Source organism: Triticum urartu, chromosome 2, assembly GCF_003073215.2.
Source record: "Triticum urartu cultivar G1812 chromosome 2, Tu2.1, whole genome shotgun sequence".
Lineage (NCBI taxonomy): Eukaryota > Viridiplantae > Streptophyta > Magnoliopsida > Poales > Poaceae > Triticum > Triticum urartu.
In genome coordinates this window covers 77,785,022-77,857,110 of record NC_053023.1, presented here as the reverse complement: position 1 = coordinate 77,857,110, position 72,089 = coordinate 77,785,022, and the positions used below count along the sequence as shown (strand labels likewise).

The following is a 72,089-nucleotide window of genomic DNA, read 5'->3' as shown; positions in this document are numbered from 1 at the left end:
GCCGATTTGCATATTTTTCCGACGCTCGATGCATTTCCTAGGATTTTCCCGATGAAAATGCCCTAAAACACTGCCCGGACGTGACGCGACGTTCGTTTGGTGTCCGTTTTCGTTTGACCTTGCGTGGGCCCCTACGTAGGCGTGCCCACATGTACGCACACTTTGATGCAATTGCATGCATGCGATCACATGGACCTTGTGCAACGAGCCCGGTTTCGGTCTACAGAGGGGCGGTTCCCAACTACGATTTTTATTTTACTCCGCCGAATGGCACGAGACTTTTTCCACATGTTGGCATCATCGTCGACAGCACCCACGCTGATTTGCATATTTTTCCGATACTCGATGCATTTCCTAGGATTTTCCCGGTGAAAATGCCCTAAAACACTGCCCGGACGTGACGCGACGTTCGTTTTGTGTCCGTTTTTGTTACATCGGGAGCACGCACGACAATTTTCGCTACTTTTTGGCAGCCAATGCTTTTTTATGGTTTTCCTGGCGAAATAACCCTAAAACACTGCGCGTTACTCCGTATTTTCTCAAACAAGCGCCTGGTGCCCTCCATTCTGGGTTCACCGATTTCTTTTATATTGCTATTTCATTTTTTCCTCTTTTGTAATTTTTGATGCACCATTTTTTTAAAAAAAAATCAACTTGTTTCTACTGTTGTTTTTTAAGATTACGTCAACTTTTGTAAAATTCAAAAAATGTTTCAAAAATTCAGTTAACTTTCATAATATTCTATGATTTAATTTACAGCGAAACACCTTTTGAATGTTTTATGAAAAACTTCTTAGCTTTTTTCCTAACTTTTTTTACAAAACTGTTTACATTATCAACTTTTTCCAGATTATTGCTTGTGTATTCTTTTGCAAATTTGATTATTACTTTTTTCATTAAAATTTTATGATTTTTTACTGGGCGAAAGCGTTCTTAAACCTGGAATTTCTTTATTTTTTCACCCAAATATTTCAACAACTCATAATAGTCAAACAAACAAACTTCATTCAAACTTAATTATATCATACACAGTTTCTTAACATAATAAAAAAAACACAAAATAAACCCTAAACTACGTCGTCGTCATCCGATACGACATCGATGACCGCGCCCATGCCGCCGCCACCTTTGCCGCCACCGTTGCTGCTGTCGCTGCTCATGTCGTCCAGAAACGTGAGGTCGTCGTCCTCCTCCTCAGCCGCCGCAGCAGACTTGCGGAGAGTCTCCATCAAGCCCAGAGTGTCCTCCGGGTCCTCCGGGTCTCTCAGCTCCGGCGGCGGCACGAGGCCGGGCTCCGTTGACGCGACGATGGCGAGGAGCAAACCCGGAGAGTCGTCGGGGTCCCCTTCCTGACGTAGCGCCTGCACCTCCGGCGGAATCTCCACGGCCGGAGCAGGCGGGGGAGGGGCCACCGGCGCGGGAGTGGGAGGTGGGGCAGGGGCAGGGGCTCCCGTCTCCGGTGGGGGAGGGAGGACCAGCCGCCCGGCGCGACAGTCGCGGAGGACGTCGTGCCAGTACCGGCCACTCCAGAATCGCCAGCGACCGAGCCGGTTCCACCTCCCACTGGCCTGGTTGACGACATCATCGTGGGGTGCGGCGGGGCCAGGCACGGCGTAGCCGGCGGCGCTGATGTGCCACGAGCCCGGAAGGCGGCTGGACGGCGGCACGAGGATGTTGTACCGCACCAACTCCATCGCCTCCGAGATCCCGATGTTCGATGGCCACCATCCGCAAGAGCTGCCGGCGCCGGACATGGCGAGCGCGGTGGGGGCAAGGGTTGGGGGAGCGGGTTCGGGGGTCGGTGGCGAGAGGGAAATGTCGAGGGGGTGGGGGAGCGGGTTCGGGGTTGTGCGGCGAGGTATGCAGCTGGCGTGCGGTTTTTATAGCACAAGGGGATGTGGGGGGGGGGGCGTCATAATGGGGCGACGGGACGCGACGGCGGGGGCGGCAGGCCTACGCAGCCGCGCCGGTGGTAAATGGCGGCCAGGCGACGCGACGGTGGGGGCGGCAGCCGCTTTGACCGCACATGCGGATCCGCGCCGGTGCTTACGGCGGCCAGGAGACACGATGGGCCGGCAGGCGCGCAGGGCGCGGTTTGACCGCGCGTGCGCATCCGCGCCGGAGATTATGGCGGTCAGGCGACACGACGGGGCCGGCAGGCGAGCAATTAGGGCCGCTGTTAATTGCGGTCAGGCGACGGGACGCGACTGCGGGGGCGGCAGGCGCGCAGTTACGCCGTAATTGACGGGGGGGCGTGGGGTGGGGTGGGCGCGCGCGCGACGGGACGACGGGTGGACTCTGCGTGCGCGCGTGACGACTGGTCGGGGAAAAAATCTGTATTCGTATACGTACACGTTTCGGGCGGGACAGCGGGCGGACGGCCTCTTTTCAAATTATGCCCGTCATGCCCTTCGTTATGAAGGGGTACGAGACAATCTTGACCGTCCTTGTGTTGGAGGGGGTCTACCGAAGCGGAAGTGTTTATTGTTCTGTTAGTGCTACAGCTATTCAACTCCCCTGTAGTTTTTGATGCTGATGAATATACTGGAAAACCTAAAGCATCTCGCTGCAGATTCTGTCATGACCTCAAGAGACATCAATGTACTATGTAGCCGCTTTCCTAACTGCATCTTCCATCTCGCTGGTACAGGAAGTAACATAGTGCACTGATTTAGCTGTGCTAACTCGGTCATCAGGGCTTTGTAATGTTTTGCTGAGGCTTGACCCTTTGTTTAGTTCTAATCTTGCTTGTAAAGATTGTATACTGAGCTCATGTTTTGCAAACTGAAAATCTGAAGCATCTCGTTGTAGATTGTGTCATGAGCTCAAGAGACATCAAGATGATGTGTAGCCATTTGCCTAACTGAATGTTCCAGCTCTCTGTAACAGTGTACGAGTTAGCTATGCTAGCTGAAGACTTAAGGCATTTTCTCTCTGTACATGCCATGCCGCACTGAACTTTTGGTTGAGGTCTGTAGTTTTTGTTAATTTGGCAGATTAACGATGGCGAGGATACCAAGATGACTTCGGGACTTGAACCTTACAATGCATGATGCAGAACATCTGCAGCTTGCTGAAGAAAATCTACAAGGTCCTCAGAGATTGATAATATAGCACCAGCAAGATGTCATGAATCCACTAGCCAAATCAAGATAATTTGTAACCATGACTAATCTTCTTCGGAATGAGGTTTTTATTATACTGGTTTCTGACGTGTTGGGATATTCATGCTTGCAGGGCCAAATGGAGAGACGCGGCAGATTGTAGGGGAATTTCGGCTGAAGAATTTATCCTAGGTAGATGGAGGAAAGATAATTGTGGAGACTAACAAAAAAGGTGTTCCGAATGAAAGGTCTGGTTCCATTCTTAGTAGCTATCTTAGCGACGTTGTAGAGAACTCCACATTTGCACCACTGAGCATTCCAACATGGGACAATGAATTATTTGCCCAGAGAAAGAACAACATGATCAACGATGTAGAGGTACATCATCACATACATCTTTTTTTGATGTATCATCACATACATCTTTATTTTCATTTCACATGTAAACAATTAAATTTACTTTGTTGAAGGAGAAATTTGTCTATCCATCTGAGACAAAGCTGATTACACGAGACTGGGTCCTAATGACTGTTTGCAAAAGATGGAGAGCCTGCAAATCTCGCTTGAAGAAAAAATATTTCAAACGAAAAGAGAGGTCTCTCCAGGAAATTATTAGTGATGTTCCAATAGGTGTTAATGAGCATCAATGGGAGACTCTAGTTGGAATGTGGTGCCAGGATTCACACATGGTTATTATCTCATCCTCTCATGCTCAAACTGAACTCCAACATTAGTTTGTTAACATTACGTGTCTGCATCTAATTTGTTTGCAGAAGTTATGCAAGAAAAACACAGAGTGTGCGAAGCAACAGAAGAATCCACACACAACCGGGAGAAAAAGCCATGTCAGGCTACAAAAAGAGATGGTGACAATGATACTTTTCATAGTCTTTATTACATGACAAACCAATTATCTTCAAAAATAACTATTAGTGGACCTAACATACTTTGCTGGATAGGAAATCAAAAGGAAAGGACCGATCCACAAGATTGACCTATGGGATGAAGCTCATAAGAAAAAAGATGGCAATTACACAAGCGACAATGTGAAGACAATAATGGTACATTCTACTTATTTTGTCTACAGTCCAACATACAATCTATTCCATAGTATAGTAATGAATTAATAATTATTCCTATTCAATAGGATGCAGCTAATGAGGAGTTAAAAAAAGGAAAATCGATCATAATGGTAGCCTTTCCATTGACGATTATACTGAAGCCTTTAAAGGTGCACTTGATAAAAGGGCAAAACTTCGAGGTTACTATGATGAAAAGTATTGGAGCGGAGTAAATGTTTCTCAGGGAATAACTTTTGTTGGGAAATCTGATCAAGAAAATCTTCAGTATGAAGTACGCATGGTGAAAGATAATGTAGAAGATGTCAAAGATGATGTAGAGGACGTCAAAGGTGATGTAAAGGAAGTCAAAGGTGATGTAGGGGATGTCAGAGGTCAGATGGCTATGATTGTTGCATTCCTTGCCAAAAAGTTTCCTAGAGAGATTTGTAGAAATGAAGTGGATTCTCGTACAGAAAATTATCAAGTTAGCATATCAAAAGCAGTTATATTTGCGCAAAGATGAAATTAATGAACACTGTTATGCTATTACAATAATTTTATTGCAGGTCACTCCACATGACAGAGATAACAATCTCCAATCTGAATCTTATAATGTTCTTGAACAATCAAATAATGATGTGCAGGAGCCACAAACTACCATGCAGGTAATGTAATGGACTTTTATGTACTATTTAATGCAGATCCATTCTAATGTCTTAGAACTATTGCTTTAATAGGAGTTGCAGTAAACCAAATCCAAAGAGGGTTGTGGCAATGCACATTTACCACATGAACATGTGATCACTAAGGTGTGTTACCGAAAAAGGCTTCCGCCCCGCTTTATAGATAAAGCCAAGCACCACGGCAAGGTTCAACAACACACACACGCACACAAAGGTCAAGCACCACAAGAAGTCGAAAGGTTAATGCTGAGGGCACAGCTCAACAAGCCCTGAGAAACAAAAAAAAAAAGAAAGGCGCGCACGCGGAGGGTGCGGCACAACATCTAGTCTGGCTCCGGGGGTGGTGGGGGGAGCGGTGGCGCCAAGCTGAAGGCCATCGAGCGGAGGTCGGCGATGAGGTTGTTGATGACGACCCGATCCTGGGGGCGGCTAAGCGGCCGCCAGAGCCGCAAATATCCACACATTTTAAAGATGGCGTCAGTAGCACGTCGAAGAGGGACCTTCTGAATGACAAGCTTATTGCGGACGGTCCAAAGCGTCCAGGCAAGGATCCCAACGCAGAGCCATCTGATATGGCGGTAGCGAGGGGGGGGAGGCCTGGATTTCCGCAAGCAGGTCGGGGAAGTTGGTGTTACACCACTGGCCCCCAACCGTTTCGCGGAAGCAGGACCAAAGGAACTGAGCCGTAGAACACGAGAAGAAGATGTGGTTAGCATCCTCCATCGTGTCGCACAAGGGGCACTTCCCGTTCCCAGGTCCATTTCGCTTACGAACCTCCACACCAGTCGGGAGGCGACCACGAATCCATTGCCACATGAAGATCCGGATCTTCAGGGGCAGGCGAATATCCCAGATCAAACTAAATGGTTCGGGGGCCGTCGAGGGTGCAATGGCCGCGTAGAGGGATTTGATGGAGAAGCAGCCGGAGGGCTCAAGTCGCCAGGAGGTGACATCCGGGGAGTCAAGGCTGTCCATAGGGAGGAGGGCAATGTCCAGCATAAGAGCGTCCCAGGCAGCAACCTCTTGAGGTCCGAAGGGGCGGCGGAAGGCGAGGCGCCCTAGATCAATAAGGGCCGCCTCGACAGATATATGCGGGTCCACTGCAATAGAGAAGAGCACAGGGAAGCGCGCGGCCAAGGGGGAGTCACCAAGCCATCGATCAAACCAGAACAGGGTCGATGATCCGGTACCGATCGCTATGGAAGTGCCAATACGGAGAACCGAGAGCAGCTGGACTACCGCCTGCCAGAACTGGGAGCCGCCCGAGCGCTGACAGAATGCAAGGGGCTGTCCACGGAGATACTTGTTCTGGATGATGGTGAGCCATAGGCCTCCATCCCCATTGGCAATGCGCCAGAGCCAACGAGTCAGGAGGGCTATGTTCATGCGGCGGGAGGACAGGATCCCGAGACCACCCTGGTCCTTGGGTTTGCAGATATCGAGCCAACTAACCATATGGTACTTCTGCTTATCCCCCTCCCCAGCACAGAATAATCTAGACTGGTACTTGGCGATCTCCTGATGGAGGGTCTCATGTAGGCTAAACTCATGAGGAACCACAGGAGGCTAGCAAGCGAGGAGTTAATAAGGATCACCCGGGCAGCCTTCGACAACCAACGGCCTTTCCAGGGTTCGACCCGATGTTGCATACGGGTCACCGTGGGGCGGAGGTCCGCCACGGTGAGGCGCGAGTCACTAATGGGGATCCCCAAGTAAGTCGTGGGGAAAGAACCCAACCGACAGTTAAGTCGGTCCGCTATGGACTGTGCTTCCTCGGGAGGTGCCCCGAGCACCATCACTTCGCTCTTATCGAAGTTAATGGTAAGACCCGACATCTGTTGGAAGCATAGGAGGAGGAACTTTAGGTTAGCAATGTCATGGGCAGTGCACTCCACCATTATTATGGTATCATCTGCGTATTGGAGGAGGGAGACCCCCCCCCCCTCCGACTAGGTGAGGGACGACACCGTGAATGTGGCCAACATCCTTGGCCTTATCAAGGATGGCTGCCAGGGCATCAACCACCATGTTTAACAGAAACGGTGAGAAAGGGTCGCCTTGGCGAACCCCACAGAGGGTGGGGAAGTAGGGCCCAATGTCCCCGTTGATGTTCACCGCGGTCCGTCCATAGGAGACAAGTTGCATAACCCTAGTCACCCACCGGTCGTCAAAGCCCTTGCGAAGCAAGACTTCCCGCAAGAAGGGCCAGTGGACCGTGTCATAGGCCTTGTGGAAGTCGAGCTTCAGAAACACCGCTCGATGATGACGCAGCCGAACCTCATGGAGGACTTCGTGGAACACCAGAACCCCATCCAGAATAAATCGGCCTTGAATGAAGGCGGATTGGTTCGGGTGGGTAATTGTGTCCGCGAGCAGGGTCACCCTATTGGCGTACCCTTTGGCCAGAATCCGGAATATCACATTGATCACGGTGATTGGCCGAAATTGGCGGATGTCGGAGGCGCCCGGGACCTTGGGAATAAGAGTCACGATGCCATAGTTGAGGCGCCCAAGATCCATGGTGCCAGAGAAGAATTCCTCGAACAGAGCCATGACCTCCGGCTTGATGGTCGGCTAGAACGTCTTAAAAAACGTAACTGGCAGGCCATCCGGCCCCGGGGCCGAGGAGGGATTCATCCCTTTGATAGCTGCGAGAACCTCCTCCTCAGCAAAAGGAGCCACTAAAGCAGCATTGACTGCATCGGAAACCAGGTGGGCCCCCGACCAGATGTCGGGGGCGAGACTAGCCCCACCCTGAGGGGTGGGGGTAAATAGGGCCTTGTAAAAGCCATCCACATGGGTGCGGATGGCCGAGGGGTGAACGAGCAGGGTATCTCCATCCCAAAGGCAATGAATGGAGTTTCGGCGCCGGCGGCCGTTCGCCACCGCCTGGAAATAGGCGGTATTGGCATCACCCCGAAGTACCCATCGTTGGGTACCCCGCATACGCCAGTAGGCCTCTTCATCAACGTAGATGGATGAGAGCTGGTCTTCAAGGTCATAACGGACCATCCACTCATCTGGGGATATTCCAGACGTGTCAGCACAGGCATCCAGAGCTTGAATAGCCAGGAGGAGGGCCTTTTTTCGTTCTCTGAGATCCCGGCCCAGGTTAGCACCCCACCCTTTCATGAATTGACGAGCAAGCTTGGCACAGAAGTGCCACGAGTCAACAGCAGACATGGCGCGATGGGGGGAAGAGCGGGCCAATATCCAGCGGGCGGCGACCGCCTCCCGGAAGCCGGCCTGGTTGAGCCAGAAGAGCTCAAACCGGAAACGCGGCGGGGCGGGGGGGCGCTCGTCGGCCGTGGAGAGGAGGAGGGGGACATGGTCAGACCCGATCCGGGTAATCGCCCGGAGCGAGGCTAGGGGGCAGCATAATTCCCATTCCGGGGAAACTAGGACGCGATCCAACACAGATCGCGTCGGGTCAGCCTGACGGTTAGTCCAAGTGAACCGGGCACCCGTCCGGTCCAGCTCACGGAGACCTAGCTCCGCGATCCAGTCATTGAATAGCTGCATCCGGGGGAGGTTAATCCGGTCATTATTCTTCTCTTCCGGGGATCGGATGAGGTTAAAGTCTCCGCCCACAACTACTAGGAGGAGAGAGTTGGAGATCTTCAGATGAAGCTCCTCTAAAAAGGACGGGGAGCTATGGCCAGCCGGACCATAGACAATCACGACCTGCCATTTGAAGTTGAGGGCTCGCTCAAAGATCTCCATACTCACGAAGAATTCCCCCCGATCCATGCCCCCAACCTCAAAGGTGGCATCCTTCACCCTTAGCAGGATGCCGCCAGAGTGGCCAGTGGTCCCACTAGAAGGGAGCCAATGCCAGGCGAAGAGGTGAGAGCTAAGACCCTCGAGCTCCTGGAGGGAGAACTCAGTGCGCATGGTTTCCTGGATGGCAATGATGTCAATGTGTTTGTCTCGCATGTATTCGATGAGCTGGCGGCGGCGGCCATCATGGCCGAAGCCGCGGATGTTCCAGAAAAGGGCTCGCATCTAAACCCCCATGGGGGGCTGCTTGACCCCAAGACACGGGAGGCGCTTTGCGCCCGAAGAGCGGCAGTGCGAGAGCGGGTGCGGCCACGAATCAAACCGTCGGCCACCGGAGGCCCCAGATCCGCGGAGGGTGCGGTCGAATCCACAGAGGGTCGGAGCAAGCGCGCCCGAGTCTCAGCCAACTTGCCGTCTAAGATCTCGCGAGCCCTAATGGCCGCGATCTGTTCTAAGGGGGGACCGACCTCCCCCCTAAAAACTATGGCAGAGTCATTAGCCACCTTGGCGAGGTGGCCAAGAGGGACGGCCTCAAGCGCGGAAAAGGAACAACTGGAAGAACTGGGAGGGACGGGATCCACACCTGACTCGAGGTTCCGGACCGCGGCCCGGAGCTCCGCACGCTCAGCGACGGACGGCGCCGGGGAGTCCGCCGGACGGGACGCATCGAGGCGGGCGCTGCGGCGGGACGCCGTCACCGGCGTCGAGGTGGAGCGGGGCCTCCTGACGTACGCCACTGACGGAGGGGGGTGAGCGTCAGTCGGAGAGGCCATGATCACGGCCACCGTCGCAGCCGGGGAGGAGGGCGGAGCGAGGTGGGCGTCGGAGGCCACCGGCGAGGGGAGCGGGGCGATGGTCTCCAGGGTGTCGCCAACCGCACCGCCCACGGGTGGGGGGGCCGAAGCAGGGGCACCGGCGGGGAGGTCCCCACCACCACTCATGGGGACTGGGGAGGTCGAGCCAGGAGTGGCCGGGGGGTCCGGAGCAGACAGCGAGGAGAGCGGAGCGGAGGTGGCGGAAGGGGAGCGCGGCGACGAAGGCGGCATGACGAGAAGGCCCACACTGGAGATGTCACTGGCTGACTCGGATGGAGGCGAAGGAGGCGCGGCCGGCGTAGAGACCAGGTGCAGAGCCACTGCGAGGTCAGTGGCCGACACCCTGGTACGTCCCGCCCCAGAGCCGCCACGGCCCGGAGGTGGGTTGGCGGGCTCAGGGGATGGGGAGCGGGAGTGCCCCGACAGGTCCTCGTCATCCTCAGGATCCTCGAGGCGTGGGTGACGGGACCGGCGGCGGCGAGAGCCGTCGTCGTCAGCTGGGCCGCCCCCCAGGTGGCTATCATCGGAGAAGCGGGGGCGACCGATGTGGTTCGGAGGCTCGGGGCAGATCTTGAGGTCGTAGCCGTCGTCGTTGAAGAAGACCCGAATCGTGGCGTGGAGCTTGGAGGAGTCCAGACATTTCACCTTGACCCGGACCTCCTCCTCCTTGCGGAGAGAGAGCTCGTCGACCACCACCACCTTGCCCAAAAGCTTGGACATGCCGCGAATGACGCGCTCAGACCGGGCCACATCCGGCAGGCCGGCGATGAGGATCCAGGCCGTGTCGAGGACCACCACGGCCTTGGGATCCCACTTCGGCTCAGAGATGTTCACCACAATCCCGTTGAGGGCCAAGGTGATGTTGTCGCTGTGGGTACAGAAGCCCATGCTCATAGCGTCGGGGAAGATCACCGTGAAGGAGTTAGCCGCCGAGGGGGTCACCTGCCAATCCCACTTGCATCTGCACAAGTGGTTGAGCTCGGCCTCAATGAGCTCGGGGGTGGCGACGGCCTCGCCAACGATAGTCACGAGAGCCAGGAGCGAGGGGGAGGGAGGGGGCAGCTCCGGAACCTCGATGTGGAAGAAGCCCATGTCCTCGATGCTGTGGCCGTACATCATAAGCTCCTCCGTCACCGGGCGGTCCGGGCAGAGAATCGCGGGGTGGCCGGCGACCTTGCAGAGATAGCACATCGGCGGGTTGGGGCACGCCACCTGGAAGTGCCCGGACAGCCCGCAGTTGAAACACGGCAGACCGTCCGAGGCGGAGGCAGAGCCCGGATGGGGGGCGGCCACGCCGGCAGTGGGCGTAGCAACCGGGGGGCGAGGAGGACCCTTCTTCTTCTTCTTCTTTGCGCCCTGGCGCCCAAGGTTCCCGTTCCCCCCATTGGTCGGCGGGAACGCAGCTTAGGCGCGGGGGGAGGGGGGGCTGGTAGCGGTTGGAGGTCGGGTTGGCGGTGACGGAGGACAGGGGCTGCGGCCGGGGCGAAGGGGACCGGTCCCGACGGCGAGACGGGGAGGGAGACCGCCGCCGGGAGGATTGACGGGACCCCCCGGCCGGGGAACGGCCACGTTCTCGCGAATCAGCCCGGTGTGGCGAGCGGCGCGCCGGGGACCGGGAGCGGCGATCGTCGCGAGCAGGGGAATGACGGGTGGCACGAGACGGAGAGCGGGGGCGGGGCGGGAGTCAAGCTCCTGCCAGAGGTCCTCCTCCCGTCGAAGTGCGTCCGGCGACGGGCGCGGAGGGGCCCGGCGATCATCAGCCCGGCGCTTGGGGCGGCCAGCCCCGTCATCCCACTCGCGGGTCATGGCCGGCGAGGTAAGAGGAGGGGGCGAGCGCGAACCAGCAAGGGCGACGTGGCTGGTGGTGGCGGCGGGCGGCACAGCGACGGGGGGAGAGGAGGGCGATGCGGGCTGGATTGGCTGGCGGGGGAACCCTAGAGGCGGCCAAATGGACCGCCTCGTCGGGCCAAGGCCCACCCGGGGGCGGGGCTGGGCCGCGAGGGGGGGGAGGCCCAGAGGGCCCGGCCTGCAATCTGCGGAGCCGGCGGCGGCCCAGGAGCGCTGGGCAAGCGGCCCACGGGGTGGCCCACCACAAGCGCGGCCCGGTAGGACCAGCCAGGGGAAACCAGTCGAGGGACGAGGGTTTCCCCCAGCGCCGCCGCGGAGGAGGGCGCCGGCCGGGCATGGTGGGGGCAGCGGGGCCAGGCCGGAGAGGGCAGGATGCTGGGATGAGGGAGAACGGGAGCGCCGAAGGCCGCGATGAATGGGCGGAATGGAGACCGCCTGTAGACCACCGACGAGAGCGCCATCGAGGACGTCGCCGGGGCTTCGGCCGGAGCAGGGGAGAGAGCAGCGGAGGGCGGTGAGGGACCAGATGATCTCCAGGACGTGCGCGCGACGCCGCGGTCAGCCCGACCGGCGACGCCCCACCCGCCATGTCGACGACCCCGAGGGCGCGCACCTGAGCTCAAGGTCGCGCCTTTCGCCAAGGCCGCCCGAGCCGAGCCCTCCGGCAGGCGTCGGCGCCGGCCGTCCCCGCGGGCAGCCGGACTCCCACCCCTGGGAGTCGAGCCACCGGCAGGAACAGCCCGAGCAGCCCGAGCCGGAGCCTTGGGGGGAACACGGTCGCGGCAGACAACCGGACGCCCCGCGGCGATGTCGTCGGCCTCAGCGAGATCGGCCCAGACCAGGCGCGGCGAGGCGGCGGGGGGGGGGGGGGGGGGGGGGGGGGGGGGGGGGGGAGGGAGGCGGTGGGGAGGCCGGGGAGGGCGTCGGCGGGCGGACAGGACCCGAGGGCGGGGAAGGGGGGCGAGCCAGCGGCGGCGCCGGCGGGTCGCCCAGCGAGTCGCACGCGCTTGGGAAGGCCATCACTCCAGTAAGACTTATATTTAGGAACGGCCTCTCGGTCACTAAGGTGTGTTAACTAACTTGTACTCAATTATCCCTTTTAGTAGTTAAATATTGGAAAGCCATCTTATCATCAAGTTAAAACTTTGTGAAATATTAACCTTTTGGTTTGCAACTGTAACGTGTTTGGGTTAGTACATACCTTCCTAGTAATCTTAACCTACGTGCAAGGACTTATCTAGATTTTTATCAATGATGACGATGACATCTTTTCGTATTAAATTGCAGAATGTCCATGCTGAAAATAATCTTGCAGTGCAGCAAGGTGGCCCTGAACCAAGTTTACGACTTCACCAAGTCACTAACCAGGTAAACATATGCTACATATCTAAATGACAATGATTGTACAAGAGGTTGTCTAATTTTGTATGTAAGTGCAAGGTAAATGACATTATTATGAAACACCAATCCCATTTTGACAAGGTCGTTTCAAAAAATGTCGTAACACCGCTAGCAGATCATAAGTCAGATTCAACCAAGTATTAAAAAATTGTATTGCATACAATAGCAACATGATTTGGCCCGATGGGACCAAAAGTTAGTCACACACATATCATTGCTGCTCCAAGAGTGTATTCAAAGAAACTAATTAATCAATTTTGAATTGATACATGAGTACTAATAAAACACCAAACTTGCATACATGGTCTTTTTGGTGGAAACATTGCATAGATGTTGAGGAACACCCTGGCCCTTGAATATTAGGTTAATTCTGTTTTTAGTGTACAAATTTACATGACTTGAACTTCATTTGTTTGCTTGCTGCATTCTTGCAAAGTTTTCACAATAAATAATTTTGTAATAAGACTTTAATCTAATTTGAAAGCAAAGTGTGCAACCGAAAGTGCGTGTGGAATAAGGCTCCTTACTAACTTCATATAATGGAACTCTTCAAAACTATCATTCTTGATTATAGTTGACCACGTGTCTCCCTTCACGCGTATTCCTATTTAATTGCAGAATGATCATGCTCAAAATAGCAATGCAACCAAGCCACATGGTCATCACCAAGTCACAAAGCAGGTACATATAGGCTAGATATCCAGATGACAATGATTATATAATGGATAGTTGGTCTAATTATTTGTGAAATTGTTCTTATTTGTGTAAAATGAAATCTTCCCAGGTTCATCAATAACAAATGTTTCATTTCTTGAAAAATAGGATAAAGTTGAAGTCGTGTTGTATTCGATGAACTTGAGAAACAAAGACAAACTTGTGGCCAAAGGAACTTTAGAGAGTAAAGAGAAAACATATGTGGTTGGAGGAAACATGCTTGGAGTGCAATACGTTGCAGTTCGTGTTCGCGGTTGTACATATCTAGGATATGAGAAACTAGTTAGACCATATGAAAAATTCCAAACAGTAAGGGATGCTATGGGTTCTGTTATTGCTTGGCCTCGCTCACATGTAAGTATGTTCCCATTCAAGCAATGTGTATGCTCCAATCTGCACATGTGTGATATGTTATTTATCAGGAATCTTCCTTTTTTGAGGTAAAAATAGTTAAGCCAACCCCTCCAGCACAACCACAGAGCATTGGTATGATACATTTCTTACAATTTCATCAAAGAATCTCTTATCTTGCACTTCTCTATAAACATGTGTTCATGTAAATGTTGTTATTTCTCCCTTTCAGGGCGGTGAGGATCTGAAAAGTGAGTGCATTAAAGGAGCTAGGATTGGCTGGGGAGCACTTGAAAAGGGAGTGCACTGGAGGAGTCGGGAGTAGTTGATGAATCTATCTTTAAATGAACAAATATTATAGATTATGTATAGAATTTAGCTTCATAGACAAAAATAGTTCCAGTCTATAGGATCTTTTCTTATTTATTTGCATCATCGCATGTTTCATATGAATGTTACATATTATTCAGCTGTGAACTCCAAGTACTTTCAGTGGAGACATTGTTCTTGCTAATTAATGCATTGGATGTTGTTACTGATATTGTCTTCGTATCACAATATTATTTGACCAATCTGCATGTGCAACCATGACATTAAGAATAATTGTATTTGAAACGATGAAACAAATTCGAAATTAATCAAATAATATTTTTTGCGAGTAATCAAGTAATATTTGAAGTAAAATATTCCATTTGTATAAATATTCTTATGTATACTTAGAGACGACTATAAGAGGCAAATGAAACGTGTCTATGAGTAGAGACGTAATATGAGCATGCCTAACATAACGTCTCTACATGTACACACGATTTTTAAGCATGCCTAACACAACGTCTCTAAATGTAGACACGATTTTGAACGTCCCTAGAAAGCGTCTCATGCCATGTAAGACACGCTTGGCTAGCGTGTCTATCTATTTGAGACGGTCCGTGGGGAGGCGCTCCAAGGATGCTTTACTTAAACGGCTCTATAGTTGGCTGGAGATGAAATAAGATGTCACTAGGTATGAAATTGGATGTGTCTACTGACTGTTTTTGTTGTAGTGTAGCTAGGCATGATGATTTCAATGATGCTCACATAAAAGATAAGAATTGTAACATAAATAGAGCATCATGAAGAATATGACTAGCACATTTAAGTCTAACCCACTTCCTATGCATAGATATTTTGTGAGCAAACAACTTATGGGAACAATAATCAACTAGCATAGGAAGGCAAAACAAGCATAACTTTAAAACTTTAAGCACATAGAGAGGGAACTTGATATTATTGCAACTTCTACAAGCATATATTCCTCCCTCATAATAATTTTCAGTAGCATCATGAATAAATTCAACAATATAACCATCACATAAAGGATTCTTTTCATGATCTACAAGCATAGAAAATGTACTACTCTCCACATAAGCAAAATTCTTCTCATTCGGAATAGTGGGAGTATCATAAGAAACTCGAATGCTATAAATTAGAAAAATGGTAATCATAACCATGACAAGCTTTATAAATATAATCATCACTACTTTTTATAGCATAAGTATCATCACAATAATCATCATAAGTAGCAACTTTGTTCTCATCATAATCAATTGAAACCTCTTCCAAGATAGTGGAATCATTACTAAATAAAGCCATGACCTCTCCAAATCCACTTTCATAATTATCACGATAAGATTCAACATCCTCCAAAATAGTGGGATCATTACTTCCTAAAGTTGACACTCTTCCAAACCCACTTTCATCAATATAATCATCATAAGTAGGAGGCATGCTATCATCATAATAAGTTTGCATATCAAAACTTGAGAGACTACAAATATCATCTTCATTAATCATAGCATCCCCAAGCTTGGGACAAACATTAATTGCAGCAAATATATTTTCAAACTTGTCATTCTCATCAAACATAGCATCCCCAAGCTTGGGCCTTTTCATATCATAAGCATAATCACTCTCATCATTGGTAGTATGGATAGCACCAATAGTATAACAATTATCATCATCACAATGAGTAATAGGAGCAACATCATTTGCGAGGGATACCTTTTCACCTTTACTTCTCCGTCTTTTCTTTTTCTTCTTCACATCATGTGTGGGTTTAACCCTCTTTTTTGAGCTCCTTATTAATGTGATTGGTTGAATAGAAGGCTCCTCCTCATTACCTGATTCATCATAAGAAATAATAGGAGGATATCGGGAAGCCTCGTCCCTTTCATTAGTATTCTCTTCATCCTCTATTTGTTTTCTTTTCTTTATATACTTGGCAATATAAGGATTTTCAATGCAATTCACCGCACAATACATATAAATTTCCTCTAGATCAAAATTAAGAACTCTATCAAGGGCAAATTCTGGAATAACCTTAGATACACGTTTCATTTCTTCATAACCCAAGAGCAAACTAAGTTCATTATGATGTGCAAGGGAAATCAAGTCATCACAACTTTTGGACACGATACGATCATGAAAGAATTTGCATTGGGTACTGAAATGATCACGTTCATTGCAAAGTTCACAAGTACGGCTAAGAAAGTTTAAATTTTCATCACAAACATCTAGCCTTTCTTGCAACCATTTAGTTTCCAAATACTTATGCCTCTTGCAGAATCTATCTTTCCTGTTTGGTATGTACTTGGAAACTCTATGCACTCCACAAAAATCGATATGCTTATAAGAGATATTTTCATCATGACTAGTGCAATCATCATTAGTACTATGGATATTCAAAGAGTTCATACTAATAACATTGAAATCATGCTCATCATTCAAATATTTAGTGCCAAACATTTTATAGACTTCTTCTTCTAGCATTTGAGCACAATTTTCCTTTCCATCGTTCTCACGAAAGATATTAAAAAGATGAAGCGTTTGAGGCAAACTCAATTCCATTTTTTGGTAGTTTTCTTTTATAAACTAAACTAGTGATAAAACAAGAAACTAAAAGATTCGATTGCAAGATCTAAAGATATACCTTCAAGCGCTAACCTCCCCGGCAACGGCGCTAGAAAAGAGCTTGATGTCTACTACACAACCTTCTTCTTGTAGACGTTGTTGGGCCTCCAAGTGCAGAGGTTTGTAGGACAGTAGCAAATTCCTCTCAAGTGGATGATCTAAGGTTTATCAATCCGTAGGAGACGTAGGATGAAGATGGTCTCTCTCAAACAACCCTGCAACCAAATAAAAAAGAGTCTCTTGTGTCCCCAACACACCCAATACAATGGTAAATTGTATAGGTGCACTAGTTCGGCGAAGAGATGGTGATACAAGTGCAATATGGATGGTAGATATAGGTTTTTGTAATCTGAAAATATAAAAACAGCAAGGTAACTAATGATAAAAGTGAGCACAGACGGTATTGCAATGCGTTGAAACAAGGCCTAGGGTTCATACTTTTACTAGTGCAAGTTCTCTCAACAATAATAACATAATTGGATCATATAACTATCCCTCAACATGCAACAAAGAGTCACTCCAAAGTCACTAATAGCGAAGAACAAATGAAGAGTTTATGGTAGGGTACGAAACCACCTCAAAGTTATCCTTTCGGATCGATCTATTCAAGAGTCCGTAGTAAAATAACATGAAGCTATTCTTTCCGTTCAATCTATCCTAGAGTTCGTACTAGAATAACACCTTAAGACACAAATAAACCAAAACCCTAATGTCACCTAAATACTCCAATGTCACCTCAAGTATCCGTGGGTATGATTATACGATATGCATCACACAATCTCACATTCATCTATTCAAACCAACACAAAGTACTTCAAAGAGTGCCCCAAAGTTTTTACCGAAGAGTCAAGACGAAAAAGTGTGCCAACCCCTATGCATAAGTTCACGAGGTCACAGAACTCGCAAGTTGATCACCAAAACATACATCAAGTGGATCACGTGATACCCCATTGTCACCACAGATAAGCACATGCAAGACATACATCAAGTGTTCTCAAATCCTTAAAGACTCAATCCGATAAGATAACTTCAAAGGGAAAACTCAATGCATTACAAGAGAGTAGAGGGGGAGAAACATCATAAGATCCAACTATAATAGCAAAGCTCGCGATACATCAAGATCATGCCAACTCAAGAACACGAGAGAGAGAGAGAGAGATCAAACACATAGCTACTGGTACATACCCTCAGCCCCCAAGGGAGAACTACTCCCTCCTCGTCATGGAGAGCACCGGGATGATGAAGATGGCCACCGGAAAGGGATTCCCCCTCCGGCAGGGTTCCGGAACGGGTCTAGATTGGTTTTCGATGGCTACGGAGGCTTCCGGCGGCGGAACTCCCGATCTATTTTCCTTCTCGAAGTTTTTAGGGTATATGGATATATATAGGCGAAAGAAGTCGGTCAGAGGAACCACGAGGGGCCCACGAGGGTGGGGGCGCGCCCAGGGGGGCAGGCGCGCCTCCCTGCCTCGTGGCCACCTCGAAGCTTCCTTGACTTCAACTCCAAGTCTCGTGGATCACGTTCGTTCCAAAAATCACGCTCGCGAAGGTTTCATTCCGTTTGGACTCCGTTTGATATTCCTTTTCTGTGGAACACTGAAACAAGGGAAATAATAGAAACTGGCACTGGGCTCTGGGTTAATTGGTTAGTCCCAAAAATAATTTAAAAGTGTTTAATAAAGCCCATAAACATCCAAAACAGATAATATAATAGCATGGAACAATAAAAAATTATAGATACGTTGGAGACGTATCAATCAACAGCCGCGGGAGACGCGCCTCTCCCTGCGTGGGGGAGGCGGACGATCACCCCGCTGCTCGACTGCTCGATGGCGGCCGTCTTGGTCACGCTCGATGGTGATGCGTGTGCAGCTGCGGCTAGCAGCCGACTCTTGGTCTCTTCGGTCGCGGGCGCCGCCTGTCGGCGTCCAGGAGGTCACGTTGTGTTCTCGGCGGGGGAGGGGGGCTCGACATGCAGGCCGGGTTCCACCACGCGCCGGCCGGCTTCTTGTTGCGTGGCAGCCGTGTCGAGGAGCTGCTGGACGCGCTCCGTCATGCAGCGTCGCTCGTCACCCTCCAGGTGATCCAGTTCGTCTACCGCCGCCTGGGTAGCACGCAGATTCCCCAAAGGAGTGGCGTAGATAGGGCAGTCAATCCCCAACATGCTGGCGACGGTCGTACCCCGCTGCTGAATGGTGCCCATCCTGCTGGGCTCGCCAGCAGCCGGCGTGCCGCAGACTGCGCAGTCGTTCTCACGCTGATAGGCCTCAGTGAGGCGTCTCATGGCGGCCAACTTTTTGGCACTCTCGACGAGTGCGACGCGGCATGCCTCCAGCGTCTCGCCGTTAGCGTCTGCCGCGATGGGCGCAGACATGTCCCGCATTGCCGCCTGCAGCGGGTCCTGGCCGGCCCCGCCAGAAGCTCCATCGTGACTGATGACCAGCACCTCTGTGATGGTGATGGTGCTGGCGTCGCTGATCACAGGAGGGATCGGGTCGTCGATGATCACCACGTTGGCGGGGAAGGAATCGGGGGAAGCTACGTAGAAGTCGACAAGCATCGGGTCGGTAGAGCCAACAGACTCTATGTCGAAGGCGGGCTCGTTGGCGATGTCGATCTTGCCAAGGAGGTCGATGAGGCAGCTTTCGGAGCGGGCTGCTCCCTCGTCGTGTGCCGGCTCATCGGAGAGACGGATCTCGCCGACGAGGTCAGCAAGAGTGCTCGCGATGCAAGCGGCTTCTGCGCCGCGTAGCGTGTCGACGCTGACGCCATCCGGCATGCCGGGCTGGCTGCGTTTGCCGAGAAGAAAAAGGGTTCCTGTCCAGAACGTGTTTGCAGACGACGGTGCACCTTGCCCCACGGTGGGAACGAAATGTCGGGGTTGTGGTATGACATATGCCAAAGGATGGCTAATCATGGAGAGGGTCAAGAGTACGTCGTCGGGCTCTAGAGGCAGGAATGAGCGAGAACGCCTAAGCCGGCGAATCTTACCAAGGTTCGGGGCTCTCCTAGGAGATAACACCCCTAGTCCTGCTCTGTGGGGTCTCCGCATGATCACTATCTCAACAATGGTAGCTACAAGATTGCTCCATGAGCTGTTTGACTAGAGGAGGAAGACGAACAAGGCTCGCCCTTCTTCCCCTCTCTACGTGTGGGTGTGTGTCTACTAAGGTTCTGAACCCTTTGCATGGGTGACCTGGGGGGTTTATATAGGCCTACCCCCCAGGGGTACAATGGAAATCCGATCGGGTGTGGGACCCGGCCGTCAGTCTCTCTAAACGTCGGCTTCTCCGCCGGCTGTTGGGGACCGCCGCCTGGTGGGTCCCGCCGGCTGTCGTGTACTCGGCCGACCGGCCATGCCCGCCGCTTGCGGGTCTGGTTGATCACTCTGCACTGTAGCCTCGCTACTGATGATGGATGCTTTGTCGGGGGAAGCATGGCTACAGTACCGCCACCTAGTGGGCGTTCATTGTAGCCATTCCCCGTTTCCTCTGGTCAATGGTGCACATACTTTGAGGGGGAGGGAGCCGCCTGGTGGGAGGCGGCCCGCCCCCGTGGCCGCCTTCTGGGGATCTGACGCCTTCTGGGCTCGCGGATAGGTAGGGCCCGCCGCCTGCCGGCCGTACTGACAGGTCGTCGTGGGAGTATAGCTTCCTAGGTAGTAGGTGATGTCACGGGCAGCGTGGCTACAGTACCCCACCGGATGGCGGGCGTCCGCTAGGTACGCTCATACTGTAGCCACACTCAGCCCGGGATTCGAGGGTGGCAGGTTGCACTGTAGCCACGCCCCGTCCCGTCGCAGTTATGTGGGTGCAAACTTTGAGGGCACGAGGGGCCGCCTGCTGGAAGCCGGCCGCCTCGTAGCCGCCTTCTAGCAGCCGGCCGCTGGGACCAGCCGGCTTAAGGGAGCAGTCTTTCGTCCGGAAGGTATGAGAGGCGCAGCCGGCCCTGATGTCTTGAAATACCGTGGGGGGCTGATGAGGCTACCCGTGGTCATTTACTCCGATAATGGAATGTGAAATGTTGAAATTTAAATGTGTTTGAAATATACCCATGGTCGGTTTTGTTCTAAATGTCTTTGCGGCAGGAGTTCAAATATATAAATTATTTTAAATATAAACTTATAGTTTAAAAATATATGAATGTTTCAAATTTAATAAGATGAAATAAAGTTTATGGATTCGTTTGGAGATGAGAGAGAAGAGGCAGATACATGCATGGGGAACGTATCTGATGCACCAAGGCAATTGGTGCTATTGGTGCATCGGACCCCGTTGCACATTCAAAAATGTTCAGAAAAATTTTAGTGTGTCAATACAACATAAATGTATGCTGTCACAAAAATTCAAAACAATGATCAAGATACAAAAATGACAAATGTGATGTCAGTGTGCTAATGGGCCAAAACTGAAGCCCAACTTGTGTTATGTACTATCCAGTGTCAAATTTATTATTTTTGTATCTCAAGCAATGTTTTGAATATTGATCTAAATTTTTGTGACAACATACATTCATGTTGTGTTAATGCACTATTTTTTCTGGATTTTTTCGAACATTTTTGAATGTGCAACGGGCGACTGGTGCACCGGTAGCACAAATTGCCCCGGTGCACCAGATACATCCCCTACATGCATGTCCTTGCCTGACAAAAAGTAGTACGTGGGGACTGCTAGTCTGACAAAGTAGTACTTTGCTAGCGGACCAGCTGCTGAAATACCAACATTTCATAAACATTGCAAACCTTTGATACAACACATATGTCACTATACGGTACGGGGTGTCACTGGCTGATTGGCTACACAACTACCGGTAGGGATTTTTCTTGGGACTTCCTATCTGCCGCATTCTGCGGCAGAATGTCGACCAATCGCATAGGTTAGTCGCTCAATTGGGCCGGCCCCATAGTGCTTTAGCTAGGATTCAAACCCGTGACCGCAAGCCTGTAGATAGGCGCTGCTAGCCACTGCGCCTGATTCAGTTTGATGATGAAAAAGCAATGCAGATCGGATTATTTTTCTTTTTTCCGATCTTTTCTTGCAAATTCTGATTGTATTTTTGACAAGTACGAACATTTTTGACAGAAACCACACGAGTTCTAACAAATGTTAGCAATTTTTCCAATTTGCAACCAAATTTGAAAAATAGGAACATTTTTGAAGTTGTGGACGAATATTGAAAAACAGGAACATTTTTTTAATTACGAACATTTTTTGATAAAAATTAAAATGTTTTCCGAAAATGTGAACAAGTTTCTGCTTACTGGTTTCTAATCAAAAACATGAACATTTTTTATTTGTGAACAAATCCCGAAAAATAATAATATTTTTTAAATCCGAACAATTTTTGACAACAACAAACAAGTTTTGAAAAAATGCGAACATTTTATGAGTTTTTGAAAACATTTAGAAAATGAACATTTTTGAATTTGTGAACAAATTTTGAGAACAGGAACATTTTAGAATTGTTGACTTTTTTTAAAACGGGAACATATTTTTAGAATCAGGAACAAGTTTTAACGATGTGAACAATTTTTCAATCTTTGAACAAAATTTTAAAAATGGAAACTTCTTTGAATTGGTGAATAAATTTTGAAAAAGCGGATAAATTTTTGAAACCATGGACATTTTATGAAAAAGGACAGTTTTTTGCATATGTGAACAAACTTTGAAACTATGAACAAAATAAGGAAATAGTGTTATTTGAAATTTGCGAACATTTTTGAATTTGTTACAAAATTTAAAAAGAAGAACATTTTTTGAAAGGAGAACAAATTTTGAACTATGCGAACATTTTTTAAAATCAAAATTATTTTCGAAAATATGAACAAGTTTCTGAATAGTGATTTTTTCCAAAAACATGACATTTTTGAATTTCTGAACAAATCTCGAAAAAACATGAATATTTTTTAAGTCCGAACAATTTTTGACAATAACGAACATTTTAAAAAAAATGTGAATGGTTTTTGAATTTTTGAACACTTTTGAAAAAATGAAATTTTTTGAATTTGTGAACAAATTTTGAGAACAGGAATATTTTAGAATTGTAGACTTTTTTTGAGAACGGGAACATATTTTTAGACTCATGAACAAGTTTTAAAGATGTGAACTATTTTTCAAGCTGTGAGCAAAATTTAAAAAATGGAAACTTTTTTGAATTGGTGAATAAATTTTGAAAAGCGGACCAATTTTTGAAAACATGGACATTTTATGAAAAAAGGACAGTTTTTCTTGCATATGTTAACAATTTTTTAAACTATGGACAAAATAAGGAAATAGTGTTATTTGAAATTTGTGAACATTTTTTAATTTGGGTACAAAATTTTAACAGAAGAGCATTTTTTGAAAAGAGAACAAATTTTTAACTACGCGAACATTTTTTAAAATCAAAATTATTTTTGAATTTGTGAAAACAATAATAACAGGGATTTTTTTAATTTTCAAACAATTTTTTAAATCGGAAAGAAAAATAGAAACATAAAAATGCAGAAGAAAAAGGAATTAGAAAAGAAATAGAATAAATGAAATAAGTAAACAAATAAGTAAATGAAAAGGAAAAAAGAAACAGAGGAAGAAAAAAGGAAAACGTAAAAAACCAAAATAAAAAAGCAGTGAAAATTGGTTCAGGACCTTCTAGAAGGTTCCCAAAACCGGTCAGGAACGTTCTAGAAGGTTCCCAAAAGCGGCTACTGTAGCGCGTGCGTAAGTTACGAAATTGGGCCGGCGATCTCAGTCCCCAGGTCGCCCGCCTCTGTGCGAAGCATCTACTACTTGACGCAAAGTGCGTCCGTTAGGAAATTCCTTTTTTCTTTGTTTCTTTTTTGAGAATCAGCTTTTTTTTAGCTGACTACTAACCGAGGGAAAGGTTTCCCTTTGGTGATCCAGGACGACATGGAACTTGGAAGACGACGACCGTACACGTCCTTCTCCAAACCGTCGACTGCAGTCGGCTGTCCGTATTTACGCGCTCCGTGGAAATTTAGCGGAGCTCTCTTGTCACTGTTGCAGTTCCATGCTGGTCGATTCAACATTGAACTCTCGACAGTGAGCTACTTAATTCGGGCCATAGATAGAAGTAGGACCAGTCGCCGGAGAGCTGTGCTTGCGAGTCCCGCCGATGGAAACTCTTGTCTTGTGGCCTTCGTTTGACGACAGACGTACATGCCGTTGTGTGTTTTTCTTGTCTTTAATTTCATCGAAGAGAAACATGCATGGGTATCTGCAAGACCGGTCCGCAGCGGATCTATTTTACTTGTAGGAGTGCAAGACCGGTCGAAAATCACGTGAAGCAGCTATTGGGTGTGTCGTTTGCTGCTGCCTGCTGCTGCTGCTCTAATAGCTAGCGCAGAATGGCGAACGTCGCCGAGCACCGCGTAAACATGCCGGCGTATCCTGCCGCTGGCAAAGCCGTCTCGCCGCCTGAGATGGGCCTGAATCGCTTCGTTGGCGTCGTCGCGCTGATGGAGAGGGTGGGGAACGCGCTGGGCACGCTGGCCTTCACGTGGGCCACCGTCGTCCTGCTCGGCGGCTCCCCCACGGTGCTCCGTCCCGGGGACGATTTTTGGTGTGCGGCAACTATAGTTTTCCTAGAAGCCTTGAGGTACGTATGCAATTTTAACATGGTCCTTCTTACCTTCTAATTTCACATGAAAGGTAAGTAGGTACTCCTTTCTAGAATAACAGTGCACATGTTTGTTTTAGGGAAATTCCAAATTGCAGTGTATGTTTGCTAATTGCCCCGCTTTTCTTTTGCGGATGGACTGGAGAGTGATCTACCACTTCACTTGGTTGGGTAGTGCGTTGTAAAACTGTTATGTTGGTGCTGTCAGGTTTTCGCCCCATAGCACTCGTTTCAACGGCGGCCGAGTGCGGTGGGTTTCCTGGCAGTGCCCGAACTCGCTTGTCCTCTTTCCCTTCCCCTGAAAATGCTTTTGGAACTATTGTATTTCCGTTTATTTGCAAAGGAAAGGGGTATAGTCCGGTTCAAAATTTTTGCCCCGCTTTTGATGAAAATGTCCATCATCCTCCTCCCATAGCGCATCTCCTTCCCCGCATATCCCCTGCTCCCGTACGCATCCCCGTGTCTATGGTTGGCGTCCCGCCCTCCGCATCCATGACTAGCATCTCCGCATCAACGACCGTCGATGGCCTCACCACTACGTCCACAGCAGGCATCGCCATGTCCACGACCAACATCCCCGGCTGGTGTCAACGCCTCAGTGGCAAGAGTAGACATGCATGTCAATAGGGGTGTGCATTTCCGCAAAGGATATGTCTCGCTTATAGCGAGACGGTAGAAAGTCTCATGTGAAACTTGTACAGTAACAAACCGGCCCATTAGCTTCTAGCTTAAAAGAAATACAATAGAAAAAGAGAGCGCGAAGAGTAGACATGCATGTCAATAGGGGTGTGCATTTCCGCAAAGGATATGTCTCGCTTATAGCGAGACGGTAGAAAGTCTCATGTGAAACTTGTACAGTAACAAACCGGCCCATTAGCTTCTAGCTTAAAAGAAATACAATAGAAAAAGAGAGCGCGAAGAGTAGACATGCATGTCAATAGGGGTGTGCATTTCCGCAAAGGATATGTCTCGCTTATAGCGAGACGGTAGAAAGTCTCATGTGAAACTTGTACAGTAACAAACCGGCCCATTAGCTTCTAGCTTAAAAGAAATACAATAGAAAAAGAGAGCGCGAAGAGTAGACATGCATGTCAATAGGGGTGTGCATTTCCGCAAAGGATATGTCTCGCTTATAGCGAGACGGTAGAAAGTCTCATGTGAAACTTGTACAGTAACAAACCGGCCCATTAGCTTCTAGCTTAAAAGAAATACAATAGAAAAAGAGAGCGCGAAGAGTAGACATGCATGTCAATAGGGGTGTGCATTTCCGCAAAGGATATGTCTCGCTTATAGCGAGACGGTAGAAAGTCTCATGTGAAACTTGTACAGTAACAAACCGGCCCATTAGCTTCTAGCTTAAAAGAAATACAATAGAAAAAGCGAGCGTGATAGGATTAGATCCCAAGACCTCCTAGTAGTTTTGTAGCGCTACTCGCCACTAGGTTACAGTCGAGTTTTTATTAAATTAGAACACGCAACCAACCTGTAAGGAAAATAGCCGGGTTACCACTGGTTTTCCTTTTTTTTGTATTTTTTTTGTTTTCAAACGTTTTTCTTTGTTTCTTTCTCTGTTTTTTCTTCTTTTTATTTGTTTTTTTGATTTTCTTTGTTTCCCTCTCGGTTTTCACAGGTTTTCTTTTTCTTTTCTTTCTTTTTCTTCATTTATCTTTGTTTTTTTTCCTTTTTTTCGTTTTCATCAGTTTTCATTTATTTTCTCTTGGGGTTTTACTGTTTTCTATACACATTTTTGGTGTATATCTAATATATCTTTACAATACATGTCTAACATTTTTCAAATACAATATTACATTTTTTTAAGGGAGATTAACATTTCTTAAATACATGGTCAACATGTTTTTTGTACTAATTTAATATTTTCAAATGCTTGAGTAACATTTTCTAAATACCAGATCTACATTTTTTAATACATGGTCACATTTTTTAAATACACACTTAACATTTTTCAAATGCTTCAATAACGTTTTTTAAATAAAAAATCTACATTTTTTAAATGCATCATCAACATTTTTCTATACACATTTAATATTTCTTCAAATTCTTAAGTAACATTTTTCAAATAACAGATCTACATTTTTTAGTAGATGGTCAATATTCTTCTATAAACATTTGACAATTTTTTTCAAATGCTTGATTAACATTTTTTAATACAAGTTAACATTTATTGAATACATGATCAAGATTAAAATTTTAAATAATTTTTAAACATTTGTTCAAATGCTTGGATAAGCATCTTTTAAATACACGATCAAGTTTTTCACATATATTGTATATTTTTGTATACATGAGAAACAGTTTCTCTATACACATTCAATATTTTTAACATACATGGTCAACTTTTTAACACGCATTGTATATTTGTTGTATACTCCCTCCGTTCCTAAATACTTGTCTTTCTAGGCATTTCAACAAGTGACTACATACGGAGCAAAATGAGTGAATCTACACTCTAAAATATGTCTACATACATCCGTATGTAGTAGTCATTTAAAATGTCTAGAAAGACAAGTATTTAGGAACGGAGGGAGTACATTTTTCGTATATATGAGTAACATTTTTTCTATACACATTCAACATTTTCTAAATGCTTGGTTAACATTTTTTTAAATGTTACATAAATTGTTTTTGTAATATATTTATTTAAATTATTTAAAAGTATAAAAAGTTAAACAAGTAAAAACATGAAAAAAAACAAAACAAAACGAGGCTGTGGCGACCCCGCTCATGGGCTGGCCCATCTAGCGTTGTGCCTCAGGCGAGTTTTCGCGCAGACTCGCTAGAAGCGAGGTATAGCCGCACTCGTGCATTTTGCTCCTCATGGTTAACTATTCATGTACGTGATTAGGGCAATTCCAGTTTCACTCATCAAAACGGACACCCCAAACATCTACGGACAGACTCGGATATGTCCACAGACAGGGGATAGGGGCGGCGGCTTGCCAACCCTATGCATCAAATGTCTGGCACTTTTTTCCCTATATCTGAAGCAGTTAAATAATTAAAGATAAATATCATCCTTCATTCATAATCATGTTGGGCAAATATTCCAACGTAACAATAATTCCAATATAAATATTACAATCTAGACATGACATTTTTGAATAAAATAGTTTAAATTTGAATCAACTTTTAGATATTTTTTTAGTTGTTCCCTTGAAGCGTCCACAAATGGTCAACCTGATCATTCTGAAGTTGCTCATGAGTTGCTCCATGACAAATTTGTTGATGCATCTGAAGGATGATGCTATGCCATTTGGCCAAATACTTGCCGGGCGTGGATGTGTTTGCTTCAAAGTAAAGAATAAAAACATCAATAAATTTGGCTATGACATTTGGACGAATACTTGCCAGGCATGGTGTTCACCATGGACTACAATGTGCAGGGGCGCATGGTACCTGGGCGGCGTCCAGACCAGGGGTGGAAGGGAGGCGTATGTTAGGGTTGGCGCTTGGGTGCGGCGACGGAGGTCCGACAAGGCCTGGGCAGTGGAATGGGTGGTACAACGACTGTGTCAGTCTTAGACTAAGCGAATATAGGGTAAAGGCGGAGGGACAGGGTGAGAAAAGTGAGGCTTCGGGTGGGGTTTCGTGTGGGCTGGGGTTGTCCGATGCCTACGTGGCGGTTATCCGGACGCCCACAAACCTCTCACGGCTTTGCTTCGATTTGTAGGAACTCAGACGTGCAGAGCGATCTGTAAACATTTGACGCACAATGTTGGATGACACAAAGTGTTTGAACCACGTTGTCCGAATGTTTAGCAGCGTTTTGTTTAACAACACTAGAGCATCTCTAACACCGACCCTCAAAACCCCGCAACCGTGGACTACGTGGTCCGCACGTGTTTTGCCATTCAATGTCGTCATATATCGGTCCATTGACCGGTTCAAGTGTACTTTTTCCTGTAAACCAAAACCAAACTAGTGGGAGGTTTTGTGGGCGTCCGGACCGCTACCACGACCATGTCTAACTGCCCAGGCCCACCCAAAACCCCTCCCTCGCCCATGCACATTCCCGCCAGAAGGGGCCAAGGCCGCTCCAGAGCACCAGTGCCGCATTCATCCTGACTCAGACCGACGCGACCTCTCACAACGCTTCGGCATTGCAGCGGTGCGCCGACCAAGAGTGCCACCCTCGTCGCTTCCCAGTGCATGCACCTGCGTCGCGATCAAACAACAACCTGTCCGTCTGCCTACCTACATTAAACATGTGTGTGGTTGCCGAGAAACGGCGAGCCGGCGCCACCCGTCTGTCTGTTTGCCGTGCACCATTAATCACCTCACCGGTTGCCCTGCCGTCCGCCTGCTATATAAACCACAGGCCCGGCCATAGCCACATCCAACATCCTCCGCTCCCTTCCTCCTCTCTGCACCACACCCTCCATGCCCTCCTCAAGCTCCAAAGCCATCTGGGACAATCTCTCTTCCGAGCAGAAACAGGAGATCACCGCCATTGCAGCCGCCTGGCAAGCCAGTAGGCAGACGGAGGATGGCGCCGGGGACGTCCAAATGGAGGACGTGACCGACGACGAGCCGGCGCCACCCTCCTCGCCGGTCCATGCTGGCATCACCAAGGGCGAGGCCCGTGCTCACTACACCGAAATGGTCTTGGCCGAGCGAGAGGCCACGTTTCGGCAGGTGCAGGCCGACCAAGAGTACAACGTCTGCCTCCTCGACGAGCACCGATGCGCTGAGGAGCTACTCGCCGGCGGCACGGCCACCGCACCTGATGTGGATGTGCTCGAGCAGGAGGCGCTGCTCAAGCCCTATCGCTCCGCCCGCGACATCCACCGTGACCGCTAGCGGTACCGCCAATGGTGGGCGAAGTTAGAAGCCACCTACAAGGAGTTCAACGAGGCGACGAATGAGGTGTTCGTCAAGCGCAAGGAAGAAGACGAGGTCGCCAGCTCGGCCGCGCGCCCGCTGTCATGATCAATAAGCCGACACGTCTGCGGGTGCCGGCGGCAACAAGGAAGAGTAGCGCATGGGAGGTCGCGCGACGCTTTTATCCCATGAAGGCCACCACTCCGCCCCTCCCGTTAAAGTCAAGCTTGGCGGACTCATCATCATCGACCTATTAGCCTCTTCCGGATGACGTGGAGGTGGATAACTTGAGTTCCCGACGCTCATGGCTGCGGAGGTGGAGCTTCATTTTTGGGGGCTCATGATCGGCCGGAGATGGAAAACGGGCGGTCATTTCAAGCTAGGTTTAGAGTCCGGACTGGTTGATGTCTAAATGTAATGAACTTGCTCCGATTTAGATGACAAGCATTCGAATTTATGTAAAAATTATCTGAATATGAATGAATATCATCTGACACGTTTAAATATGCATCAAATTTGTTTATTTTCGTTATAGGTCTTCTTAAATGCAACCGGACATATGCGGACAACTTTGGATGGTTGGCTCACATATCCATGTCACATAAATACGGTGTCCTGTTTAAGGGTTGGCATTGGAGATTCCAGTAGTTGACAAATGACTGCATGTCGCATATCGTGATGCCAGACTGGACAGCATCAATCGGTGCAGCCCCATTCCGTTGTCCTATTGAACTTTTCTATTGGATACAATCATTCAACTTCTCAAAATATAGACCACTGGAAACCGGGATCCCAAAGCAATTGCCGGACATGGACAAATAATCTCTTTCACTGAACTAGATTTATTGTTTCAAAGCGGGTATCATTTCTCATTTTGCAATGGGCCCGGAATGTGGCTTGCAAGCCCTAGAGATTTGAATATTACCATTGCCAAGGCGATGAACCCATCTGAAATACTTATGCCTGAAAAAAAAATCTGAAATACTTTAAACAACTATTTTTCCAATTTCCACCTTGGACCTCCATTCCAAAATAACTAAAACCACGACACTTTGGAACGGAGGGAGTAGAAGTCCAGAGCTTTACCAAAATCTTGCCAAAATAAGTTACCAGTACTTCCTCATTTCACCATGGAGTCCCGCAGGTCCCTACCCCCGCGTCGCCGGCCCCTGGCGACACGGGGGGCGATCTACTACGCCGGCCCTAGGCCTCCGCTCCTCTTTCCCTCCTCCTACCACCGCCCGAGGCCACGCGGGCGTTGCCTGGCCAGTGGCGGCGGCGGGGATCTCCCCCTCCCGCGGTGGTGGCTCATGGATCGGCGGTGCACCGGCGGCAAGGAGCAGCGGGTGCCCGGCGGCGAGTGTGACGGCAACGACAGCGCGAGACTCAAAATCTCGTGCTGAAGAGCGTGGAGAGGCGTGTTCTCCCCGCGGCCGAGGAGCACCTGTGGCGGCGGCCCAGATCGCGGGCCTCGTCCGCGGGCCGACAGATCTGGAGGGCGTCTACAGGCGGGCATGGTGGGCCTGACGGCGCCGGCTTAGGCACCGCGGTGGTGCCGTGGCCGGTCAGGCGGCGGTGGCCTGGATCCATCGTCCAGTCCGCGGCAGAGATGGCGGCGATCCGTGCACGAGAAGCTTGATGGAGGTCCTTCGAACAAATCCGGGTGAAAACTTGCTTTCGGCTTACTGCCAAAGCCGGCGGTGGCGGCGCTATTTTGCGACATTCCCTTCTTGAAGGCATCGCCGAGGAGTTTCAAGGTCACTGTCTGCTACCTCCGGGGGAAACCCTAGATCAGTTGATCGGAAGACGGCGGCATCCTTATGTCGTTCCCCCCTTGGGGGCGTCGTTCTTGAAGGTGTGCACGGCTCGAGGGACCAGTGGACCGCATCTTAGGTGGAGCGGTGCTTCATCCTACACATTGATGGCGATGGATCTCGACGGCGTGGCGCTGTGCAAATTCGGCGTCCGATGTGCGAGGTTGGACTCGCGCAGGAGGACGACGCTGTCTGGCGTCGTGGTGGCGTCAATGGCAGAGAGACCTGGCACGGTAGATGCAACAGTATAACTCTGAAGATGGATTGGTGGCAGGTGGCTGCGGCGGCCTCATACCCGACAGGCGTCCGGGTTGAAGAGTGCGCCGGACTGGTGGGTGTCCCATACCCGGCAGGCGTCCTGGTTGGGACCTCAGGTCATAGATGTTAGGTTTGGCTGGGAGGTCTGTTTGATATTAGGCCCAGATTATCAGCATCCCTACATCAACTGGATAGGAGTAGCGGCAGATGTTGCCTAGACGGTGGCTTTAGTCTTACTGCTATATGACTTTGTAAGGTCTTATGTGAATAATTAATAAAGTGGCTGCATGCATCGTCCAGATGCAGAGGCCGGGGGTCCTCCTCCATTTCTTTAAAAAAAAATCACAACTGTCACTCTGATTTAGACACAACATGTCTTCACTTTTGTTGATTGAATGTCGACATTTTATCTAACAATACCATATACGTAAGTACTTCAGAATGTTCAGCCGCAGCAACAGGATGGATTACCAATTGTTCTTCCGCACGAGAGGTGCTTTCAGGTCTCTTGGCTGGAATGGGCATATCTCGCTCATATGCTTCGTCAATGTTTTGTTGGTCATTCTTGCTATATGGAACACTTATATAGTAATACTGATAGTGATTTTGTCAGTAGTGGACTACTTGTGATTGGTTCAATTCTATGCCCAGAAGCTGCAATTCCACCCATGTTACGCCGCATGATCTCATTATGGAGCCCAATGGTTGCAATCCTACTGCTTTGTCCCTCTGTATGGCCCTTCTATAAGTATCCAATCTTTCAAAGACATAGCTCGGTTGCCAACTGCACAGTGTACTTGGTACTATTTGTGGTAGTGCTCCTACTCACAGTCAGCAGGCTGAGGTTCCCAAGCATCAACAAACTAGCAGACTGGATTCTTGGCAGCAACATAGCATTTTGGCAACAAGTTATTCTGAACTTGTGCATGTTTGCTGCAACAGTGATGTCTGTGTTCAGTTTAAATAGAAGACGCATACCTCAGCTGATTACATTGGACATACTTGTTCTAGTGATAACTTCATTTGGCAATCTCCAAATTCCGGCAGCAGTATTCCGAATTGGGTTGGCACTGGGGCGCCTTATAGTTATACAAAAAGATTATAATGACCAGAAGAACCATGAGAACACGATAAACCTTCTGTCATCTCTCTACATCTTTTATGCGATGGTCCTTGGCCAAGGGATACTCTATATTGTTGCCGGCATCTTTGAGATCTTTTCATTCATCCTACGAAGATCACTCATCCGGCATGCTGGATTTGGAGGACTCTCAGGAGCGAAATATGTCAATTTGTACTACGCATATGTCTTCGACAGATGCATGGAAGGTGCTATGCTTGGCCCAAAGAAGACCAGCCTCATCATATTTGCAATGGATTCTTTAAAGTCGAACTCTCCCAAGATGCAACTCTATGGTCTTAAGATGCTTCACAGCTTTCTAAGACAGGAGCCCCTAAGGACTATGGTCATATTAGAACTCACCACTTATACACAGACAGTGACCTTCTTGATCAACATGTTGGGCCGAACAAGTGAGGGGGCTACAGATATTCGATCATTCGCTGCGAAGATCATGGCCGAGCTCGCTGAAAATCTCCGAGTTGTCCCTATTCCTGGGGCGATGCAGCTCATAGCCTCACTTTTGGACATTGTTCAAGGACATAATATAAAGAACCCTCTTTTGGACACTCGTAGCGCTGAGACAAAACAAGATATAATGATTCAGCAAGTTGGCAGGAACGAACTGGCCTCCCCGGTGCTTAAGTGGTTCAAACAGATGGCACTATACTGTTTGATTCCGAGAGAAGAGCCAACTAACATGGATGAACAAAACAGCCACATACTCAGATGCTGGAGAAAGATTGCAAAACATTGGTATGTTCCAGAGGAGGAGCCATCAACCGACCAGGATCCTCTCCCTGTACAGGGCATGTTGATTCTTGAAAGGCTTGCTACCTTTGATCTTGAGAATTGTATAGAAATCAGCAGAGCAACTGGCCTCATCTCAAAGATTGTAGAGTTCACAAGCAACAGGACTGACATGAAAAATATTGGCGAGACACACGAGACACTGCTGAAACGTTCATCACTGAAGCTGCTGGCAAGACTTGCAAGTACTAAAGGCAAATTTGGTGTAACTTTGCGTCAGAAGATTACAGAACATCCCTTCCTTTGGAGCAACCTTGCAGAGATCTTGGATAACAGAGGGAGCAGCCAAGAACTTAGGGAGCTTACTGCAGAACTCGTTAAAAACTTTGCCATGGATGGAAATGTAAATAATGAGATCGGGCACATCCCGATGATCATTAGCAGGTTGATGCAGGCATTTCTTAGCCAAGGCGCATCCTCAAGTGCAGATTCAGATCAGTTACTACGAATGAACGCTGGGCAAGCACTAGCACTACTGGCAATGGAGAGTGTCAATAACTGTCTGGTTATGTTAGCAGAACCAGGGTATGTCTTCATCAAGGAACTCACAATTATGATCGATAGTGGCAGGTACAGGTACATAGCTTCAAGCCTGTTGCAGAATATGTGTGTGCATGCTCAATCTGAGTTGGCGACTCGGACCTGAAGGAAATCTCCTACATTACGAGAGAGGTGAGCGCTGCAAATTTAGGTTATATATGCATTATTAGATGCGGATATTGTACCTTAATATTTACACATGTTATGGCAACATTTTCTTTAGCATTCATTTAAGCAATCACTCTAGTAAATAGATGGCAGCATCAACAATTACCACTGATATACTTATACCCAAGCCTCTATTCCAGGCAAAGTTTTTGCCTTCAGGTTTAGCCATTTGGATGAAAGTGACTCTTGGTGAGGTTTGAATCTGGCACGTGGTATTATTTTGGTACCTGGCTGTGTACAAATGTGTTGTGTATTCAGGTTTTCATTTGAAATTTTTTGAACGTGTGTGCAGCTTGGTTTGGTTGGTTTAGCATTTTTTGCTGTGCGGGCGGCAGGTTGAATTGAACGGTGGAGGTCTTTCCGTGTATTGTCGGCTGCTACATGAATGTTGATTGACAGGTGATGTGACTACGTGTTTACACATGCAATTCTGCATGTGGTGTTGGCTCTCCACGTCGCTTAAATCGTTCTTGCCCGAGCTTACTCGAAGCTGCTTGATTCGATTTTTCTAGAGCAATTGTGTTTCTATAAATAGCATGGTACCTCTAATCCCTCCCTGCACCTGTATCCGGCGCTGCACGCCTGCACCATGTCCTCGGCATCTCTTCATCCCGTTGTGCCGTCCATCTCCATGCCACAAAGACGACGGCTGGGGCACGCCACAGCCTGGCACCACGCGTGTCCCCTGCAGCCCATGCTGCCGCAGCTCCTCCAGTTGGGTGCTCCGTTTCCCATAGCCGCCCGTTCGCCGCGTCCCTCGGTGGCCTCATCCCGTTGTATTTCAGGTCTTCGTCTTCTCGCTGCTCCTCGGCTCCAACCTCCTTTAGCACCCTCTCCAATTCCGTCTGGCCTCAAGCAGCGACCAAACCAAGTCTACATACTGGCCCAGCTTGGGCGGAGTTTGGCCGCCAAGACCTCTGAGGGGGGCGCGTCAAGGTTGGCATTTGGCAACCATCCGCAACAGGGGATTGGAGGAGAAATAGGGACGCCTGGCTATGCCTCTGGTGGTGCTTGGACATGGGTGGGAGCGGTGGCGGCGGTTTCGTCAAGTGCACTGCCGTGTCGTGGGTGACGGCACCGTGGCAGGAGTGCAGGACCTACATACTCATTACCGTCGGCAGAAGCGCCGCAGGGTCGAGAGCCCGGCGGAGCCCAAAGACCATGACCGTCAACCTCGAGTACACCATCATATCGCCACAACAGAGATAACCATCGAGGCATCGACCGGGCGACGCTTCCAGATATAGAGCGTGTTTGCATGGTTGTCCGCGGCGACGAAGGCGGCGTCGGCCCCAAGATCAGGTGTCAAGCCGGCGACCATGGGACGGTGAGGCGTCTGACGGACGCCCCCTGGGCACGCTGGCACACGCCTTCTTGCCGACCGACAGACGGCGGTTCCACGCCGGGACGCCTCAGAGACGTGGATGTCCGGCGGCGACTCATGTCGCACACCTCACTATACGTGGCCGTCCACATACCACGTGAATCATAAGACGCCCAAGATGTTATCATCTACTCCCTCCGTTCCTAAATATTTATCTTTCTAAACATTTCAAATGACTACTACATATGGATGTATGTAGACATATTGTAAAATGTAAATTCACTCATTTTGCTCCGTATGTAGTCATTTGTTGAAATGCCTAGAAAGATAAGTATTTAAGAACGGAGGGAGTATACTGCAGGCTTAAGGCTGGATGCAAACTCGACCAAACAAGTCCACAACTGCCCTTGATGCACTGCACGTCGCGCAAGTTCACCACCAGTTACGCAGCAATCGGCGGTACACATGCATGCGTATATGTAGTCATCCCCGTATGTGCACTAATGTTAGCACTGCATGTATATATAATGGACTGTGATATTTGGCACACGTGTGTCATATAAGCAAAATTGCCACACCTCTACTTTTTTTATTTTAAAGTATCACACGATCCCCCGTCCTTTGACCTCGCCTCCTCCCAAATGACCCCGGAGGCTCGCCCGAGAAACATGTTTCTCCCGCACATCTCGCGCGCTCACCCCCGAAAAAACTGTCACTTCTTCACGTCTACCACATTATTTCTCCTCAGGACAAAGTTACCATGATATTCGTATGCAAGTTATCAGGCCTGTGTTGCGTAACTTACCATACTATTTACATAGAACGTACCAGGTATTATGCTTCAACAACTACACCCCTTTAAAGTCACCAATGTATTTTATACACAAGTTAGAAGGTTTTTGATGTGTAAAATACCGTGGTACTTACACATAAGTTATCAGGGTATATGTACATCAACCTCCCCCTGGTCAAAGTTACCATGGGGGATTGTACATGAGTTACCGGGTCTATAGTTCGTATATTATCATGATACTTGCATCTAAAAACCTGGGTGTGTTTCGGTAGCATTTTCCATAGGTCAAAAATTACCACGATGTTTTTGCGTAACTTATCACGCCTATAGCACGTGTGCCCCTCATGACACTAAACATTATGTCACTTTCTCGTGGCACGCCATGTGTTGTGTTCATCCAAGAGGCCCACGCGCGAGGCGAGTGTATGTCTTTAACAACTTATTTTCCTTTGGTAAAAAAAGTTACCATCATGTTTATGTTGCAAGTTATCGGTTATGCGGTGCTTATATTATCATGTTATTTACACGAAAATTATTGGGGATGTTTTGAACAACTTTTTCCTGGGAGAAAAAGTTATCATGATGATTTTAGGTAACTTATCAAGCTCATAGTGCTTAAAATACCATGTTATTTACATAAAATTTATCAGGGGTATGTTTCAGCAAATTCTCCCCCACGGGTCAGAAACTTATCATGGTGTTTAGTTATCGCAGTGCATATATTTTCATGCTATTTACACATAAAAATGCCAGGGGAGGGAGGTATACTACCGTGCTATTTACACAGAAGATATCGGAGTATCTTTTCAAAAAAAATTCCTACGATCAAAGTTACCATGGTGTTTCTACCCCAGTTATCAGATATGCGCTGTGTGTATTACCATCTATTTACACATAAATTATCGGGTATCTTTTCACATTTATCTTCCCCAATAGTTAAAGTTACCACGATGTTTGTATCTAAATTATCAGGTCTATAGCGTGAATGTTATCGTGCCATTTACAGAAATTACCGGGGGGCGGGTTCAACAAATTTATTCCCAATGATCAAAGTTACCACGATGCTTGAAACAAAAAAAATTCAGTGCTAACATATTAAAGGCAAAAACATGTCAAAAACAGCATTCCCCTTAGCTTGTTCAACAATCAGTGTCATAGGTGAGGTGGTTAGTTCCCTTTGTTGATTACCTGCAGACCAGAGATCAAATCCTAGTCCAAGCATTATTTTTGCCCGAAAATTAGGAAGTCGCGTGAGGCCATAATTGACGATTACGAAAATTAGGAAGTCACGAGGGTGTGCCCGTGGGAACGGAAGGAGATCAGGAGGCATGCAGGAAAGGAAAGAAATCGGAAGGGAGGACGTGCGGAAAAGGAAGGAGATCGGGAGACGTGTGGCAATTTTGCAATCTGGCACACGGTTGCCATATACATATTTCGATATACAATACTACTCCGTAGCTTTTGATTTTTTTTCTGCAGGCCACGTTCTTTGGAGCTGCCGTCTTCCTCGCCGTCATCAAGCCCGCCCCGGCACCATCGTAAGTAAACGCGCGGTATCAATTTCAGTTTCTCACTGTGCGCCAAAAAATTACTAACTCAAAATAGGTTGTTTTGCACATTGTCTAAAATGTTTTCAAGGTCTTATAAGAATGACAAAGGGAGTACCTACCAAGGCTACGCTCATTGCGACTACAACAGTGCGAGCGACACGGTAAGAACAATCTCTATTCGGTATTTTAAACTGACTACCACGTATTTGCATGCAGCAAGAAGAATTAATAGTGTACATGCGAGACGTATTTGCAGTCAGCTTAGCAACCAAATTTGATGTAAAAGGCTATGCCCATTGGAACCACCCTGGAGGCATGATAGAAGCATGGGTTCTCATTGGCGCACCACATCTACCGTGCACTTAGAGTGGAAATCTGATGATATCTACAGAACTTGCTGAAACACAAGATGAAGCTGAAGAAAAGGCTGCTCAAGCAGCCTTGGAGTACATTTGTGCCAACCATAATATCACCATCAATGATTACAGCTATTATGTACTTGAAGTAGTAAAAGAAAAACGGTTTAATATGGCCCGTCAGTAGGTAATAATAACCACTCAGTAGAACGAGTTTGCAAGGCAAACAAAAATTCTAGCAAAAATATGCAATGACTTCTCTGAAGTAGTTCTGCTCTGCAATTCCCCGCAGCGCCCACGTAGTGAAGATCCTATCATTGCGTCTCTATCACTTTACCACATACACTAATCCTGCAGGAGGCTACAGCAGAATGATCTAATTTGGCAGCAACCATTTATGTTTTCTCATCTTATCGCAGTAGCATCATCGCATAGTGTTTGTTCTCTGTACAACACGCCGTACACGGCCAAAATAAATAGATGTGTCAGAGATGTACCAACTATGTCTTCCCTGTTTAGCACATGCAACATGCATGATGCCAATAAAAACATGCTTCTTTCTATCTTATCTTGATGCACTAATATTTTCTCCATACAAAACTCTGCGATCTCAAATTTTATAAAACTTATTGTTAATAAAAAAGTACAATCCATTTAATATGACCGTATCGAGGGCGCGGCGTGCCGCCGCGCAGGCTTTGCTAGTATACACTACACGACACAAATAAATAGCATGGCAAAGTCATGGATTCTACTTAACCATGTAACTGAAGTTTAATCATGGCTTACATACCTTAGCTATTTCCATTACAGGTGCTGGAAAGAATAATGGATGCAGAAGGGGCAGAATTGGAGGTTCTTGTTGGCCTTAGTTCACAAATATGTAATGTCATTCCAGGTGATTTTGCACGAGAACTAGAGCATGGTCAGATCAAGGAAAGATTTATAAAGAGGCTTGTTGATGCACTTAACTCAAATATGATACCCACCTGTCATTGTCCCGGAATCAGGAGGGTGATAGTTGAACATGCCATATACATGATGGAGTGTAATCCTGGCAACGCCAGCTGTTTCAGCAAATACTGGATGATGGAAGCACTGCTAAGGGTGGAGCGTACAACTTCAAGGGCTGAAAATTACATGTTCTTCTCGGGTGATGCAGGACTGATGGAGCACAACATACCTCTATCCGCTCTTGTGGCTAGAGCAAAAGAACTGATGGGCCGTGAGTAGCTATGAGGCATCAGCACCTGAACATGTATTTAGATGGTATTGTACTACTGGTCTATAATGGAACTTGTAGACTCATTTGCTCATTGCAACCCAAGGAGATCCCATAAAACTAGAACTGATATTAAGCAGTTGGTTTGTGTTGACAAGTCAGGCATTATGTGCCATAATGAGGTTGTAAGACCATGGATATATGAAAGATGAGGAGTCCGCTTTGCTATTCAATATGAAATGTCATGTTACTTGCGCAATTGTCAGGGTGTGAGGCTTCAACTCAGTCTTTTAAAGTTTATAAGGCTTACATCGGGTGTTGTTTAGCACTAGTAAATGGCTTGGTCATTGAGTACTCACGGAGTCAACTACTTCAGTCCAGATCCTAAACACCCATTAAATTGTTCTACTGATTTGCAAATTACATGGCACTGATCCTGCCAAAGAACCATGTAATTCAGTCACGGAGGGAGGAGATCTTAGCACAATCTATTTTAACTAAGAACCCACCACGCAGTATGGTAATTTTTTTGGTTTACTCGAACACCACAAATATTGAAATTTCTGCTTCCTAGATCATAACTGAACAATCTACTTATTATTTTTTGTTCAAGATTAACTGAACACTACAGTGCCTATCTCATACAACCACGAACTGAACCGATGTATGTGTACAATGCACTTCTAGGATTGTCAGAGCCCGGTGCTCCGGCGGCACTCTGCCTCAGGCCGGAGATCAGCCGGAGATAAAAGGGATTAATCAGAGGCGAGAAGGCGAGAGTGCACCTGTCAGATCAGAAAGGGTTCAAAGCTGGGACGCGACTTCCACAGGGCCCAGCGATTCGTATCCCTGCCAGAGAGGCTGGTTGCGCGCCGCGTCCGGCTCATCGCCGCCGCCGTGGCCACCCGCCGCCGCTTCGAAAAAATCGGCGAGGATGAAGCATCCTTGAGCCATGCGTGCTGAGAGTTTTTTTTTCCTACGGGGGGAACGGCCGTGTGTCTCGAGCTGCTCGCTCGTGGTCGCCGTTTGGGCCCCCTTTGCGCGCGCGGAAGCCCAATCACGTGGCCCATTATAAATACCGTCGGTTCGAACGCTCGGCCGACCACGGATTCACGCCCTGGCCGTGACTCGTTGAGCAACTCGCTAGTGGCCGTTGATGTCCAAAGAAAAAAAAACTCACTAGTGGCCCGTGAGTGCGTGTGTCGAGCCCTCGCGCTGGTGGTCGTGTTTATCCTTGTTTCCCTCTCTGTCTCCGCCTCTCCTCTTCGTCGGGCCACCGACCCGCAACGGTGGGTTAGAATGTCCATGGTTTTGGCAATGATCATTAATATGGCGCATCCTCACACATGGGCAATCATGGCTGCGTGCAGATTATGGCCCTTCTGTCTTGTAGTTGCCATAGCGGTGGTATTCTGCTGGTGGCGACGCGTGCCATGGCATCTGAAAATTGCAGTTGTGGTTGTGTTGACAACAGAAATGCCCCGACCAAGCATGGAGGCATAAAACACCCTTCGGCTACAAACAGTAGTGTGTGACAGGAGCAACATTCAGATGATTACAATAAGGTGATGTCGAAGTTGGCAACATCTGGTTCATGTCGGTGGTTGGCACGGATCATGGTGCACGTGGCCAACGATGAAAAATAGGCCAAGGGATGATGTCTAGGAGGTAGGCGGGATTTAGATAAGTAGATGGGTGCAATAGTTGGAAACTTTCTCACCTAGCACAACTTAAGCATGCAGCAGCAGTGTAGATTATATGGCGAAATTGATCCTCCACGGTCTACTGTTTGATCTCTCGTTCATGTCAATGGATCCTCCTTGTCGACAAGTCCTGGTGGTGCGATGGTTCCACTCGGGGAGCTCCTGTTTGGTGATGTCGAGCTCGGCGTGGGGTGGGGTGGGGGGGAGTATGGCAAAGAACCGGTGGGGCTAGTCTCAGGATGCATCGGGACCATGGACTAGGATGGCAATTTCTTCACGAATTAAATGAAATGGAAGGGCCAGATTGGCGCCATAAAACGGACAATACAGCTCAACCCGATTCACGTCTGAAATACTCCCGGAGGTGCTTCGGATTGGAGGTTGTTTTAACACACAAGAAGCTTCGAAGTGTGAGGCCACAGCCGGTATAATTGTTTGTTTGAGTTTTAGCATTTTCCCATCGAAGCTGCCCCCAGAAGCCCAAACAAATGAAGCCTGAGTAGTTTGACATTGCAGCCATACAGCCTGCAGCCCTGCACCTCTCATTGCCTGGTGATTCTGCTCTTCTCCCATTAGCAGGAATGTCCCCGCTGAACGTTCGCACGGTCGAACCGGATATAATAGTACACCAATCACGGTCGCTCCAGTGCATTATTCAGACGTTCCTTTCACGTGCCGCCGGCCGGCGCCCGGGCAAACGTTGCGTGCTAGGAATCCACTTGGCAATTGCACAATACTCTGGTGTACTTCTATTGTTTCACTAAGTTAAACATCTCTCTCTATAAGGGCATCTCCAGCCGTTCGGCCCCCCACGGCGCCTAAATAGAGCGGCCTGGGGGCGTGCCGGCGCTAGTTCGGCCCCTGGGCCGACCTAGCGCTCAGTCACGCCCCCACGCGCCGGCCCCAGGATGCAGGAAATTTAAACTTGGTCGTTTTCGCTCTCAAAAGACGCCGCAAATCCGGCGATCGGACGTAGTCTGGCGTTACAAAAAACAGAGCGCCGCCGCCGCAAGTTCGCGTGCGCAATGATTCACTCGGCGGGTCGGCTCCAGGCGTTGGCGGAGTCGGCGTGCGCGGAGTCGGCGTGCGCGGGCTCGGCGGTGTCGGAGCTGCTTCGGTGCTGGGCTGTGTCGGCGCGGCTTCGGCACTGCTGGGCGGCGACGTAGAGGCGTCGTTCGGGCTTGGCGTCCGTGTGGTCGTGGGCGTCGTCGGCGTTGCCGTCGGCAGCTCGTTCAGGATGAGGCCGCGCTGCACCAGGTACCACGCCTTGAGCTTCTCGTCGTTGCTCTGGAGCATGTCCGCCCCGCCCATCAGAAAAGCCATGTCGGTGTTCCTCTTCTTCGCGGCGACGTTCGTCCGGAGCAGGTCGAGTTTGATGGCGTTGTTCTTCATCAGCGACGACCACCGCGCCTCGGTCTTCTCTTCGCCCAGGACGGCCCGGGCCTGGGCGTCGGCGAGGCAATGCTCGATGGACTCCTGCACTCGCGCGGTTGCCGCGTCGGCGTTTTTCCCCTTCTTCGCCAATTTGTGGCCGTCCGGCCGCCCCTCTGACGCGCCCAGAGTCGTCGCGTCCGGCTTGTATGTCTCCTTGGCCTTGTCGAGGGCACGTCGGACTTCCGCCCACTTCTCGCACTTGTCAATGCGCTTGTAGACGTGGAGGTGCTTGAAGTCGGCGTCTTGGTTGTCGCCCCGATACATGGCGAACATACGCAGCAGCTGCGCGGAGGGACGAACAATTGGCGGGCGGCGGGCGTAGACGACGAAGATATGCGGGCGAACGACGTGCGTACCTCATCCTCAATGCGGGCGAACGGTATGGACGCGTAGGCGACGGGCGGCGAGTAGTTGTATGGAGGGTACTGCACGCCGACGAAGGCAGGCGAGGGCGTGCGCGTAGCGGGGTGACCATGAGGGAAGGTCACGTTTGGGTTGAACCCACCGTGCGCGTCGCCGTCGGCGTAGCCGGGCGACGATGAACCCCATGGAGATCCGGCGCCTTGCTGTCCCCAGGGCGCGTACTGGGCGTGGCTGACGACGGGTGGATTCATCCCCGCCTAGTCGACCGATGAGGAAGACGCCGCCGCGCGCGCCGCGTTGTCGCGGGCCTTCTTGGCGATGGCCCTGTTCCGCCTGTCGGCGGTGACTGCTTCGCGCCGCTGAACTTCCACCCTCCACTCGGCGTTCGACAGGCCCGGTGGCTTCGATGGCGGCGCCCTCGGCTTCCTCTGCTTCGGCTGGACCACGGCGCCAGTCGGGTTTGCCACCGCGCGCGGCATGACGTACTTCTTCGGCGGCATGGCGGCGACTGGAAGGCGAGCGGGAGGGGGTTTGGCGGGAGAAAGGGGGAGAATGGCGGGAGGAAGGCGAGCGAGCGGGAGAGATGCGAGGGAAAAGCGTCAAGAAACGGCGGGAAAAGGCCCTCGGGTCGCCTTCAGGGCGGGCCCACGCATCTTTTTCGCTTGTGTCGGCTCCCCAAGCGCCCCCCAGGGCGCCGGGTTCGGCCTGGATCCGTCGGCACCAGTTTTGACCCGAGCCGGCGAAAAACGGACTTCTGCGAACGCGGCTGGGACTTTTTTTTGACGCTGGCGCGACAAAATCGTCTGGGGAGGGCCTGTTGGGGGTGCGGCTGGAGATGCCTTAATCAGCAGACATACCGGCCACACCATCGACCAAAGCATACTTAACTGTATATCATCCGTCGTTGAGAAGTGCACGCACTGTTGAGGCTCCCGCGCCGGACGAATCCACGAAGCTCGTCGCCAAACGATGGCCAGCAGCAGCGCCGCCCACGGTCTCGAGCACCGCGTCGAGGTGCCGGCTGCCGCCTGCGGCTCCAGGCAGGGCACGGCGGCCGCTCCGGAGAAGTGGCTGAATTGCTTCGTTGGCGTCGTCGCGCTGATGGAGAGGGTGGGGAACGCGCTGGGCACGCTGGCCTTCACGTGGGCCACCGTCGTCCTGCTCGGCGGCTACCCCACGGTGCTCCGTCCCGTTGACGATTTTTGGTGTGCGGCAACTATAGTTTTCCTCGAGGCCTTGAGGTACGTATGCAACTCGTTGCTACCTCCTTTCTGTGATTATTAGCACATATGTCTCTGCATTTCAACAGGTGAAAAAAAATTCTTTGCGAAAAGCAACGAGAAAGATAATCGATGTGTTCATAGAAAACGGTCTACGCAGCCGTGGGCAACAGAGTGAGGAGTTGCGATCTTCTCGCAGGTCATGTTTGGCCGGTAAGATATTGATAGTGGCAGGGTGGGTCGGCGTGGCGACGACCACCTAACTCATACCTTTTTTTTCCTCTGGATTGCCTCTGTCTCAGGGGTGTGGTTGCCTCCTCATTTGGCTATTGCGTGGCGACCTTCGGGTACGGTTGCTTCGACCACTATCTTCTAAGATTCGACGACGTAACTAGATGAATTACTAATTACAGTGTATAAATCCCATTTTATTAGCATAATCAGCGCATAACCAAGTATGAATGTCCCCTTTTTATCAGAGTTTATTTTCTTTGATTATTTTAGCGCTCACGTGTTCATAGTTTTTTTTAGTTAGAGTCAAACCAGTATATTCTTTTTTATTGGCGTGTGTCCATAATTTCTTTCAATTATAGCCAACCAACATTTTCTCTTATATTGGCACGTGCAAGCTACCATCGAAATAATTGATGGAATCCCTTGTTCTGCTCATGATTCTTGAGACAACTTCCTTATTTTCAAACAACCTCCTTATTTCTAGACAATCTAGGGACATATAAAAACTGGTACAATTTGGTATAAAGCTCCGAGGCAGGACTATTCCTATCATAATTCCAACCTAGGTGACTTCTTTTGTCCATCGGCACAATAGAGAAGGTCCATAGTTTAATCTCCTCGTGGCCTAAACTTTTTGCTGCTCATCCACTGACAAAAAAAGAAATACGTTGTAGACCTAGTTCGGCCCACCTGGGACAAACGAAAAAAATACGGGAACAATGTACAGGACGGATGGAACAAAACTTGTATGCATATTTTAGCTTTTTCTTGGGCCAGCTGTGTGGGAACTAATCTATGATGCTAGTTGTGTCAAATAGCGCGTGGGATGCACAACAGTTCACGTCTAGGTGGTCCACTGGCAAGCAACGAAATGACCTGTGCTTGTAAGGCGTGAGTAAAAGTATTAAAAAAGACATGTTGAATAATTGAACTCACGACCTCAAATGACCCGACCACGTGCTGCTAGCCACTGAAACAAAGACGCAATTGTAACTAATGGCCTGCGCGAATATTTAAGAGCATACTAAAACATCAGATTCGATATGTTTTTTGATATTTTTTTATTTTTTTAGCAAAATTATGAATTGCGGAATATTTGGAAACATGAACAATTTAGAAAATTACAAACATTCTTTTTGAAAATTCCATACATTTTTGGAAAAACATGAACAAAATTTGAAACCTGGTCATTTTTTGAAATTCACAAACATTTGTTTAAACATGAACCTTTATACAAACACGATTTATTTTGAATTTGTGAACAATGTTTAAAAATGGGAACATGTTTTAAAAATCCAGATTTTATTTAGAAAATGTGTTTTTCTAAAAGCAAATATTAATTGAATTTGTGAACATCTCACTAAAATTAAAATATTTTCGAATTTGGAACTTTTTTAATGCATATATTTTTTGGAAAATCTGGATTTTTTTAGAAATCACAAACTTTTTGAGAAAACATGAACATTTTTTGAATTTTGAACAAATTTCAAAAAGAGAACAAAAGTTTAATGTTTCGAACATTTTTTCAAAATGGGAAAGCAATTTTGGAATGCTGGACATTCTTCAAAAATTTGAAAAAAATGAAATTCTGAATATTTTTTAAAATTTTTGAATTTATGGAAAAGTGGAAAAATTAAAGTAGATTTGGAAAAAAGAGAAAAGAAAACAAGAAAGCAATATAAAAAAGAAAAATAGAAACTGAATGCAGAAAAAAAAGATAACAGGCCGCCAAGTCTTAGGCGCCCTTTGCGAAGGTCAAACTATTTGCCGTACCATGCGTCAAATAGGGTTGTCACAATTTTTTTGTTGAGAAAAATAGGGTTGTCACAGCTGCATGGGCAGGAAAATAAGTGAGCTGCCTTCGCTGGGCCATAGCATGCGGGTCACATACGAAATTCTAGAGAAACCATTTTTCCTTTTCTAGCAGACAGACACAAAAGAATTTAGTACCACCTCAAATAGAAAAAAAATACTTTCAACGTCGAAACAATTAATTTTTTTACAAGAGTGGCACAAATAGAGATTTCTTAATTGTTACAAAGTAATAAGATTTTTTTTCTAGCAAGTGGAGCAAAAAATATGGGTGATACTCAAAAGATATTGGCGAAAATACTATTATGATCAAGGGCCTTGCCTTTCTTCGATTAAAAAGGAAGTTTGGGGCAAAGTTTAAATCTAATAGCTAATAAGCTACACGACGAAGTCGTACATGAGTCATAATATGGCCTAGGGTTTGGTCGTCGCCGACGGCTATGGCTCTGCCACAACGCTGGCGTTAACCATATCTCCGTGAGCATGTCTCTGTGAGATTCTCCCTTGTTTCCCTGGTGAAGGCTGCGTGTTTTCAACGTAATTCTCAGCTCCCCTCGCCCTAGTTGCTTGGGTTTTAATCTCCGTCCTGACGTGTTGATCTTGGATGTTCTATTTCCTCCCTCCATCGGCGTCGGCAACGACAGGTTTTCTTTCCTCCCCTGCTTGCCGACAGCGAGGTTTTTGTTCCATCAAGATTGCGATTGTCTGGCGGCGATTCCAGCGGGCGCAATGAAAATTATGTGCTGGAACTGCCGTGGTATGTCCAGCACGACGGCAGAAAGAGCGCTTCTGGAAGTCTAGAAGCAATGGGGGCTGGATGTTGACTTCCTATCTGAGACACATCTGAATACAGCGAAGGCACAAAAATTGCGAAAGAAGTTAAAGATGGATAGGGTGGAAGGTCAGGAAAGTGAGGGAGCTAGTTGTGGTTTGCTCGTATTCTAGTGTTTTTTTTCGAAAAGGGGGATTTCCCGGCCTCTGTATCAGAATGATGCATACGGCCATCTTATTAACCAAATAAAGCAGTGCGAACATGGTTTCAAGATCTCCAAAAGTAATAAAAAAGTAAAGAAAGCTCACACAGAGCCAATAAGGGCTAGAAACACCAACTAGCCATGAAAAGACGCCACAACCGGCTGGCTAAAACTAGATAGGTAAACTACATGTCTATCCTATTACATGACCGCCATCCAAACCGGTTGAAGATATCCCGAGCTACCATCTCTCAGCGGAAAGACCCAGTAACCAAATGCTCCCTGGCCTCCGTCGGGGTGAGTAGCAACCACGAACGGATCAGTGTCGTAGTTCGGAATATGACCTGCAAAAAATGGATACATGATATTCTGTTAAAAACCAAATCATTTCTGCAAGTCCAGATAGTCCACAGCAAAGCACAAACTCCAATTCGAATGTGTCTGGCTAAGTCAGACTCAATCCCATTAAGCCATGTCCCAAATAACGCGTTAACGGAATTCGGTGAATTGATATTAAAAGCAATGTGGACCGTCTGCCAAAGTACTTTGGCCAACGGGCAATCAAAAAAGAGGTGTTTGATTGTCTCATCCCGATCACAGAAACTACACCTAGTAGGTCCTGTCCAATTACGCTTTATCAAGTTGTTTTTGGTTAAAATAACTTGTTTATGGACAAACATAAACACTTTTATTTTCAAAGGAACTTTGACATCCCAAACATGCTTGGAGGTAGGAATGGAGTTCGAATTAATAACATCAATATACATTGATTTAACAGTGAATACTCCAGACTTAGTCAATTTCCAGCATAATTCATCAGGTTGTTGAGAAAGCTGGACCTCCATCAGTCTCCTAACTAGACGGAGCCATTCTTCCCAACGATTGCCCGCTAGCGTTCGTCGGAACTGAATATTAAGGGGGATAGATTGAAATACCGATGCGACGAACACCTCACGTCGTTGAACAATACGGTACAAAGACGGATATTGGATGTGACGAACACCTCACGTCGTATTCTAGTGTAATTCTGTGAAAATTCAGGTGAGGGATAAAAGCAAGAATTTCATTGATGCAATGATCGAAGCGTCCTTGGAGGAGGTATGGAGATTCACAAGTTTCTATTGTTAGCTGAAGTGGGAGGATAAACACCTCTCATGGGAGTGCCTATGTAGCCTTCATCAGCAAGTTACTTTACCATGGATGGTGGTCGGTGATTTTAATGAGATCCTTTATTCCCATGAGAAAGACGGTGGAGCTCCATGACCCATGGGCGTGATGCAAAAATTTTGCGATGCTTTGGTTGATTGCGAACTAGAAGATATGGGTTGCTCGGGTGAACACTTTACATGGCGACAAAGGAGACTTCGGGAGATGCTAGACAGGGTGGTATGTAATGGCCAATTTCATGGGTTGTTTCCACACACAAGGGTCATCCACGCAGAACATACGAAGTCGGACCATAGGCCGACTTTTGTGGACACAGATGGTGACATTCAAGGAAATCAACAATGTTCTCACCGGAAGCTGTTTGAGGCAAGATGGCTTAAGGAGGATAGTGTGGTGCAGAAGGTAATTAACTGAGGCATCGGAGCAGACGGCCCGTCGGCTTCTCTTGCGGCACGTGCTGCAGCTGTACATGCGGCCATGCATCAATGGGATCGGATGGTCCTAAAGCCAACACATAGGCGACTGAAGGAGCTTAAGGCGGAGTTGGAAAAGCTACGGTCAGGCCCGCTCATTGATGAGTCGGCGGATAGGCAGTGTGTTCTTCTAATAGAGATCGAAGAAAATTTAGAAGGAGAAGTGATCTATTGGGTTAAAATAAGTCGAGCTAATTAGCTTAAATTCGGAGACCGTAATACAATTCTTTTAATAACTTTGCAACGGCAAGGAAAAAAGATAAATCATATCCGGCGCCTGCTGGATGATAGTAGTGTATATGGAGAGTGGATAATGAATCATTGAGCTTGATCTCTGAATACTTTCAGCATCTTTTTTCTGTAGAAGTTAATATACCAAATGTTGATGTTTTGAATAAAGTTAAAAGCTGTGTTACAGAGTATATGAATGAAAGCCTTCTCGCGCATTACACAATGGAGGAAGAGAAGAAAGCACTATTCAACATCGGTGATTTGAGGGCTCCTGGCCCGGATGGCCTTCGCGTCATTTTTTACAAAAAGTTTTTACAAAAAGTTTTGGCCGATTATTGGAGATGATCTAGTGAAGAAGTCTTAGCTGCTGTCAATTCGAGTGTCATCCCGGAGGGGTGAAACACTACCACCATTATGTTGATCCCGAAAATTGACAATCGAGAAAAAATAACCCAGTTTAGACATACCAGTCTTTCTAATGTGGTATACAAGGTGATTTCCAAGATTCTTGCTAATCGGTTGAAAATTTTGCTCCCTGGCATTATTAGTGAGAAACAAAGTGTTGAGTTCTATGGTAGGGTGCGTCGACTGCAAATTAAAATTTTCCTACGCGCAGAACAACCAGGAATATGCTACGGGAATGGATCACAGATCGTTACCACTAGACGCGCAGTGCGGTGCAGCGGGAGAAGAGTTGGGGCAGCGCGTCAGAGTGGTTCGTCTCCTCCTCGTCCGATCTCCCTCGAACAGTCGGTCATCGGATCCCTCGTACAGGTTCGCCGGAGCGGCGCAAGTGCATCGCCTCTAACGGTATCCGCACGTGCAGGAGGAACGTCGTGCGGCGAACTGCTAGGTCCGATCACACAACCGGCGGCGAGTGGAGGTGTCTATTCGCAACACATGCAAACCCTAATGACAGCGCCGAAGCGATCAACCCCATGAGTGTGCCGCACCTCCACTTTATATAGGCGTCCATCGCGGGCTCAACACTTGGGCCTCGCACGAACCCTAAAGCCCAAAATCTGTCCGGACGGGATCCGAGTCCGAGTAGGATCACATATGACTCGTGGAGTCCGATCCGGCCTCACAGGTTCCTTCCCTTAAGCGCGTGACCCCTTAGGTTCAAGTCGACTTGGTCGCAGGTCGGATCACCTCTGACCTGCTCGGCTAGTAGCGGCCTCTAGCAAGGCGTGTCGACCACCAAGCAGACAATGAAGCCGGTTGGCAAACCTGTACATCACACTTCCATTCCTTTTGCCACACAATATATGTTGTCGGGATCAAGGCGAGTCTGTCATCCTTGTGCTAGCACGACCTCTTTCTTGTTCCAGTGATGCCGACCACAAATTGGATTATCTCATAATCCTTGTCGCATGCCATGCTTATCCTGGTCGGATCACACGAGGGGCCCAGAGTATATCGCTCCTGATCGGAGGGGCAAATCCCATCTTGCTCGACTATGTCTCGCGGCATGGGTCTAGACAAGTCTGAAACCTATCTTTGTAACTACCCAGTCACGGAGTAGTGTTTGGTCAGCCCAAAGCAGGTCTGTCACCATCCCGAGTACATGTGCCAGCTCAGGTCTTAGAACATCGAACGTATGGTGTACTAGAGATTCACAGATGACATATCGCCGCATCTCATGGTTGGGTCTATCCGACTCGGACCTTATCTCGACTCGGATCCGACTATGTCGAACCCGACCAGATCCTTCCAAGTCCATATTATCCGGTTAGCATCCAATGCTCCATGGCTAGTGAGACCAAGCCATCGATCGTGTCATATGCTAGTCTAGTCGGTTGCGCGTCCACACAACCCTTTCGACTAGGAACTTTTTAGGACAGTCATCATGCAATGCATAGTCCCACAAACAACTCACGTACTTGCTGATACACATCATTTACAATGCCCAAGGACTATCTTTTTTCATAAACACATAGGAAATATCATCATACATGATTGCCTCTAGGGCATATCTCCAACACAAAGTGCGTTCATTCCTAGATGCATCATCACAAACAATGTCATTGTAGCGTATGAGTGCTTACATACGATGAAAAAGAGGAAGAAAGGGAAGACCAGAATGTATGCGGTGAAACTAGACATGCACAAAGCGCATGATCGCGATGAGTGGGTTTTCCTGAAGGTAATTTTGTCGAAGTTGGTTTTTGATGACAAATAGATCCAACTGGTCATTTCATGCATCACATCTATGAAGTATAAGGTGTGGTTTAATTCAAATGAGACTTTCCTGTTTTCACCCATGAGAGGGTTTAGGCAAGGGGATCCCCTGACTCCTTATCTATTCCTGCTATGTGATGAAGGTCTCTTTGCTCTTATTCATCATGAGGAGGATTTGGGCAACTTGGTTGGGGTTCAGATGTGTAGGGACCCTCCCAAGATTTCTCATTTATTATTTGCTGATGACTCTCTTATTCTCATGAGAGCAGATGACGCAAATGCTAATACCATGCGGGCGATTTTGGATGACTATTGTGCTGCATCCGGTTAAATGGTGAGTGAGGCCAAGTGTTCCATATTTCTAGCCCAAACACGATTGTGGAGGTAAAGGCAAAAGTTTCTCAAAATCTGAATATCGTGACTGAATCACTCTTAGATAAATACATAGGCCTCCCTTCTATGATCGGGGTTGACATGGTAGATTGTTTTAAGCATACAATTGAAAGAAATTTGGCCATGGTGAATGGTTGGAAGGAGTACTGGAGTTGCCATGGTTCATACAAAAAATAATTTTCATGGTCAAATTACTAGAGTTGCCATCATCAAAATACTAAAATTGTCATGATCTACAAACTAAAATTGCCACATGGCAACTTTAGTTTAAGCCCTATGGCAACTGCAGTGTAAACATCATGGCAACTTCTGGGCAAAAAAAAAATCGTCGAAACATATCAACATGGGGTCTAGTTTTGAAGATCTCGTCGAGACGGATTTAATGGTGAAAGCGGATTTTTAGTTCGCCTTTTTATTTAGGAGATACAACATTTTTAAGCCGAAAACCAAAAAAATTTCTGCTGATGTCATCTATTCATACGTGGCAAAATGAGTGGTGATGGAGGCGTGTGGGCGATGTGCAAACGCCCACACGTGTGGGCGTTAACATTTTCGTATTTCTTTTACTAGTTGTGTGGACATATTCGGGGTATGCATTATGGAATTTTTGCTGTGTGATGAGTCTTGCCAACTGTCCTTTCTAGAGCAAGTAAATATTCCTGAATTGGTAGCTACTGCTAGTTGGCATTTTTTGTGGCAGCGGCGACAGTTCATTACTCAGAATAGCACATGCAATCATAGCGCTGACACTAAACTTGTGTTGAGTTTCCGTCACCTATTTTTCGAATAAGACTTGGGTTAGCACATCTCTCCCCTCAACCAGCGACCGCCACACTTGTGATGGGTGCGATCCCATAATAGCATCCTGATTGCTTGTATCTGTGTTGGTATTTCCCCGAAGAGGAGAGGATGATGCAGCATAGCAATGGTATGTATTTCCCTCAGTTATGAAACCAAGGTTATCAATCCAGTAGGAGAACCAAGCAACACTATGTAAACAGTACCTGCACACAAATAACAAATACTTGCAACCAACGCGTAAGAGGGGTTGTCAATCCCTCCGCGGTATTGAGATAGATTAAATTGTACGAGATTGGATAAATAGATCTAGGAAAAACACAAAATAAATAAATAAAGAAAAGATGCAGCAATGTTTTTGGATTTTTGGAATAATAGATCTGAAAACAATATGATAGAAAATAGACTCGGGGGCTGTAGATTTCACTAGTGGCTTCTCTCGAGAAAATAGCATACGGTGGGTAAACAAATTACTATTGGGCAATTGATAGAAGAGCAAATAATTATGATGATATCCAAGGCAATGATCATGTATATATGCATCACATCCAAGATTAGTAGACTGACTTCTGCCTGCATCTTCTACTATTACTCCACACATCGACCACTATCCAGCATGCATCTAGTGTATTAAGTTCATGAAGAAACGGAGTAATGCAATAAGAACGATGACATGATGTAGACAAGATCTATTCATGTAGGAATAGACTTCATATTTTTATCCTTAATGGCAACGATACATGTGTGTCATGTCTCCTTCTGTCACTGAGAATAAGCATAGCAAGATCAAACCCATCACAAAGCACATCTTCCCATTGCAAGAAAAATCAATCTAGTTGGCCAAACAAACCAAAGTTTCGGAGAAGAAATCTCCAAAATGTTTCACTGCGTTTGGACTCCGTTTGATATGGATATTCTGCAAAGTAAAAAATAAGCAAAAAACATCAACTGTCACTGGGCACTATGTTAATAGGTTAGTCCCAAAAAATAAAATAAAATTGCTATAAAATGAATATAAAACATCCAAGAATGATAATATAACAACATGGAACAATCAAAAATTATAGATACGTTGGAGACGTATCAACATCACCAAGCTTAATTCCTGCTTGTCCTCAAGTAGGTAAATGATACAAACAGAATTTTTGATGTGGAATGCTGCCTAACATATTCCTTCTTGGATATCTATCACTCTGGGACTAATTTCATATATTACCTTTGCTTATAAGAAGCTCTCAAATAAATTTAAGTGAAGGACATGAGCATAACAATTTTCATCTCTCAAAATAATATAAGTGAAGCATGAGAGAATTTCTTAAAAAAAATTACTAACTCTCAAATTAATGTAGGTGAAGCATGAGAGTATTTCTTCAAAAATTAAAGCACCACCGTGCTCAAAAAGATATAAGTGAAGCACTAGAGCAATTCCATAGCTCAAAAAATTTAAGTGAAGCACATAAAGCAATTTTAACAAATCATAGCATCATTATGACTCTCTCAAATAGATGTGTCCAGCAAGGATGTCTGTGGCAAACTAAAAAGCAAAGCGAGCAAAGACTCATATAATACAAGACGCTCCAAGCAAAGCTCATGATATGTGATGAATAAAAATATAGCTCCAAGTAAAATTAACGATGGTTGTTAGAAGAAAGAGGGGATGCCTTCCGGGGCATCCCAAGCTTAGTTGCTTGGTTCTCCTTGAATATTACCTTGGGGTGCCATGGGCATCCCCAAGCTTAGGCTCTTTTACTCCTTATTCCTTCACCCATCGTGATCTCACCCAAAAGTTGAAAACTTCAATCACACAAAATTCAACAGAACCTTCGTGAGATCCGTTAGTATAATAAAGCAAATCACCATTTTAAGTACTATTGCAAACCCATTCATATTTTATTATTGCATTATACCTACTGTATTCTAACTTTACCATGGCTTATACCCCCGGATATACTTCATAAATTCATCAAAATAAGCACACAATGCAACGAAAACAGAATCTGTCAAAAACAGAACAGTCTGTAGTAATCTGGACTTTGACCATACTTCTGTAACTCCAAAAATTCTTAACAATTAGGAAAACGTAGGCAATTTGTATATCAATCTTTTATAACAAATTCATAATTTTATCATGCTTCTGTCATTTTTAACAATTCTTCTACTGGACGCAAAAGTTTCTGTTTTCCAACAAGATCAGATCAACTATCACACAACATGATCATAAAGGCTTCACAGGGAACAAACACTAATTAAAACATAAAAACACAATCATAACAGTAGCATAATTGTGTGAACACACAAAAACAGAAATAAAAAGAGAAAAAAATATTATTCATTGGGTTGCCTCACAACAAGCGCTATCGTTTTATGCCCCTAGCTAGGCATAATACATATATTCAAGTATTGTCATCTTTGATTTTTGCTCCATAGGTTGCACTCATGATTGATTCATATAGTGGCTTAATTCTAGTTCTAGGGAGGTGTTCCATACCATTTCTTAATGGAAATTGAAATTTAATTTTCCCTTCTTTCATATCAATCACGACACCTATAGTTCGTAAAAACAGTCTACCTAGTATTATAGTACAAGGCGGATTGCAATCAATATCAAGAACAATAAAATTTATGGGCACATAGTTCCTATTTGAAAGAATAAGAACATCATTAATTCTTCCCAAAGGTTTTTTAAGAGTAGAATCCGCCAAGTGCAAATTAAGAGAACACTCTTCAATATTGGTAAAATCAAGCACATCACATAGAGATTTCGGAGTTGTGGAAACACTAGCACCTAAATCACATAAAGCAAAGCACTCATAATTTTGGATCTTGACTTTAACGGTAGGTTCCCACTCATCATATAATTTTCTAGGAATTTAAATCTCTAAATCCAACTTTTCTTCTAAAGCTTTCATCATTGCTTCTACAATATGTTTACTAAAAACTTTATTTTGTTCATAGGCATTGGGTGAATTTAACATGGATTGCAACAAAGAAATACACTTACTCAAAGAGCAACTATCATAATTAAAGTCTTCATAATCCAAAAGAGTGGGCACATCACTAGTTAAAGTTTTGACCTCTTCAAACCGACTTTTATCAATTTTTTCAACAAGATTTCCACCCTCCGAATTATGGGGAAGCCTTCTAGCTAAAAGTGACTCTTCTTCGGTCCCTTTATCATCAATTTTAATATTACTAAACAAGGAATCAATAGAAGAAACACCAATCATTTTAAGATCTTCATCATTACTATGAAAGCAATCAGTCGAAAACGCTCTTTCTGGAAATTCTCTTTTAGCTCTAAGCATAGTGGTTCTTTTCTTACTTTCATCCATGGAAACATATAAATCTTTAATTGATTCATTAACATCAACCTTAGGTGGAAAATTTTTAATCTCGAAATTTTCTACATCATGAGAAATTCTATCAATGCTTCTAGACATATCATCAAGTTTACTCAATTTTTCTTATATCGTAGTATTGAAAACCTTTTGAGCATTGATAAATTCTTTAATATTACTCTCAAGATCAGAGGGGTTCCTATTATTATTGTAAGAAGAATTACCATAGGAATTGCCATAATTATTAGAGGAATTTCCAAGAAAAGGCCTAGGATTAAATTACCTCTATAAGCATTGTTATTAAAATTGTTTCGCGAGACAAAATTCACATCTACGGGATCACTATTTTGCTCAATCAAAATAGACAAAGGCAGATCATTAAGATCAATAGGCGCATTTTTACTAGCAACCAATTTACATCTACGGGGTGTCGAACGTGCCAAGCCACAACCGATCGCCATTGCAGGTGATCTCAGCGGCGTAGCGACCCGAGTCACGGCGTCGAACACCACAAAACCCGGTCACGGGAGGGCAGCGTGGCGCCATCCTCCCGCACGAGTGTCATCCGACAATAGTCTCGATATCAAATTTAATTTTGCTAGGTTCAAAACTAAATGAATAATACACAGCAACTCTTCATGTGGGTTGACTTTCATTCCATCGATGCTCGCTTCAACAACTCTCACCTCTCAAGTGGTGGTATATATGTATGGTGGGGCACTACTTGCTTGTATATTTCAACCGTCGGTGATGGTCGTTACTCCCATCCCTTGCTACGTTACCAATGTCTCACATCAAGGGATGAGGAGCAACGACCACCTACGAAAACAGTGGTGTCTTTCCTCCCATAACATCTCTCATCTCTCAATGTTATTTCGACCGTCGGTGAGGTGGGTCCTTCCGTCCTTCCCCTGCTCTACCAAGGTCTTAGAGGAGGAGGAGGCGAAAGACCGACCACCTACGAACAACCAGTATCCTTCCTTCAAGAGCATCTCATCTGTTACTCTCATCTCTTTCAAAAGAAAGCACCATCGGAATGATAGTCAACACACTACATACCTAATAGCGATGCATACCCAAAACAAGTAGAAGCTAGAGGCATGAACTAAGCACAACAATTGAAACTATATAAACTAAAAGTTACCTACAACAATATCTATGAGCATAAGAGAGCAAATACATTTCAACGCATCGATAGACCTTGTCCTATATAAACAAACTTGCTAAAAACAACAACAACACAACATCAAGCAGTGGGTCATATATTTGAGAACATCCGACACAGTGGGTCATATATTTGAAAGCATACAACAACAACAACAGCATGTCAAGCATCATACAACAACAGCAAGCAACAACACAAGCAGTAGCAGCAGTAGCAATAGGCAACAACTAATTAACAGCTTAAATTGCTACACAAGCAGTAGTAGCAGGCAGCAAGACTACAACATACACTAGCTAATTAGCACTACACTAGCTACCTAAGCAGTAGCAAGTAGCAACACCAGCAGTACAGTAGCTAATTAGCACTACACTAACAGTATAGAAGTAGCAGTAGCATACCACCACCACTAGCAACAACAAGTGCATACAAAAATGACCACCACCAGCAGGGTAGGCGGAGCTCACCAGCCGACGCAGAGAAGAGCAGTGGAACGGTAGAGGAGCTCGGCCACGATCAGCACCCACACGACAGAGGAGCTCAAGGAAGAACATCTACATCAACAGTAGCAATATCAGCAACAACAGGTCAAGCGTGAAAAAAATAAGAACAACAAAGAAATTTGGAAAAAATTGTTACCTTTGGAAGCCAACGGCGATGGTGGTCGACACGGCTTGGAGAGGAACAACGCGGTGGGAAGAGGAGCAACGATGTGACGACGAAGGGAGTCAAGCACACCCGAAACCCTAGCCGCCGGCGACCATGGGAGAAGGAGAGTAGCGACACGGAAGTCCAAAGGAGAAGAAAGGCACAACAATTGAGGGGAAAGGAACGACGCGACAGCGAGGCGAGCACCACCGAAACCCTAGGTGGCAGCGGGCACAGGAGGAGGAGAATAACGGCACGACGGTGGTGAGGAGAGGAACGGTGCGGCGGCGAGGAGATGTGGTGGCGGAGGAGACCAGCCGGTAGGCTCCGACCGGCAGCCTCGGGCGATTTGGGGGCAGCGATGGCGATTTGGGGCGGTGCACGGGCGATTGGAATGAACTACAGGCCGGGGTGGGGATTTGGGGGCAGTGGGCGTTTTGGGGATTTTTTGGCGAAATAAAACAGCATGGAGAGAAATTTTTAAGAAGTCCTTCCCCCAGTAAATAAATTTGGCATGATGGTAAGAACCAAATTTACCGTGAGTGTTTTCACAAATAAAATTATCATGGTAGGTATAATAAACTTGCCATGTCCCTAACAATGAAACTACCGTGAAAGAGTACAAACGCAGCGAATTCATATAACACAATTTAAAAGTTGCCATGATTCATACACTAAAATTTTCATGATCTATACAATGGAAGTGTCATGAAATTTTTAAAGCAAATATCAAACACTTAATTTTTTGTAATGTGCCATGTGACTTAGACTTTTTCTAATTATTTTCCATGATGTACAAATCTTTTTTAAGTTACCATCCTACCATCATCAGCACTTGAGCCCCCCACTCCCGATGGGACAAAACTACTTCTGAAGCTAGTGCAAGCTACAAAGAAGATGGGAAAAGCTACATAAAATAAATTTGCCAAATTCCATGTGAAATTTGAGAAAATCTGCTAAGTAAAGAAGCGTGGCAGAAAAAGCTGGGAAAAAACATGCTTGCAATGTTTGATACGGCAAAAAATATAGGATCTTTGTCGTATGTTATGTACAAAAAGAATTTTCCACAATATAAACAAATAAGTTTGACATGGTAAGTTCAGAAAAAAAAGAGAATTTACCATTGTTTCTACAATAAAAATGCGTTGGTAAGTACAATAAATTTTCCCAAATGATAACGCCCACACGTACTCGATGCCATTCGATCCATTTGCATGAATTTGAAGCATTTGCCATTTAGGTGGAGAGCAACGTAAGCACCCAGCATCATGTGGGTGTTATCATTTAGTGCCACACGTGTGGGCGTACCTCACCCGAACGGCACACAGGAGGCTCGCCTGAACGTGTAGGCGAAACTGCTCTCTTCGCCCACACGACGCTCACACGGCGATAGACGGCAATTACTGATGTGCATATGTGGCAACTAGTTAATCACACATAGCAACTATGTTTTTACCATGCATGGCAACTATGGTTTGACCACACATGACAACTAGTTAATCACACGTGACAATTATGGTTTGATCACACGTGGCAACTACTGTTAATTAGACATGGCAACTATAGTTAACCCAAACGAAACCCCCAAAAAACGAAACAAAGAAGTTTCCATGCTTTACAACTAAAGTTGCCATCCTGAGGTAACCAAAGTTGCCATAAAAAAATGTCAGGGTGGAATTGCTTCATGCCACACGTGTGGGGTGGGAGTGAGTTGTTGGCTCGGCGTGTGGCACAAACTAGCTGCGTCTGGACGTGTGAACAGTTTGAATGTTCGCCCACACAGGGTCGTGTGGGCTGTTTCCTGACCACCCGACTCGTGTCGTCGGGTATCCATTTGTGCCATACGTGTGGCAGTTATCGGCGTCCTAAATTTGTCCTGCTCAAACTGAAAAGGGATACCTACACAACAAACAATTGCCATGGTACATTACAAAAAATATTAAAAATATATAAAAATTTGCATGATGTAAAATTTTGCCATGGTCTAGCACCTGCGTATTTGCAAAAAAGTTACCATATGTGAGAGAACAAAAAAAACTCTAGAATTGCTATGAGAACATTAAACATGGCTCTAAAAAATAATTGACATGATTCAGAAAAGTTTTTTAAAGCTAAATTTTCCATAGGAGCAGAACAAAAATGTATAGAAATTTGCCATGATGTAGAGCAACAAAAAATTGGCATGGCTCTAAAAGACAACTTTGGAAAAAATGATTTAGGAGTTCTACCTAAGTGGCCGCTAACAATTATGGCAATGTAGAAAGTTTTTTTTTATTTTTAACATGGCAAACAAGCTTGACAAATTTTGTACATCTAAAATTAGTAACATCGAAAATCTAGATATAGTTTTTCAATCCTAAAATCATCAAAAAAATAGGAAAATGTTGTAAAGGGTAATATGGCAATTTAAGAACATTTTACTCTAAAAGCAGTAAGGTTGGAAATTTTGTATTGGTCCACATGTCAATTAGAAGATTAATTTACCTAAATCAAGCAAAAGGTTGGAAAATTTGTAAAATGGCCACATGATAAATTTTAGAAATTTAAATTACTTACACATGGAAAAATAGGACAAAATATGTAATGGTTGCACGGCAAATTTTGAGAATTTTGTACTATAAAACATGCAAGTTTCATAAATATATGTAAAAAATGTACGGTTACATGTCAAAATTAGGAAAAAAAATCTCACTGGACATGGAAAAGTGTGTGTATTTGTGGAAAAAGGTCGCATGGCAACTTTCAAAATTACTAATGAAAATCATAGCAAATTGCCATGTGTGACAGAATTGGCCTTTCTCCCCATGATAGTTAAATTTGCCAAACACTAGCTTTTGCACTGTTTGTGTTAAGCAAAATATGTTTGTGATGGTCACATGGCAACTTTACAAAAAATTGTACGATAGTTGATATGTATTTTCACTAGATCATGGTTTGGGTTATACATATTTGCCATGAGTTTACTCAAAATACTTGCGAACCCTAGCACTTTTATAATGCAACCAAGATGCAAATGGCACTATTTACTAATAAAATTTGCCCATGATCTTTAAAAAAAGATTTGCCATGTTCGTTTGATCCCTGAACCATGGGAAATGTGGAAAATTGCCATGGTATTTGACATGGTTAGAGAAATAAATTTGCCATGGTACGTAACAAAAAGGATTTGCCATGGAATTTAAAATAATTTGCTATGGTGTTTAAAATAAAACTGCCATGGTTAAGATCGAAAAAAGCCATATAACATAAAAAATTGCCATGTTCAATGTCAAAATTTACCATCACTGTGATCCATGTTTAGAAGATGTTGAAATCTTAAACTATCATGCCAATTATAGAAAACACAAATATCTAATACGTGCCATTGAGTAGTACACATGACGGCAATAAAAGGAAAAAAAACATATTGCAAGTGATGTAGCAAAATTTGTGTTGGTGGCATGGAAACTTTTGTATTGCTGGCATGAAAAAAAAATCGACATGGAAAATTGTACGTATTAGATACTCTATATTGGATGCATCTAGCGGGCAAATGCCTGCCCACTAGCACTCTGGGGCAGCCGGTCATTTTAGAAAACTTAATTTTTGTCCCCTTCCAGAATTAGGGAAGTGTTTCTACCTGATTTCTTTTTTTTCATGACCCATTGGATGCTCCCACGGTCATCCTATGGTGCATGCTTCTGTTTTGTTGTGCATTTAATTCAGGTTTTCAAAATTCAAAAGGCATAACTCCCAAACTGTGCATTAAAATTAAGATAAAGGGCCGGTGAAAATTCTGTAATTCCAAAACTGGTAAATGATAATTCTGCAAATGATAATAGTAAATGATAATTCTGTAATTCCAAAGCTGGTAAATGATAATAGTAAATGATAATTTTGTAATTCTGTAAATGTTAATAGTAAATGATAATTAATAGTAAATGATAATAGTAAACAGTGCTCCGGTTTTTAATTATTGGTAAACGATAATTCTGTAATTCCGAACTGGTAAAGGGCCGGCGAAAATTGTAAAAATAGGAAGGACGCCAGAAATAACAGCGTCCAGGATGGACTCTATTGCTAACTGCGGCCAGGTATGGACGCTAGTACGGATGGCGTCCAGTCATTTCCTTCGATTGGTGCTCTGATTAGGCTGAACCGAGTCGTTTTTGTTTGATGGCTAGAGATTTCATGACCTATAAACCCTAATACACCTGCGGCCGTCGCTTCTTACCTTGCTGGGTGGTAAGCAAGCTCTATCACGGACATCACCAATCATCACAGGAGCAACATCTTCTCACTGGCCGCTTGTCATTAGGATCATTCGCTCATCATTAGGATCATCCACTCGACCTATGGTTGGAGCATGTGAGTTGTTCCATGGCCTCACTGAATCTTCTTTGTTTGGTCTTCTGTATAATTTATTCAATGGTTACAAGTGTACATTGTACCTCGTATAGGTGACTGGGTTGTTACTCTTGGAAAATACAATTGGTAATTGGCTACTTTATGAGAACAGATAAGTCAATTTTGAGTCGGAGGTTGCGCTTTCACCTCTACATGTCGGTGCACCACTGCCAGTACTTCTCGAAGCATGGTCTGCCGGTACCGTAGCCCGACGTGAACCTGCCGCACGGGTGGCACCTCAACTCCGATAGGGTTCTGGTGCCGGCCATGTCGGACTCAGGCCGCACACGCTGACGGAGATCCACCACTGTCATCCTGTATTCCTGTCCGACCTCTGTCACAACCCAGCGTATATAGTGGATTTGCCGAAATGGGATGCGTGGTTCGGCACCGAGCACGACCAACGTTGTCCATCGTGCTTCAAGGGTGCACCGCGCGCGCTCACCGCTCCACCATCAGCTCCGGGCGTGGTGAAGGGGGAGGATTAGGAAGCCGAGGAAGCCTACATTGCGGCCCTCGAAGAGGCCACAAGGATGGCCATCAAGGAGTCCTAGCGTGTGGAGCCCGCCAGGTGGTCTGGCCATGCACCGGCGCTGGCCGAATCGGCAGCCGAAGTTGAGGCCAACGTGGCCCCACCGCCACCAGCACGGCCCGCGTCTGAGCCTGTGGAGGAGCCATGGCCGCTGCTTGGGTGTGGTCCTGGACGAGAACGTTGCCGTCTTATATCGTGCACGCCCCGCCTAACCGATCCAAACGAACAAAGAACGAACATAATCTGTGTCGGTCTGGGTCGCACGTCGGAGTTGACTTTAGGTCGTCGGAGTTGCCCTTAGGCCGGACAGGGGCGAGGAGTTTTTGGGCCATGATGAACCAAACACAGGACACTCTTAAGAATAGCGTACAGGTGTGGACATGGTTTGCAATAGCGACCAGGCCTGGACGCTACTAATCATGGCGTCCTTCCTATTTTTCAAAATTCCAACCTATCATTACTAGTTTCGGAATTACAGTATTATTATTTATTATTAATAAAAAATCGGGCAGCCGGTCATTTTAGAAACTTTTTGTCCCCTTCCAGAATTAGGAAAGTGTTTCTACCTGATTTCTTTTTTTTTCATGACCCATTGGATGCTCCCACGGTCATCCTATGGTGCATTCTTCTGTTTTGTTGTGCATTTAATTCAGGTTTTCAAAATTCAAAAGGCACAACTCCCAAACTATGCATTAAAATTAAGATTTGTTTTCACTGTTGGAATCGTCGCGACGTGCTCTTCGAAGCTAGACCTGCATGGGTATATGTCGATGAACTTTTTTGTGCAATTTAGTCCTTGTCAGATCGAACTATGTAGCAGTCGATGTGCAACTAATTGAAGTTGATGTACAACCTTTTCCCTACCCGTGAACATGCAGTTTTCATCGATGGCACCTCCATCCCAAACTACTCCCTAGCAGTGAGATGTGCCACTTCATCTATTACCCAGGCCAACTGCCTAGTAGTCGATGTGCAACTTCCCCCTTGCTTGTGGATGTGCAGTTTTCACTGTTTGCTGCATCGGCCAACTGCCTAGTAGTAGATGTACTGCTTCAAGCTTCGGATGCTGCCCCATCCAACTGCCTAATAGTGATGTGCAACTTTCCCCCATACCCTGTCGATGTGTAGTTTCCTCTACCAACACTCATCCAAACTACCACTAGTATTGAGATGTGTAACTTTTGCACCCCGCCTATATGCAACTTTTCACTACCCTCATGGATGTGCAGTTTTTACCATTCAACTATCTTCTGCCAGTGAGATGTGCAACTTAGTCTGTTGCCCCTGCCAACTGCCTAGTAGACTATGTGCAACTTTGACTATTGCCCCCACCAACTAAAATTACAGATCCTCAAGTAGGGAAGGTAAGGAGTTCGGTGGTGGAGCTAGACAAGATGTTCAGGGGGGCGAGGAACAAAATATGGTTTTTTTTTGGGGGGGGGCGGGGGGGGGGGGGGGAAAGGTAAAAAGGTTCAAATATAAACAACCCCCCAAAAAATTTCTTTAGGTCTTGTATTAAGGCTAGGGGGGCATGGCCCCTGCAGGTCTCAACTAAGCTCCGTCGTTGAAGGAGTTGCACATAAACTACTAGGCAGTTGGCTCAAACAACAGACTAAGTTGTACTTATCGCTAGTAGGGTGGGTGGGACAGGGTGTGCCAACAGCGAAAATTACATATCCACGAGTAGGGAGGGGGCTTGCACATCGACTACTAGGTAGATGGCTAAGGCAGTAGACTAGTTGCACATATAAAAAGTTGGTTGTCATGGTTGCTACGTTGCAACCTCATAGGAGGTTGGATCATGTAGCTCCAAAATTGGTTTTGAAAAAAGTTACACTAGGTAGTACTAATGTTGCACCATATCATATCAAAGTTGCGAATACAGAGTAAGGGCGGAGGGACGGAGTGAGAAAAGTGAGGCTCCGGGTGGTTTTTTTTGTGGGCCGGGTGTCTCGCAAACTTTCCCCAGCTTAGCTTCAATTTGCAGGAATTTAGACATGTGGGTAGATCTGTGAACATTTGATGCACACAAAGCGTTCAAACCGCATGGCCCGAATGTTTAGCGGTGTTTTGATGAAAATCGTTGGAGATGCCCTTAGTGGGTAGTTGGCACTATGCATGGCGCACACTGCGATGCCAGGCCGGACAACATCAATCGGTGGAGCCCCATTCCATTGTTCTATTGAACGTTTCTCTTGAATACAATCATTCAAGTTCTCAAAATATAGAGACCACTACAAACCGGGATCCCAAAGCAATTGACATCTGCCAGAATAACTTTCACTGAACTGGATATTATTGTTTCAAAGTCGGTACCATTCCTCATTTCACAAAAGGCCCAGAATGTGGCTTGCAAGCCCTAGAGATTTGAATATAACCATTGCCATGAAACAATCTGAAATACTTTAAATAACTAATTTTGGAACGGAGATCCAAGTTGGAAAATTGAAAAAATAGTTATTTAAAGTATTTCAGATTGGTTCATCACATTTTGGAACGGAGGGAGTAGAAGTCTAGAGCTTTACCAAAATCTTGTCAGGATAAGTTTCCATGGTCCCAAATTTCACAATCGTCACTCTGATTTAGACACAGCATATCTTCACCCTTTTTGATTGTATGTTGACTTTTTGTCTAACAATACCATATACATATGTGCTTCAGGATGTTCAGCCGCAACAACAGGCTGGATTACCAATTGTTCTTCCGCACAAGAGGTGCTTTTAGGTCTCTTGGCTGGAATGGGCTTATCTCGCTCATATGCTTCTTCAATGTTCTGATGGGCATTCTTGTTATATGGGGCAATGATACAATAATACAGATAGTGACTTTGTCAGTACTGGCACTACTTGTGATTGGTTCAATTCTATGTCGAGAAGCTGCAATTCCACCCATGTTAGGCCGCATGATCTCATTATGGAGCCCAATGGTTGCAATCCTACTGCTTTGTCCCTCTGTATGGCACTCCTATAAGTTCAAAGAAAATTTCATCTTTCAAAGACATGGCTCAGTTGCCAACTGCACAATGTACTTGGTACTACTTGTGGTAGTGCTCGTACTCACAATCAGCAGGCTGAGGTTCCCAAGCATCAACAAACTAGCAGACTGGGTTCTTGGCAGCAAAATAGCATTTTGGCAACGAGTTGTTCTGAACTTGTGCATGTTTGCTGCGACAGTGATGTCAGTGTTCAGTTTTCATAGAAGAGGTATATTTTTGCTGATCATAATGGACATACTTGTTCTAATGATAACTTCATTTGGCAACCTCCAAATTCCGGCAGCAATATTCCGAATTGGGCTGGCACTGTGGCGCCTTATAGTTATGCGAAAAGATTATAATGACCAGAAAACCAATGAGAATACAAAAAACCTTCTGTCATCTCTCTACATCTTTTATGTGATGGTGCTTGGCCAAGGGATACTCTATATTGTTGCCGGCATCTTTGATATCTTTTCATTCATCCTACGAAGATCACTCATCCGTCGTGCTGGATTTGGAGGACCCTCGGGAGTGAAATATGTCAATTTGTACTATGCATATGCCTTCGATAGATGCATGGAAGGTGCTATGCTTGGCCCAAAGAAGACCAACCTCATCATATTTGCAATGGATTCTTTAAAGTCAAACTCTCCCAGGATGCAACTCTATGGTCTTAAGATGCTTCACAGCTTTCTAAAAAAGGAGCCCCTAAGGACTATGGCCATATTAGAACTCACCACTTGTACAAAGGCAGTGACCTGCTTGATCAACATGTTGGGCTGGACAAGTGAGGGGGCTACAGATATTCGATCATTCGCCGCGAAGATCACGGCCCAGCTCGCTGAAAACCTCCGAGTTGTCCCTATCCCTGGGGCGACACATCTCATAGCCTCACTTTTGGACACTGTTCAAGGACATAATATAAAGAACCCTCTTTTGGAGACTGGTAGCCCTGAGACAAAACAAGATAACCTGATTCAGCAAGTTGGCAGGAACGAGCTGACCTCCCCGATGCTTAAGTGGTTGAAACAGATGGCACTATACTGTTTGATTCCGAGAGAGGAGCCAACTAACATGGATGAACAAAATACCCACATACTTAGATGCTGGAGAAAGATTACAAAACATTGGTCTGTTCCAGAGGAGGAGACATCAACCGACCAGGATCTCCTCCCTGTACAGGGCATGTTGATTCTTGAAAGGCTTGCTACCTTTGATCCTGAGAACTGTATAGAAATCAGCAGAGCAACAGGCCTCTTGTCAAAGGTCATAGAGTTCACAAGCAACAGAGGTGACATGATAAATATTGATGAGACACTGCTGAAAGGTTCATCGTTGAAGCTTCTGAGAAGACTCGCAAGTACTAAAGGCAAATTTGGTGTAACTTTGCGTCAGAAGATTACAGAACATCTCTTCCTTTGGAGCAACCTTGCAGAGATCTTGGATAACAGAGGGAGCAGCCAAGAACTTAGGGAGCTTACAGCAGAACTCATTAGAAACTTTGCCATGGATGGAAATGTGAATAATGAGATCGGGCACATCCCGATGATCATTAGCAGGTTGATGCATGCATTTCTTAGCCAAGGCGCATCCTCAAGTGCAGTTTCAGATCAGTTACTACGAATGAACGCTGGGCAAGCACTAGCACTACTGGCAATGGAGAGTGTCAATAACTGTCTGGTTATGTTAGCAGAACCAGGGTATGTCTTCATCAAGGAACTCACAATTATGATCCATAGTGGCAGGTACAGGTGCATAGCTTCAAGCCTGCTGCAAAATATGTGTGTGCATGCTCAATTTGAGCTTGGCGACTCGGACCTGAAGGAAATCTCCTACATTACAAGAGAGGTGAGCGCTGCAAATGTGGCTATATGCGCGGATATTGTACCTTAATATTTACAACATGTTATTGCAACATTTTCTGTAGCATTCATCAACTACCACTGATATACTTCTATACACCACACGACTAAATAAATACATGGCAACGTCATGGATTCTACTTAACCATGTTACTGAAGTGTAATCATGACTTACACAGCTTAGCTATTTCCACTACAGGTGCTGGAAGGAATAATGGATGCAGAAGGGATAGAATTGGAGGTTCTTGTTGGCCTTAGTTCACAAATATGTAATGTCATTCCAGGTGATTTTGCACGAGAACTAGAGCATGGTCAGATCAAGGAAAGATTTATAAAGAGGCTTGTTGATGCACTTAACTCAAATATGATACCCACTTGTCATTGTCCCGGAATCAGGAGGGTGATAGTTGAACATGCCATATACATGATGGAGTGTAATCCTGGCAACGCCAGCTGTTTCAACAAATACTGGATGATGGAAGCACTGCTAAGGGTGGAGCGTACAACTTCAAGGGCTGAAAATTACAGGTTCTTCTCGGGCGATGCGGGACTCATGGAGCACAGCGTACCTCTATCTGCACTTGTGGCCAGAGCAAAAGAACTGATGGGCCGTGGGCAGCTATGAAACATCAGCGGTGTCACCTGAACATGTATTCAGATGGTATTGTACTACTGGCCTATACTGGGAGTGTGAGACTTGTAGACTCAATTTGCTCACACTCGCTCTCGAGCTACTGATTGCAATCCAAGGAGATCCCATGAAATTAGAGTTGATATTAAGCTGTTGATTTGTGTTGACAAGTCGACATTGTATTGCCATGATGATGGCACCTTAAATAATGGATATGTTTAGTGTTGTAAGACCATGGATACATGGAAGATGATGAATCTGCTTTCAGATTGAAAATGAAACGTCTTAGTAGCTGCGCATTGTCAGGGTGTGAGGTTTCTATAACACCAACTCATAGGCTTCTAAATTTTAAGCCTTATGACGGGGGTTGTTTGGCACCAGTGGATGGTGTGGTGATTGAGTACCCACGAGTCACAAGGCAGCCACTGCAGCCCAGATCCCAAACGCTCATTAAGTTCATCCTGCCAATTTCCCAAATAGATGGCACTGATCCTGACAAAGAACCATGCAATTTGATCATGGATGGAGGGGAGAAGTAGGATGGTAATTTTTTTGGTTTACTCGAACACCACAAATATTGAAATTTCTGCTTCCTAAAACGTAATTAACTGAACTACTACAAAGTGCCCATCTCCAATGAACTGAAACGATGTATGCGTACGATGTGCTTCTCGGATTGTCAGAGCAGTCGAGATCAGTCGGAGATAAGAAGGGATTAATCAGAGGCGAGAAGGCGAGAGTGTACCTGTCAGATCACAAAGGGTTCAAAGCTGGGACCCGACTTCCACACGGCCCCGCGATTCGTATCCCTGCCGGAGAGGCTGGTCGCGCGCCGCGTCCGGCTCATCGGGGCGCCCGTCGCCGGCCGCCGCCGCTTAGGAAAAATCGCCGAGAATGGATCACCCTAGAGGCTAGAGCCGTGAGTGTTGGGATTTTCTTTTTTGACGGGTTGTTGGGATTTCCTTTTTCCTACGGGGAACGAACGTGTGGCGAGCTGCTCGCTGGTGGTCGCCGTTTGGGCCCCTTTGCGTGCGCGTGAGCCCAATCACGTGGCCCATTATAAATACCATCGGTTCGAACGTTCGGCCGACCACGGATTCGCGCCCTGGCCGTGAGTGCGCGCGTTTTGTTACTCCCTCCGTCCTAAAATATAAAAGAACGTTTTTAACATTAGCATAGTATTAAAAACGTTTTTATATTCTGAAACAGAGAGAGTAGTTTGGAAGAGAAAATTTACGGACGTTCATCCATATTGATGTCTTCGAAAGCCTTGGTGAAGAGCCCTGCACCAATCATATGATTTTTGTACCAATCAAACTTGTTGGACATCGAATTAGAGACTTATTTGCATGCTATGTGTTGAAAATATTAGCACTTTCTCGATTAATCTAATCCACGAGTAGACAGTAAACATGACAAATACGGTATACATCTCATACCGATACCTAAGCATGTGAGCACATACAGTACATAGAACCGAACAATCTATGAACAGCATATATACGGCTAGCACATGAACAAGCAAACAGGGGATGAACGAGTCATACCCTTCGGTTGGCCAGGCCAACGCGGCGGCGGTAGCAGCAGCCTCGGCATCAGCCAAGGCCTTCTTCTTGGCGACTTCGTTGTCAGCCATGGAGTCGATGTAGAGGAAGTAGTGGAAGCAGAGGCGGACGAAGACGGGACGGATCGAGAGCAGCTGCGTCAAGACGCTCCCCAAAATCGTATTGCCGTTCTCCCGGGTAGGATCTCGAACGACAGGGTTCCAGAGGCACCTGCTCTCCCGACCAACCGTGCACGCGATCGTCGGGATGGGATCGCCGGAGACAGCACAGTGAGAGGAACAGTAGATGCGGCTAGGGTTGTACGAGAGGGAATGAGTGAACTGAGTTAGGGTTCACTCCACTGGCCAGCACCTTCTTATATAGGCCGTCAGGTAGATGGGTCTGGGCCAGGCCCACGACCGAGTCCGCGAACAGCCCACGGTCCAACCTCTCGGACAGTGGTGCTTTCGTAAGTGACTCGTTAATTAATTAACAATTAATTAACCATTTTTGAGCGGCAAAAATAAGCTTCGACTCATTCGCGCAACCCGCGGCGCGCGCTCGTGGTGACGAGGCGAGGCGTGGCAAGGCGAAGCGGGCGGCGGAGGAGGAGGAGCGCGCGTATACAGCTCCTATTCTCAAGCTCCCAATAGCAAGTGGTAGAGCAGCCCTTATAAAGAAGTCTCACTCTTCTTACTGTAGTAGTATGGGACTAAACTTCCCACACTTCCCACCACCTGCCGTACACATGCATGGGCCTTAGAGATTAACTAGGGATTATTGTCTTATATGGGCATAAGCCCATCCATAATTCATCAATCCCCCACCAGATCTCGAGACACATAAGTTTGTCTGTTCCAAACAATATTTGATATATCAGAATTTTCAGTGGAGAATGTTAAGTTGAACTTCCACCTAGAGCAATAGGATTAGACTTCTTCACAACTGAACAATGGACTATGCCTTGAATTGTCAGTTTGGCTTGTAGAAGTTTCGCCTATTGTCAGCTGATACGTGGCTGCCGAAGGCTAAACCCCACAGGTGGAGCTTATTAGTCATACTCCGTGCCTTCTCATGAGCTTCCTAGAGATCACCCAATCTCATAGATTGTGACTAGCAGTCGGGCTCACATAGGTGTGTTCCTTCAAAAAATGCTCTGTAGGTTAGCATCTTGCTTACATAAGCTTTAGAGCACATTAAGACAAAAGTCAGCCTGCCTTACAGAACTGAGAGTATTATTGCATCTCCAACAGAGTGGGATAATTAAGGATACTCTTCTCAGTTGACCGCTGGATTATTTTCTCAGATCCTAATTCACGGGATCTCCGATCACTTAGGTTGGGTTACCCCCATGGCAACTTACGTGGGTCTCATACCCATCTCCCTCGATGCATTCTCTATCACAATTCGTGATAGCCTTTCGTAAAAGGGTCTGCCAGATTCTTAGCCGTCTGGATATAATCCAACACTATTACTCCGGAGTTTCTTGATTTTTTGACAGACTTTAATCTTCTTCTTATGTGCTTTGTGGATTTCATGTTGTCCTTTGAACTCTTAGCCTTGGCAATCACTGCTTGATTGTCACAGTTCATAAGGACAGTCGGGACTGGTTTATCAACCACCGAAAAATCCATCAAAAGCTCTCAAAGCCATTCTGCTTCGACGCATGATGTGTCTAATGCTGCGAGTTCTGCTTTCATAGTCGATCTGGTTAAGATCGTCTGCTTGCAAGACTTCCAGGAAACAGCATCACCACCAAGTGTGAAGACATATCCACTAATGGCTTTTATCTCATCAGCATCAGATATCCAGTTAGAATCACTATACCCCTCAAGTACCGTCGGGTACCCAGAATAGTGAATCCTGTAGTTCACAGTGCCTTGCAAATAGCGCATCACTCGCTCAACAGCATGCCAATGCACATCTCTCGGATTGGAAACAAACCGGCTTAGTTTGCACACAGCAAATGAGATGTCAGGGAGAGTAGCACAAGCTAGGTACATGAGTGAACCAACCACTTGAGAATATCTCAATTGATCTACAGTCGTGCCTTCGAACTTTCCAATCGCGCGCTAGGATCATATGGTGTTGCAGAAGATTTGCAGTCCGAATATCCAAAACGGCTCAAAATCTTCTCAACATAGTGGGATTGCAAAAGTGTAATTCCACCCTCAGTATTTTCTCAGTAGCTTGATGTTCAAGAAAACATCAGCCACGCCCAGGTCTTTCATCTCAATGTTATGAGAGAGAAAAACATTGACCTCCTCAATGACCTTGAGGAGGGTCCCAAATATCAGTATGTCATCGACATACAGGCATAGTATAACTCCTTCGCCCCCACCATATCGATAGTATACACATTTGTCAGCTTCGTTAACAACAAAGCCAGCAGATGTCAAAGTTGTATTAAACTTCTCATGCCATTGCTTAGGCGCTTATTTCAGGCCATACAAAGATTTCACTAACTTACACACATTTCTTTCCTGACCATTTACTACTAAGCCATCTGGCTGTTGCATGTAAATTTCCTCGTCTAGCTCTCCGTTAAGGAAAGCCGTCTTAACGTCCATCTGATGAACGAGAAGACCATGCGAGGCAGCCAAAGCGAGTAACACTTGAATGGTTGTCAGCCTAGCTACAGGTGAGTAAGTATCAAAGAAATCCTCTTATTCCTTTTAGGTATAGCCCTTGGCCACAAGCCTAGCCTTGTACTTCTCAACAGTACCATCGGGCCTTAGCTTCCTCTTGAACACCCACTTACATCCCAATGGTTGGCAACCATAAGGACGATCAGTGATCTCCCATGTCCCGTTAGCCATGATGGAATCCATCTCGCTACGGACCGCATCCTTCCAGTAGTCAACATCCGGAGATGCATAAGCTTCTGAAAATGGAACTAGGAGTGTCGT

General features: G+C 46.3%; 2 protein-coding genes and 1 pseudogene across 2 annotated transcripts in view; all 3 read left to right on the top strand.

Moving 5' to 3' along the window:
* LOC125535931 overlaps nucleotides 1-14,247 on the top strand; it is a 25,624-nt gene extending 11,377 nt beyond the window's left edge. The window contains exons 2-12 of the mRNA XM_048698999.1: nucleotides 2,997-3,091; nucleotides 3,238-3,482; nucleotides 3,575-3,793; nucleotides 3,878-3,970; nucleotides 4,064-4,165; nucleotides 4,252-4,830; nucleotides 12,579-12,659; nucleotides 13,311-13,373; nucleotides 13,515-13,760; nucleotides 13,847-13,892; nucleotides 13,990-14,247. Of these exons, the coding sequence (XP_048554956.1) occupies nucleotides 4,618-4,830; nucleotides 12,579-12,659; nucleotides 13,311-13,373; nucleotides 13,515-13,760; nucleotides 13,847-13,892; nucleotides 13,990-13,997 (657 nt within the window). The 5' untranslated portion in view covers nucleotides 2,997-3,091; nucleotides 3,238-3,482; nucleotides 3,575-3,793; ... (1 more) ...; nucleotides 4,064-4,165; nucleotides 4,252-4,617 and the 3' untranslated portion in view covers nucleotides 13,998-14,247. The remainder of the gene's footprint in view (nucleotides 1-2,996; nucleotides 3,092-3,237; nucleotides 3,483-3,574; nucleotides 3,794-3,877; nucleotides 3,971-4,063; nucleotides 4,166-4,251; nucleotides 4,831-12,578; nucleotides 12,660-13,310; nucleotides 13,374-13,514; nucleotides 13,761-13,846; nucleotides 13,893-13,989) is intronic.
* A 12,767-nt stretch (nucleotides 14,248-27,014) lies between these two features.
* LOC125535930 lies at nucleotides 27,015-39,259 on the top strand (annotated as a pseudogene).
* A 26,842-nt stretch (nucleotides 39,260-66,101) lies between these two features.
* LOC125535929 lies at nucleotides 66,102-68,654 on the top strand. Its single transcript, XM_048698998.1, has 2 exons — nucleotides 66,102-66,991; nucleotides 67,205-68,654. Exons 1-2 carry the CDS (start codon nucleotides 66,155-66,157, stop codon nucleotides 67,628-67,630), a joined length of 1,263 nt encoding a protein of 420 aa, XP_048554955.1. The 5' UTR covers nucleotides 66,102-66,154; the 3' UTR covers nucleotides 67,631-68,654.
* Nucleotides 68,655-72,089: the final 3,435 nt, after the last annotated feature.

What these genes read in the sequence shown, in the direction of transcription:
- LOC125535929 (XM_048698998.1), top strand. Translation starts at nt 66,155, where the DNA reads ATGCTTAAGTGGTTGAAACAGATGGCACTATACTGTTTGATTCCGAGA. An exon ending in TCTCCTACATTACAAGAGAG is followed by an intron (nt 66,992 to 67,204) that starts GTGAGCGCTGCA and finishes TTTCCACTACAG; the next exon opens with GTGCTGGAAGGAATAATGGA.